We start from the raw sequence: 72,089 nt of genomic DNA, 5'->3' as shown, positions 1-72,089 counted from the left end.
CTATCAAATTAACATACCCTCCTGCCTCATGCCCAAGGATCCGAGGAAAGAGAGGGTTCTGACCCTGCAAGATTGAAGAAACAATAACCAGAATGTTTATAAATCATTGAAACTATTGTGTAAAGAATTAAAATATTATCTATATATTCGATATCATAGGCTCTTTGAAGATAAATAAATACTTAGCGAAAAAATTGGTTACCACAGCTTCCCAAAAGTATATATCACTGTGGCAGAGGGAGGTGTAGAGGATCTTCATACGAACCTCCATATTCTGTGGAGGTGCCACCTCCACTTCTTCAACCACTAACGGCTTCCCTGCTTCCCATGCCACAGCAGCTGCAACATCATGGCACAATGACAAGTAGATACTCGTCATCTCAAAACTCTAAACTATATATATATATATATATAAATGTATATGTATATATACAACACCCATTGTTCTAAAATTACATCAATACTGATTTACATAAAGAAAAACGTGTTTTTTTTTTTTTTTTTTGTTGGTATCACACTATATACGTATATATAGAACACCCATAATTCTGAAAGAGCACCACTGATTTACATACAGAAAAACATGTAATTTTGTCAATTCAGTTATGGATCAGCAACAAATTTTCATCATTTGAAGAACCAGATTCTATTAAAAAAAGAGAAATAGTACTATAGTTTAAATCCTTCACTTAAATTTGAATTAATTATCTGTGCTAAATAAAGTGAAACAATAAAGTTCACACAAAAACTGAATCAGAATTTGAAGACTATTTTGATAATTTTTAAGATTACAATTTACAAGAGATATGAAACTCAAGTCTCTGAAGACTCATGAAGATTGCACAAATTATATAAAATCTTTTATACACAAGCACATTCATTAACATTGTTATTTTGTAAATAAAAAACACACCATTTGTGGTGGCAAAACTCCCCACCCACCCAAAAAAAAATAAAAATAATAACTCAATTATAGTGAGTTTGGAAAATAAGTGTAACTTACATTTTTTTCGAATTTCTTCATTGTTTTAATAATCCTTCTTTTTATATATAGCTTATACAAAGAATAGCTGGACAAAATTTTTTTGCCCTTAATAAGTGACAACTAAAAATATTAACATATATGATATCATTGTTATTAATAGCATTTTTTCTATCTTGAAATTATAACACTTTAGTTTTTCTTTTCTTGTGTTTCTCCAAAGGGTCGTGAAGATGAGCATATAAGTGTAGATATTTTCCTTGTTAACACCATCTAACACACCATCTAACGGAAAGTTCGTGTATCTTTATTAAACATCATATAATTAAAAAAAAAATTCCTAAATTAATCAATATTATACATGTGTGTATATATTTTTGTTTTTGATAATCGTGTTTAATTAAAAACTTGTTAGATTTGTTTAGTTAAAATGGTACATTTTTTTATTTATTAATGTTTCATCAAGCTAATAATGATTTATCTTTCTCAAATTTTTATTTCAAAAATTGAAACAATTGTTGGTGGAAAATTAATTTTTTAATAATATATTTTTTACCACTTCTCTATTTACGTTTCCTCCTCTACATCTTTTCTTTCTCGTGCCAATTTTCCACCTCTATTTACTTAGTTTCCATTTTTCTCATACTTTGAATTAATATTTTCCTCAATATATATACCAAGACTAGTATTATTTTTAAAAAATAAATAAATTATACTACAATTGATTTCTTAATTTTACAAATTTTGATTACATATTTCTACTTTGGCCCTCAAAATCAAAATTAATCATAACCTAGATAGAGAATGAATTAATAAAAAGAAAAAATAAATAAATCTGTTTAGGACCGCCACTAGAAACAAACACTCAAAAAATTGAAAACTGAAAACCAGAAGCACTTGTTCATCAGAAAGCATTTTATTAAAGGTTCAGACTATAAAAACTGAAAACAAATTATATTTGGTATACTATTATGTGAGAGATCAATGGACTGATACATATATGTACATATATATACATACATATATATATATATATATATATATATATATATATAATATCATACCTTTGCAACATATGACCTGAGCTGCAGTACTGCTCGACATCTCTTCCTTCTCTTCTTTAATAACAACCAAAAACAAACTGATCGAGACTACGTGATATTCAGACTGTATATAGAACTTTTCAATCGTCTTTCGACAATTCCAAAAAACTTTAATCAAAGTTAGGTAGAGTAGTACAAAATGCAATGCCAAAAAAGTTCGTGGTTTCTACTTTCTGACTTTTGGACTCTGTTTTTATTTTTTTATTTTGTTTTTCTGTAAAAATTAAAAATATCATATTTTAAAGGATAAAGTGAAAAAAAACCCTAAACTATGTTTGAATTTGCAAATGACCCCTAAACTATATTTTGTGCACAATACCTTCTAAACTATCACATTTTATTACAAAATATCTCAATGCCTATACTATATTTTATTAGATGAACATAATGTCATTTCTTATTGAATTACCCATAATTTATTTTTTTAATTAAAATAAATTATGAAAAAAATTCATACTAATTTGATGACATATTCTCCATTAAATTTGCATAAATTAATTTTTAATTTTTAAAATTAATTATCTAAATAAAAATCTTTAATAGAAATTTTTTTAAAAATTAATTAATTTTAAAATTTTCACGAATATATCAGATGAAAAATGATGTATTTTTTATTTAAGTAATTTATCAATTTTTCATCAATAAATTATATGAAATATATTTTTTTTGACAGAAAAAAGGTTAAACTGGTTATATTAAGTTTTATTATAAATAATAAAATTTTAATAATAAGTTAATCATTTTAGAAAATAATAATTACAAATCTATTCATCTTTTTTTCATTTTTATGATAAATTGATACTTATAATAAAATTAACGTAAATAACATAATTAATATTTAGATATGATAAAAGATAATAAAAATAATTTACTAAGAAATGAAATTTTTTATCAAGAAAGGGTAAAATAGTATTTTACAATAAATATTTCCTTAATTGCAATAAATCAATAGTTTATGGAAGCAGTTTTTAATTTAGAATTATTTGTAAAAAAGTAATAGTTCAAAAGGTTTTTTACACTTTATCCTATTTTAAAAGAGTTGAATTTTTCACTAGAAGAAAAAATATGACCCAAGTCACACACACACAAAAAAAAAAAAAAAAAAAAAAAAAAAAACAAAAAAAAAAACAAAAAAAAAAAGAAAAAAAGAAAAAATCACAAAAAGGTAAAGTACAAAAATAAGTAAATTTAAGTTTACATTTTGGGAGCACACAAGTATAAAAATTACATTCATTTTAAAGAATTGTGTGTTTTAATATATGACTATATAAAATATTTTAATTTTATATTTTTGTTAAATGTGTGCTTAGATAATGAATCATAAGGTGATTAGATGTGAGAATTGTGACAAAAAAAATAAAAATAAAAATAAAGGTGCACATGAAAAAGTCAAGGTGCCCTGGCCCATTCAACGACAAATCAGTAAAATGTCATTTAACGACAAATGAAAGACAATCAGTGATATGACTTGTAAGAAGCCACTAAGTTACATGCATATAATGTAAGTACATAATCTTATCCGATATATTAATCTGAATTCTTTATTATTGGTAAGACATGACTGCCTGCACATGACATAATAGAAATCCATAAATATTCGCTTTTGAATCACACTTCTAATTCAATGATGTAGATACCTGGTTCTCGTCGGTTGAATAGTCAAAGAAAAGAGGTCTGGGAATATATCACTAAGCAATATGAGGAATGTAGAAAGGTGGAAGAAGGGAGAGAAAACCAGTCCAGTCAGAGAATTGGAGCAATGGTAGGGAAGAAACTACCGTTAGCTCCTACCTCCTTTTATTGTCATTACCTTCTTTTATAACCTTAGGTCATCCAGGTGGTACATTGTTGGGCCTCTATGTTGGGAATGGGTCAGGGTCATTCCCTTTTTGGGTCATGTTGCCCTAATCCCTACATTTTTGGATCCATTGCCAAGTGTACCTTTCCTGGTGAATAATCCAAAAAAATGGCAGGCTGTAAAGGCAATTGTACTATTCCAGCTGTCTTTTGCTCTTATCCTTAGACTGGGTCTTGCCTTAGTGGACAAGACATTACTAATTTTTCATCCTCCATTCCAAAATCCTTCTGCGTCCCAATGTCGCTTGAAGAGCCCTACCATAACTCTTCGTTGCTTGGATCGAGGTTCGACGCCCACCGATCAATGGTTCATGGCAATGTCAGATCGAGGCTCAAGGCCCGTCGATCGACAGATTGTGAAGGTCAGATCGAGGTTCAAGGCCGGTCGATCGACAGATTGTCAAGGGTTAGATCGAGGTTCAAGGCTCGTCGATCGACAATTTGTGACTCGGATCAAAGTTCAAGGCCCGTTGATCGATGATTTGTGATTAACAGATCGAGGTTCAAGGCCCATCGACCGACAGATTGTCAAAAGGTCAGATCGAGGTTCAAGGCCCGTCGATCGACAACAACTCGGATCGAGGTTATGATCTGTGACTCAGATTCAAGGCCTATCGGCTGAATGTAGACTAAGATTGAGGCCCAATGATCGACTATCACATGCCTTACTGAGGTGGACTTTGTCAAAGTGTTGACTATTTAACTTGGCCCTTGGTGACATGGCTAGACCATGTCCACATTTAGACCCCCTGCACGTGGCGTTTTTGAATTTTGAAATAAAAGGATAAAGCGGCGCATGCATAGAAAACGTAATAATGTCTTACCTTGGAAACCGATGTCTTTTCGGCTGCTGTCAGTTACCTATTTAATGGGGAGGTGATGAGACACAACTGTTTGGTGTCTTCGTCTTCCCCAAAAATCTAACCGTGATCTATATATATAGAACCAGGGCGGAGAGAGGGGAAGCCATTCTAGAAAAAAAAGAGAAAAAAAGGAAAGACCGTGCCAAGCCAAGAAGCAAAGTGAAGTGAGCGTACTCTGTTAAACAAACGAGTGTGTGAGGGCAGAAAAGCTATTACTGTGGAAGAGCGGGTAAGATATTCGATAAAATGACAAAGAGAAAGTAGTTGAGCAAACCCGGTGAACCAGTGCCGAAAGTACCGCCGGAGGAGGAATGGAAGAGGGCTCCATTCTTTGGGCCTATGGATAGGTTCTGGATAGCTACGAGAGACATAGCCAGTGACGAGATTGACAATGATGTGGCCCAGTTAATGGAAGGAGAAGTCACCGTGGAAGCAGGAGCTCAACCGCCGGTAGACTTTGTGCACCGATTTGCCATTGAACAAGGGATGTATCCCTTTTGTTTTATGGAGTTTAAAACGCTAGTGGGCCCATGTATAGGATGGGAGGAGTGGTCTAAGCACATCTTCAGCCACAAAATGTATATGCTATGGCTGCGACAAGCACGAGTTGCTCGAGCCATGCATCTGTCCCTCAAATTAAAAGTGTCGCGCGATACCCCAGGATTGGAATTGCTAGTGTCAAGATGGTGTAGTGCAACCCACACGTTTGTGGCGAAGTGAGGAGAATTTACGCCTACATTGGAAGACGTGGCCCAATTACTAGGCCTACATGTCATGGGTAGAGGATATACAGTACCCCTGACGATAGATGAAGTGGAGAAGGGTATCATGACTGCATTAGAGGAAGGGTTGGAAAAGACTAAGAGTTATGGGTCCTTTTTTAATGCAAAGGGGGCTAGACGCGAAGAGAGAGCGGAAGGAGCCAGAAAATGTACAACAGGCTCCTGGATACGCTACTGGTTCAAGGACCTGCAGCCTTCCTTCAAGGGGGACAAGTCCGAGCGTCCTTTTGTTGATGGAGACAAGATTGGACATCCTGCAGAGCTCGCAGCATATGTACTATGCTGGTTGTCCAAGTATATATTCCTAGGGACCCCAGACGATGCACCCTTAAGTCGATGGTGTCTGATAGCGATGAAGATAACAAGTGGGATTGCGATCCCACTGGGGCCGTTATTCTTGGGAACATTATACCATTGATTGGACATGATTACTGAGGATAGCATGCGCTCGACTGGCCGCTACCCCATGGTGTCCTATGTAGCCAGTGGGTTTTTACAGATGTTCTTGTACGAGAGATTCCCTGTGTATGGCCCTTTACCCTTGGAATTGAGCAACCATGGGGCACGAAGAAGACGTTGGTCAGGGCAAATGTGCAGGCGAGCACTTGGGGAAGTGATAGACTCCGAACAAGAGTTTGTGTTCAGGCCCTATCGAGAGGAGATAACAGGGGTGGCGTACATGGGGATCTATTGGGAAGATTCGAGAGTGATCACACCAAGGCAAGAATCGGGGGATGCAGATGAGCAAACTTTTGCCTTGGTGGTGCTGCCAGGACATCTGCCCGAGCGATTTGAGCTGGGCGATGTGAGCAAAGTGTACAACCCAAGGCAGGTACCTAGACAATTTGGCTATGATCAAGGGGTTCCAAGCGACTATAGCTTGGAAGAAAGATATGATGAATTTGACGAAGTCTTATTTCGGTATAGTGTACTATATGACCTATCCGAGGAAGAAAATGGCAGTATTGTGATTCCTTCGCGAAATCTCCATGGGGATATAACAGGAAAATACAGGAGATTTTGGGCAGATTGCATGGGAGCCTTCAAGAGGTTTTGCCTGCAGACTCCTCGTCCTTTTGCTCCCATGCCTATATACAAGGATGATGTGTCCCTGTGCATACTTAGGCCAGGAGTGCGAGGCCATAGATCGATAATGGCTCCCTTGGCTGCAAAAATGGGCGATGTAGCGTATGATGCTGTGCCCGAGGCATATGTATCCGTTGCACCCATCGAGCCAAGAGCAGATAGAAGGGCATCGACGGAGGCCCAGTCCAAGAAAGTAGTTAGTGAAGAGCCGATCGCTGACCAGAGACGGCAAAAACGGAAAGCTTCAGCAATCCAAGTGTCAGAAGATGAAGAGTCAATTGGGGAGATAGAAGAAGTGGTGGAGCTCAGTAGTGATGATGCCTCGCCGAGGGTAGAAAAGGGGAAGACGGTGGAGGCATCGAGCGCAAGCGAAAAGTTTAGTGGAGGTGTCGGGGCAGCGCTAGCTACCGGGGGCTCGAAAAGAGAGATCGTCAGGTGACTGATGACAGCTGAGAGCTCTTTGCCTCCGATCTGGACAGTGATTGGTAAGTAGTGAAAGTGATGGTTCGAGTTACCATGTTTTGAATTACAATTAATATTATTTGTGGGTTGCAGGACGTCGGCTGGAGATTATAAAGAAAACGCCAATAACCATCTTGCGTATGCCACTAGTGGAGAAGCCCTCGATACCAAGATCACTGATGCCCACACTGCTATTAAAATATTCGGGTGAGGGGGTATCCAATGCGAAGAAGGAAGAAGAGGTAGCAGTGGAAGAGCAGGCCTCAGGAGACACCGTGAGGTTGGAAGATATAGAAGCAGATATACAGATGGGCCCGCACGAGGTGAAAGTACTGCAATTGCAATCTTCCCTAGAAGGCTCAAACAGTACTTTGAATAGGCCAGTGTTGGGCGAGGAAGTTGAAAGTGGCAAAAATAGTGGGATAGGAGTGCCCCCAGTCGAAGGGAGGCAACAGAATGAGATGGATCTTGCCATGCTTATGACAGAGGAGACAACCTGGCGAGGAGTGATGATTGGGGCACACTTCATCCCCTCGCTAGAGGCGGCGAACCGAGCGCAACCAGCGACGGTGGAGGCGATCGGAAAGAGGCATCCGATGTTCCATCGCTTTGGGTACGAAGCCTTGGGGCGAGTACTCAAAATATTTGCAACTGCGGCACGAGGGGAGGGGTCGGACGAAGTGGTGGAGGAGGCCCGCAAGCTAATTGAGTTGCTCAAGGACCGAGTGGAAATAGAATGGCTGAACAGGAGACTTGACGCTTGCGAGCGAGTAGTGGGGCAAGCTCTCCTGGCAAAGGAGATGGCAGAGTTGGATGCCCGAATTGCGCGCGACAGGCATATGATGGAGGAGATTCAGGCTTGCCTGTTGATGGCAGAACAACAGCGGGCTCTGGTAGAAGAGACATACAACGAGCTTGGTGGCGATGTAACCATTCTGCTAAGTTATGAGTAGGCTAATGATTGTAGATTAATGACCAGCAGGTCCATTATGTATTAACTTTTGTTATCGAATGAAAGTTGAGCAGTTATAGAAATGGTGTGATAACAAAACTTGTATATATTATTTATGATATAGGGCTAACAGAAAGTACCAAAGAACTAACTGTGATAAAGCTTTAGCCAACTGGAATTTATGGGTTCAGCCTTGCGCCCATCACCCTGCACTAATCACTGGGTTGGACCTTAATAACAACATAGGGCCCTTCCCATTTGGGGGTGAACTTTGGGGCAGAGGTGTTATGCATAATGTGTTTAGCAGCTTTAAGAACAAGGTCACCGACCTGGAAGGTATGAGGTCGTACATGCTTGTTATAAGATTTTGCCAAGGTATGTTGGTAGACCTTGAGATGTTGGCATGCTAACTCCCATCGTTCATCTAAGGCCTCAAGATGAGTGAAGTGGTCGACCTCGCTTCGAGCGGCCAAAGCAGCAGCAGGAATAGCAATCTCGACTGGGAGAATAGCTTCTGTGCCATATAGGAGGGAAAAAGGAGTTTGGCCTGTGGCTCGCTTTTTGGAGGTACGATGGGCCCAAAGAGCTAAGGGCAGCTGATCGACCCAATTAGACTTGTGCTCGGCGACCGTGCAACTGATGATTTAAGGAGAGATTTGTTGGTTGCTTCAGCTTGGCCGTTGCCTTCGGGATAGTAAGCAGAAGATCGGCGCTGTGATGTGTTATATTGTTGAAGAAGCTGAGCAACCCGATAATTAACAAAGGGGGTGTCATTGTCGGAGAGGATGATCGCTGGGATGCCAAACCGGCAAATGATATTTTTACGAATGAAGGCTGTAACAGCGATGCCTGTGGCATGGCGCAAGGGGATGGCTTCAACCCACTTAGAAAAGAAATCTGTAGCTGTGAGGATCCAATGTATTTGATAAACTGTAGGATTGATTGGGCCAATGAGGTCCAAACTCCAAATGTGGAAGGGCCAAGGGGTGGCAAGTGGATGAAGTACTGTCGGGGGAGTATGGATCCGATGGTGATGGTATTGACATGGTTGACATTGTTGAACAAGCATCTTAGCATCATGGTCCATAGTTGGCCAGTAGAGCCCTTTGTGGATCAAGTGTTGAAATAATTTGTAGGCACCCTGATGCTCGAGGGAGTGAGCTTGATGAAGTGCTTCACGGATCTCAGTGCCAGCAAGGCATCGCAGGAGGTGCCCTTCGTGAGAGAGGCAGAACAAACGACCATCGCAAACTTGGAAGCGTGGTGCTTAAGCTTGGCGGCCAAGGTTGGATTGTCTGGGCGATGACCATGTTGGAGGTAACGAATAAAGGGGGTTTGCCAATCAACTAACTCGAGCTCGAGGACCTCAGTTGCATTAGGGCATTTCTGGCAAATAACACATGCGCGCTGCAACGCGGCAGCCTAACTGGACATTTGAGGCCAGTAATAGCCTTGGCGCTGGAGCCGCAGGTAAAGAGCGATATCAGTAGTGGCGCAATGTTGCTGATGAACACGGTGAAGAACTTCACGAGCCTCGGCGTCCCTGAGACAGCGACTGAGGATGCCAGAGGGGGATCGATGATAAGGGACTCCTTGGATTAAATGAAAGCATTTGAGCTGAGTAAGGGGTAATGAACCGGTGAAGGTCTGCATTTGATCGATAATTGGGCGACGTCAATCAGTGATATCTTTAAGAGGGAGCAAACTGGCGATGGCAGGCTGTGTTTGTTTATGAACAGTAATTTATTGTGTGGGGCCAGAGATGTCAAGTTTGGAGACGAGCGTAACAAGAGCATCGGGATGTCGATTGACAGATCAAGAGACATAAGCCAAGTGAACGGTGGTGAATCGAGAGAGAAGCTTTTGAATTATTGTGCGATACGAGGACAAAGAGGGCTCTTGAATTGAAAACCCACCTAAAGTCTGTTTGACAATCAACTTTGAATTGCCCCAGCCGAGAGACCTACTTATCGAGTGTTGTTAATAGCCCCAGGATGAATGCTTCATATTCAGCTTCGTTGTTAGTGCACTTGAAGTCAAGTTTAACAGCAGCGGTGGAGATGAGGGTTGGGCAGGAGAGCATAATGCCCGCACCTCCGCCCTTTGTGGTAGAAGAACCGTCAAAAGATAAGTGCCATTCCTGAGCTTGCTCGAGAGAGGTGACCTGCAGGTCATCGAGAGGTAATTGTTCATCCACCGGCTCATGAGCTATGTTGGGGAATTGAGTGAGTAAATCCGCGAAAGCTTGACTTTTAATGGCCTTCGGTTGTTGGCAGGTGATGTTAAATTCTGCTAAGGATAGAAGTTATCGTACAGCCTTGCCTGTAAGCATAGGTTTAGAGAGAAAATGCCTGTAGGGATCGCATTTAGTGATGAGAATGATGCGATGAGCGAGGAAGTAGTACCGAAATTTGTGCGCAGCAAAGACCAAGGCGAGACAATGCTTTTCAGTAAGGGAATACCGTTCTTCAGTATCACGGATCAAATGACTAATGTAATAGACCGGGCATTCTAGACTATCAATCTCCTGTGCGAGCAGTGCCCCAATGGATCGAGGTGTAGAAGTAACATACAGGAAGAGGGGTTGGCCTTTTTGTGGAGCATGCATGATCTGCGGGGACAATAGCACGTGCTTAATCCGCTCGAAGGTGGCCTGATGAATATCCGCCTATGAGAACTTCATTTTTCCCTTGACAAGTGTACTAAAGGCGTGTGTGGCCTCCGCGAGGGCCAGCAGGAATCGACGAAGATAAGAAACTTTGCCCAGAAAGCTCTTCAGCTGCTTAGAAGTCGTTGGAGATGGCATGTCAAGAATTGCTTTGGCTTTTGCTGGATCAACCTCAATACCCTGGCGAGTGACCATAAAACCCAAGAACTTGCCATGGTTGACGCCAAAGGCACATTTGAGGGGATTTATTTTGAGATTATATTGGCGGCAACGCTCGAACACTTGGCGTAAGTCATAGAGGTGATTGGCTTTCTGTTTAGACTTAACCACCAAATCGTCCACATAATCTTCGAGATTATGATGGAGTAGATCATGGAAGATAGCAGTTATGGCTCGTTGATATGTGGCACCTACATTTTTCAAACCGAAAAGCATGACAGTGAAGTGAAAATTACCAAGAAGCGTTCGAAAGGCTGTCTTTTCTGCATCACCCTTGGCCATCCGGATCTGATTGTAACCACTAAAACCATCCATGAAAAAGAACATTTCATGGCCTGTAGTGCCATCGACCAGAGTATCAATAATTGGCAAAGGGAAGTCATCCTTTCGGCAGGCCTTGTTGAGATCCCTGAAATCAACGCACACCCTGAGTTGGCCATTCTTCGTCTGCACAGGAACGATGTTGGCTAACCACACGGGGTGGATAATAGGCTTGATGAAGCCGGCTGCTAACAACTTTTGGACCTCATCTTTAATTTGTAACTCAAGTTCTAGCCAGAATGTTTGCGAGCCTTGTTTAACTGGGTGAACGTTGGGCAAAACATTGAGATGATGGGAGACCAGCGAAGGGTGAAGCCCTGGCATCTTGCTGTATGTCTATGCAAATACATTGAGAAATTCATACAAGAGAGACACAAGGTGAGATTTATCTTGAGAGCTCAGTGTACCCGAGAGGAACGTGATGCGAGGCGGCTCATTGGGATAGGAAATATTAATTTCAACGAGATCTGGCAGTGGTGCTTTCTCAAGAATTCGAGGCTGATACACTGGGGAGTCAGTAAAGTGAACCTCTGCTGACCCCGGGCACCATTATAAACGGTAAATGACACGATCGTTGGGGAGGTGAACGCGTTTGTATTCATGTGGGGCATCGCCTGTCTGAACGGGAGAGGGAGGGTGAAAAATGCCCTTTTAGGCGTCAGCCCAGGTGGGTAGAGGAGTACTGATAATGGTTGCATCGCAGTCTTGCGCGCAATCATCAAGGTCATTGAAGAATAACGCATCCGTGTAATGAGCCTCAAAGGTGGCAAAAGGGCGATTTGAACAGGGGACGGTGACAACTTTGTTATTCCAGATGCCTTTAAAGCATTGATGGTAAGTGGAAGGGACGATGCCAAAGCAGTGCATCTATGCGCGTCCCAGAAGGATGTGATAAGAAGTGTCGCTGTCAATAACATGGAACTTCGTGGAGGCTTGGAATTTGTTGACAGCTAGATCAACATTAACATAGCCCATCGTGTGATGAAGATCATTGCGAAATCCTGCGACTTCGATTGGTTCTTTGACCAGACGATCCTCGGAGATGCCAGCCTTGTGAAAGGTGGAGAGGGGCATAACATTGATGGAAGAACCATTATCAAGAAAAGCGTGCTTGAATTCTACTCCCTTGATAGAAGCTAGTACATACAATGGTCAATTTTGGGCACCTGGGCTCTGTTTGTCAGCATTGGAAAAGGATAAAGTTTTCTTTAGTGCAGGAGAGCTGGGTTTAACAGAGGTGACCAAAGGACACATATCCGCTTCTGAAGAAGGCTCTGCCTCATGGCCTGAATTTGTTTCTGTAAGTTCATCGTAGCAGGTGATAATAGCCACACGATGATCGGGGTACGGGAACCGATGAACATCCTTAGGAGGGGTGACTTTAAGATCACTAGTTGCCATTCGCCGTTGAAAGAGGCGGCGCAAGCCCCAGCAATTAATAGTGGGATGAGTAACACTTTGATGGTAAACACAGAAATCAGCGTTAGCTCGATCTACAGGGGTGGACTCGCGACGTGGGGTAGGTAGAACAATGTTGCCATCCTTGACCCATTGGGCAAGTGTATTCTTAACTTCCTCAATACGGATGGGGAAAGGTGGTGGTTCCTCGCCTTATGGCTTGAATTGGGATTTGTCAAACCACTTTGGGGGGCGTTCCTCAATGGTCGCTGCAGGTGCAGGCCTGCGATTGGAAGGCTTTGGAGCTTCAAACTTAGGGGCATCATATTTTAGAGGCTCATACTTTGTGGCAGTTGGTTTGAGATCCTTGAGATTCCGGGCTGCAATCTTGAGCTCGCCAAAGCTAGCTATCCTTAGGTTGATAAGGTGGAGCTTTTAAATCTGCAGCATGCCCTGGATGCAAATATCAACCAAGTCCATTTCATTACTACTTTCAAAGCATTCACCTGCACGGTTTCTAAAGTGATTGATAAAGGCGAGGATGTCCTTATTGTCCTCTTGAGCCTCCTTTGTGAGAGACAAGGTGGTGACCCGTTCTTCAGCCTGGAAAAACTTGGTGAGGAAGCGATCTTTCAGTTTCTCCCAGGTACTGATGGAGTCTGGTTCGAGATTGAAATACCAACGGTAGGCTCGATCAGTTAGAGATTTAGAGAACTTGCGTAGACGAACCACATGATTATCACCGAAATGACCCAAAGCCTCAACAAAGCGCATGACATGTTCCCTAGGATCACCGGTCTTGCCATTAAACTGGGGGAATTTGGAGACCAAGTATCCTTGCGGATATGGAGTCTATGCAATAGCAAGAGGGTAAGGAGGCTCACTGCCAAAGTCTAAGGCACGAGAAGTTAAGGTGCCTTTCTTGAAAAGATCGCGCATTTCGGAACGTGTGAACACTTCTTTTGGGGCGGAGTAGGAATAGGAGGGGAGAAGACGGTGTGCCTTAGGGTTCGCTTGGGCATAAGTGGGTAGGGAGCAAAACATAGGTTCTTTGCCTTGAGACAGGAATACTCGAGGAGCCATAGGAGTTACCTGTAATTCAGGGTTGTAAAGCTCTAGAATGGGCTGTGATAGATCTGCACTATGATCTTGACCTTTTGGGGACTTCATGAGTTGTTGCTCATGTAATGGAGGCAAAGTCACACCAGTTAGGGTATTGGTACCGAACACCATCTGAGTAGCTGAAAGGAGCTCTGTTGGAACTATAGCCGATGTCGCCGAGACTTTCCTATCAAGAACACGGAGAGCTTCCTCAAATTTCTCCATTCAGGTCATCAGTTGGTGATTCATGTTCTGCATAGCCTCTAAGACAGCATCGGTGCTAGATTTGTGTCTGGATTTTGAAGAGTGAGACCTTGTGCTAGTAGCCCTAGTGCTAGTGTCTCTAGCGCTGGTGGCTTTGGCACTTGTGGCTAGCAGATTCGGTAGTGACAACCTTGACGCCAGTGGCTCCAACTGCGAACACCTCTGCCTGTGCCGGAGGAGAAACCTCATCTGGATTCATTGTTTTACCTGGATAATCCCCAGTGAAGTCGTCAAATGTAGATACCTGGTTTTTATCGGTTGAATAGTCAAAGAAAAGAGGTCTGGCAATATATCACTAAGCAATATGAGGAATGCAGAAAGGTGGAAGAAGGAAGAGAAAACCAGTCCAATCAGAGAATTGGTGCAATGGTAGGAAAGAAGCTGCCGTTAGTTCCTACCTCCTTTTTTCGTCATTACCTTCTTTTATAGCCTTAAGTCATCCATGTGGTACATTGTTGGGCCTCCATGTTGGGAATGGATCAGAGTCATTCCCTTTTTAGGTCATGTTGCCCAAATCCCTACATTTTTGGATCCACTACCAAGTGTACCTTTCCTGGTGAATAATCCCAAAAAATGGCAGGCTGTAAAGGCAATTGTACTATTCCAGCTGTCTTTTGCTCTTATCCTTAGACTGGGTCTTGCCTTAGTGGACAAGACATTACTAATTTTCTATCCTCCATTCCAAAATCCCATCTGCGTCCCAATGTCGCTTGAAGAGCTCTACCATAACTCTTCGTTGCTTGGATTGAGGTTCGACGCCCACCAATCGATGGTTCATGGCAGTGTCAGATCGAGGTGCAAGGCCCGTCGATCGACAGATAGTGAAAGTCGGATCGAGGTTCGAGGCCCGTCGATCGACAGATTATAAAGGTCGGATCGAGGTTCAAGGCCCGTCGATCGACAGATTATCAAGGGTCAGATCGAGGTTGAAGGCCCGTCGATCGACAATTTGTGACTCGGATCAAGGTTCAAGGCCCGTTGATCGATGATTTGTGATTAACAGATCAAGGTTCAAGGCCCATCGACCGACAGATTGTCAAAAGGTCAGACCGAGGTTCTAGGCCCGTCGATCGACAACAACTCGAATCGAGGTTATGATCTGTGACTCAGATTCAAGGCCCATCGGCTGAATGTAGACTAAGATTGAGGCCCAATGATCAACTATCACATGCCTTGCTGAGGTGGACTTTGTCAAAGTGTTGACTGTTTGACTTGGCCCTCGGTGACGTGTCTAGACCACGTCCACAAATGATGAATATGTTTTATAAAAGAGATACATATACTCTAAAAATAATAATACTGTACATGATTACCCTCTAAAATTGTAATCCGCATCGGTGTCAAAATAAATCTGAATTGTAATTTTTGTTTAACTTTTCAACCTTAAGGTTGCATCCAAGATTCCAAATTAACAAGTGTTTCAATGATCATCAAGATATATATATATATATATATATATATATATATATATATATTAATGTGGAAATTTTTTATAAGTATAAAACAATATGATACAAATTAATTAAAGTAATCAAAGATCACAGGGAGAAGAAAGACGAGAGTCCTGGCATACCCCAAACCTCAAAAAAGAAAGACGAGAGTCCCTGGCCACTTCAGAAGCAGAGCTTGCTGCTCCCTCTTAAAAAACTTTATGTCTGTGACCCCAGATATTCCAAATAATTGAGGTGAAAAATCATCTCGAGGCTTTACTCCTCATGGATTGCTGCTGAAACTGATTACTAAACCAATTTGCATCAAGAGAATAGTTAAAGAAGTAAGTGAAATGAGGATACACTAAAGTTATGTTTTTATAACGAGAGCTTTGTGTGTTTTTTTATTAATATCTTGTTTATTTTTACTCTCACGAAAACCACAACCGGTTGCACTTTAGTCACAACCGGTTGTGTTTTTCTCTTGTGAAAAAACAACTCTTGATAAAAACACAACCGGTTCTAAAATAGAATCAGTTGTGTTTGTTCGAACCAAAAAGGATAATTCTTTTAAAGTCAAATTTGATTCTTTTTCTAATAGGATTTTAGGAGAAAGTCTTTGTACAAAATTGTTAACCTTTCAAAGGGTTTTTAAGGTTCTGTAAACACCTAAAAAATATATTGCATACTCTTCAAAATCATTATGACTTTCAATACTTAAGTTTTCAAACTCTAAGAGAGCCTTTAAGAGATTTTGCAAAAGATTTCTTATTTTTCATTTTGAGAACATGCATACTACACACACGAGTAATTCAGGAAGTGTCTCTCTTTGTGATCAAATTCATTCTCATTAAAATTATGGTCAAGTCATTTTTTAACTTTCTACCTCAAAATTCATATTTCACAGAAAAAACTCGTGAAACAAGAACGCATCCAAGGGATATAACAGATCCTAAGAGACAATGCAAAAACCTGACATAAAGTAAACAAGTAGCATGCAACATAGCATAACTATCTACTCACATAAGTAGTAAACAAGTTGCCACATAAGCAAATAGGCATGTTATTAAATCAAACATGTTATCAAGAAGCACGCAGACATGTTATCACACCAGAACATGATAGTGACAAAGAACATGTTATCAGGAAGCATATATACACATAAAGTATGCTTAACAAATAATAGATGTCTCAAAACACCTAAGCCTGTGAACATGTTATCATAGAAGACATGTTATCAAACAAGGTATGTTATCAAGATATAAATGACACATCAAAGCAAAACAACGTGAGCATGATATGCAAAACCCGTCGCCCTAAGGTTTTCGAACCTAGGAGCTCTGATACCACCTGTAACGACCCAAGTTTTTAGGCCAGCATGTCCTGTGATGAACCGTAAGGATGATCCGATAACGGATCCGAATGCGGAAGCAAAAACAGAACACAAGACTCTAAGAAGTCAAAGTGACCTTCCATGAGGTCGTGGAACTCAATGAGAACTGATGCGGAAGCAAAAGGTCAAAAATATGACAAATAAGCCCCTAGGGGCAAAATAGTAATTTCTAAAAGTTGTAGATTCAGGTGCAACCAAGCACACTGCTGGAAGGACAACGAAAAACTAATCAAGATGGACTCAAGAATCGCATGATTCGGAGTCCGGACAAAGGAGAAACGACATGACAAAGAAAAACGAGCACTTAAGGCAAAAAGGGTAAACTGGTAATTATCTAGGAAGAACTGGGTGCAGCTGAGCACACCGTTGGAAAGACAGTGAAAAATTAGTCAAGTTCAAAAAAAAATTCAGTTGAATCGGAGTCCAGACGAAGGAGAAAAGCCCAAAAGAAGATTTGACGTCACGGCGGCCCGACGAGGGGCCATGGCGCACACGGCGCCCATGCGCGAGCCCTCCGGCGCCCATGCGTGAGCCCTCCGGCACGCATGCCAGCGTCCAAAGACATGGCTGGTGACAGCCCTCCGGCACGCATGCCAGCGTCCAAAGACATGGCTGGTGACAGCCCTTGGCTGCTACTACATTTTTTTTTATCTGCCCAGAACTGAGGCTTGAAACGGAGGTCAAGACGAGTTTTTATGGAAAAACACGAAGAAGAAACCCTCCCTAAAATTGAGTTTTCTACCTAACTTGGCAGACGGAATCGAAAAAAACTCACTGTGAAATCCCCACAATGCCCCTAGATCAGAACTGAACAAGAGGGTTAAAAGTTGCTACAGTGACTGTCTGCAACTGAGAGCAAAAACGGGCTAGAAGATGAATTTTTCTGGAAAAACACAAAGAAAAAACCCCCCTCAAAATTGAATTTTCTACGTGATTCGCAAGAGAATTAAAAAAAAATGTAATGTAGAATGCCCGAAATGCCCCTCCATGAAATCTAGTCATGGAGGGCCAAAAAGCTGCTAAGTTGAAAAACTGAGAGCTGAACTTCGTAAACAATTTCCGATATCAAGACGACATTTTCTGAAAAACACGGAAAAGAAACCCCCCCTAAAATCATATTTTCTATTCAACCATATTGAAAGAAGAAAATAAAACCACTGTAAAAGGTCCATAAAGCCCCTAGATCATAATATGCAAAAAAAGTGCGAAATGAATTCACAAAAGGCTCAAATCACAAACGATGAGGTTTTTCCCGGAAACGACTATGCTCGCAAACGTAACTTACCTATTTAAATGCGCTACAATGGTCCATGGCTTGAAAATATAGCCGATGCAAAATCCGACCCCCCAACGGGCAAAAACGCAAAAATGGACTTGGAATGGAAAACATAGAATCCAAAAATGTAAAATGGAGTCAAATGACCATTTGGCCCTTGGCCACACTTCATACAAGATTAAAAAGACCCTATGAAAGAATGAAAGTGGAATTCCCACACCCGATGCAACCATGGTGAAGCAATGACTTGCGATTTTTCAAGATTTTCACAATATTTCATGAAGTTAAAAAGTACATAGAATACAATATAATGGTCATTGGCCTCCGGCCTCATCTCATACATATCAAATACATTGAAAGAAGTGTATTTAAGTACACATTAGATACATGGAATCAAATATACATATTTTGACATATAAGTCTACAAAATGACATTTCATGCTAACATTTGCATGAAATGGAAACTTGAAAGCTACACGACATCCAAGGAATGCTAGGCGTCATGAACCAAGTCTTCGTACCTGAAATATGCTCCAGTATCGTAGGGGTGAGTAACATAAAGCTACTCGTAGGTGATGAGGATGCATCGACCTAGTATTTTACAAATTTATTACCTTAAGGTGAAACATATTAAAGGGGTTCATGCCACCTAACGTCTATATCGCAATGAGACTCAGGGAGCATCCTAAGCTACCTTAGAGTGTTTCTAGCATAAATCACATCATCTATGCCATTTAAACAATATGGAAGCATGTTATACAAAGCAACAAGATATAGGTTCTTAAAGGTATTAACTTGCAATCTCGAATACAGAAACAACTAAAATAATCATGTCACCTAACGTCTATGTTCTAAATAATTCTAAGGAATCATCCTAGGCCATGCTGAACAATCAAAACGCAAATTACAACTTCAATGCAGTCTAACCACATAAAAGCATATTATACAAGGCAACAAAATACAATTTCTTAAAGCTATCAGCTTGGAATCTAAAGCACGAAAACAACAGAAGTGGGTTATGCCACCTAACATCTATGTTATAAATGAATCAATAGGATCAATCCTAAGCTTTATTAAAACATCAAAACACGATTTTCAATATTGATGCAATTTAACCAACATTGGAACTTCCAATACAACACATAAAGCACAATTTCGCAAAGTTAACATCCTGTAACTTAAAATGAAACGACAAATAAGAAACAACAAGTTACAACATCATCTAGTTATCAACTTGAAAATGAAATGCGAAATCAAACGAAGTGGATACTCGAACGTCACGCCAGATCAGACCGACAACATAGTTATTTTAGGATTACTAGCCCAGGGGTAACCTCCCTATGTGCGCACTAGACCATATAGAGGGACTATTCCCCGTACTAGAACCACGTCCTAGCCATAGTCAAACAACGACATCCCCAAGTTTCCAAAATCAACAAGTTGTGCAACAATACATATATCAACAGGAATATGCAAGATAATCAACTTTCTACCAAGCACAACCAAATTTGGAAACCTATACAATACATGCTCTAAGTCCACAACTAATATGATGTGATGAATGTCGAATCTTCAGTGTGCGATTCGTTACACGCTATGCATGAATGATGTTAAATATGAAATGTGCAAATCATTACACAAGGCAACAATATATTCAATAAGGAAAACATATTCTCATGAGTATAAACATAGCAACTATGTTATCCAATGCTCAAAACATAACCAAATGAATATACAACAAGTCCATGTCCAGGATTTTGATATAGAAACGACTTTCAACACAATTAAATTCATGGCTCAATTCGATAGAATTTAATTAAATAAAAATAATTAAATTTCCTAGATTATAATTCAATTCCAAATAACCTCAAATTAATACATATTAAAGAACATAGTATGGTCATCACCTATATCCATTCTAAAACTCAATTAGGTTATTGGAACAACAAGGTAAAACTCTAATTAAATCATGCTAATTTAATTACCAAGGTTCTAAAGCAACTTCAAATGGTCCACAATTAATACATACTAGTAAACAAGTCATGGTCAACACAAATATCAAGTTAAAATCTTAATTAAGCTAATGGGACCACAAAATAGATTTTAATTAATTCTTTTAATTAAAATCTCTAGATTTTCAAACTTAACCAAATGCTCTCAATTTAACATATCTTAGAGAACATGCCAAGAACTAATGTAATATCACATTACAAGCTTATTTCATGCCAGTTACACCTATGTAAATTAAACTTTCACTAAAGTTAAATATAAAATAAAGGTTGCAATTCTCTTGCAATTAATCCCAATTTAATACATGTGAACAATCACACTAAAGCTTAATTTTCTAGCATGCCACAATTCAATTCCAAGTTGTATATCACCATGAGGATTAAATCTTAAACAAGGAAATTAATTAAATGAAAGGTTTCAAAACCTCACCGAATATTCTAAATCAAATATATGTGAAGTTATATGGCATGTAGATCAAGAATATCAAGTCGGAATTCAAATGGAGTGAATAGTGCACTCGGGGCAAATTAATTAATCAAATTAATTAATAATTACTAATTTTCAAAACACCTCCAATTACTTTCAAATTAAACTATGTTGAAGAGCATGCTAAGGCCTAATATAATATGCTAACACATATTAATTTCAAGCTAGTTAAGGCCATGTGAATTAATCTTTCACCTAAGATAATTATTAAATAAAATCTTTAATACTTATTCAAATGTTCCAATTTTAATACACGACAATGATCATATCAAGGGGTAATATAAAATCATGCTACATATTTAAACTAAGTCATTAGCAACCGGGAAAATTAGATCCCGTACAAGAAAATTAAATAATAAAATCTCTAGATTTTATATTTAATCATGCAAATAAGTAGTATAAGCATCACAAGCATGCTATATAACAAGAATTTAAACCTAGAACATCTCCTACCTCAATTTGAGATGAAAATCCCAAAGGCCCACCAAAATAAAAGTGCTCCGAATTCGACGATACCGAGAGGTTTTGTCGGGGACAACACCATGAACAAGAATCCGCAAGAAGCTCCATGAAAATCTCAACTTGACTTCAAACCCGAACTCAAAAAATCATCGAAAATGGATTCTAATAAGGGCAAAAGGTAGAGCACGTCGAGGGAAGTAATAAATGCTAAGGCCGAAGGATTTCTACCAAGGAAATCAAGTGGAGGAGAAGAAAGAGTGAAGGCAGCCCCTTGGGCTCCCATGGCTGCCAGCCAAGAGGAGGAAGAAGGTCTGAAAATCTGATTTTAAAAATTAGGGCAACCTATTTATAGAAATCTCAAAAAGTGCCCCGAAAGGGCCTCGCCGAGTCCGGAAAAGTGGATTTTAAGCAAACGCGCTCAAACGGCAAAACTCCATGAACAAAAAAGATTTAAAATAATAAAATATGAACAACGGAAGAAACAGCGTCAAAAACTGAGTCCCGAGCAAAAAGTTATGCCCCGAACAAGTTCGGCGGCAACCGGGTCCAGAAACTCTGAAACAGGAGAAAAACAACCAGAACGGAATTCTATGAATTTACAAGTCAACAAAAAGTAAAAATAAATCCCGTACGAGGATCCAGGCTCCAGACGAGACATTTTTGCAATAACTTTCGTTAATTGCACAATGACCCCTACAAAAAGTGTTAACTGCGAAATTGCCCCAGAATGAAAATATCTTCCAAAAGATATTTTCTTAGATGCCCCTGAAATAAAATATCTTCAAAAGATATGTACAAAAAATACCCCAAGAAATGAAATTAATTCCAAAGATTTGTGCATCCATGCCCCTATGGACACCGGGAGCAATCAGAGTACTTTCTTACAAAAGTAAAGATACGTATTTCAAGGAAACGACTCAAGATGAAGGCACGTGAAGTCAAAAACCAACTCCGAGTATGAGAAGTGAGGTTGTGCCAACAATGTGACAAATGGGGAAAAGACAGAATAGGGAAAAAGATGAAACAGGGAAATGGACGAAAGGCGCATAGTGTCCGAAAAGTGAAAATGCGAAAATGACTCGGTCCTCAAAGGAAGGTGTCAATTCACATGAAAAAGTCTCAGAAACCAATTCTGAGCACTCGAGATGACACTAAGCGACACGAAACAGAGCTCAGAAAAGAAAATTAAACGAAAAAAATTTATTCGTAAAATTTCAGGAAAAAGGAAAGGAAGGCAAATGACCGGGTCATTACAACTTACCCTCCTTAAAGGAATTTCATCCCCGAAATTAGGAATATACCAGAGAGAACAGAATAATGACCGAATAAAAGGTCAAATCAAAAGACATCTCACAACGCACTGAAGGACAAATCCTGAAGTCTAAAGATCAACTGAAGGAACGCGAAACCATGAATTGAGGTAACACCTCATACGAATCGGCACGTTAACTCAACGTCAACCTCCGAGAGAATCCCAAGAAAACAAAACGTCAAACATAGTGAAAGAAGAGAGTGACAAAGCAGTACTAACAGTGACCAGAACCTGCCCACACTTACTCGTCAGCAAGGTAGCATGATGGTATAAGGTACTAGTTCATAACATGCCCCAACCAGGTCAACTCTGAGAAACCTATTGATACGAATGACATCAATGTTGAAAACGATTATTACTAAAAGCACCGCAGGAACCAGGCATCTACGAAAGTTGGGATAGCTAATCCCAAAACTCTAACAAAAATGACACTGGCACCATTATGCTTAAGGCCTTAGATCTAAAAGCCACGATGGAAAAGGAAATGAAATGGTGCCTCCCTGGCCCACGTCTCACTCCACTAGACAAGGAAAAGGAAATGAATCACAGTCGTCTACACTCACATGAGCCTCACTCGCATAAACCAATAGAACAGACAAGAATGTTCCCTACATGGGTCCTCACAGAATGAATTTCTCCTACCCAAGGAAGAAACTCGTGAAACAAGAACGCATCCAAGGGATACGACAGATCCTAAGAGACAATGCAAAAACCTGACATAAAGTAAACAAGTAGCATGCAACATAGCATAACTATCTACTCACATAAGTAGTAAACAAGTTGCCACATAAGTAAATAGGCATATTATCAAATCAAACATGTTATCAAGAAGCACGCAGACATGTTATCACACCAGAACATGATAGTGACATAGAACATGTTATCAGGAAGCATATATACACATAAAGTATGCTTAACAAATAATAGATGTCTCAAAACACCTAAGCCTGTGAACATGTTATTATAAAAGACATGTTATCAAACAAGGTATGTTATCAAGATATAAATGACACATCAAAGCAAAACAACGTGAGCATGATATGCACCCAAAACCCATCGTCCTAAGGTTTTTAAACCTAGGAGCTCTGATACCACCTATGACGACCCTGGTTTTTAGGCCAGCGTGTCCTGTGATGAACCGTAAGGATAATCCGATAACGGATCCGAATGTGGAAGCAAAAATAGAATACAAGACTTTAAGAAGTCAAAGTGACCTTCTATGAGGTCGTGGAACTCAATGAGAACTGATGCGGAAGCAAAAGGTCAAAAATATGACAAATAAGCCCCCAGGGGTAAAATAGTAATTTTTAAAAATTGTAGATTCGGGTGCCACCGAGTACACCGCTAGAAGGACAACAAAAAACTAATCAAGATGGACTCAAGAATCGCATGACTCGAAGTCCGGACAAAGGAGAAACGGCATGACGAAGAAAAACGAGCACTTAAGGCAAAAAGGGTAAACTGGCAATTATTCAGGAAGAACCGGGTGCAGCTGAGCACACCATTAGAAAGACAGCGAAAAATTAGTCAAGTTCAAAAAAAAATTCACTTGAATCGGAGTCCGGACGAAGGAGAAAAGCCCAAAAGAAGATTTGACGTCACGGCGGCCCGACGAGGGGCCATGGCGCACATAGTGCCCATGCGCGAGCCCACCGGCGCGCTTGCCGGTGCCCAAAGACATGGCTAGTGGCAGCCCTTGGCTGCTGCTACATTTTTTTTTATCTGCCCAGAATTGAGGCTTGAAACGGAGGTCAAGCCGAGTTTTTATGGAAAAACATGAAGAAGACCCCTAAAATCGAGTTTTCTACCCGATTTGGCGGACAGAATCGAAAAAAACTCACTGTGAAATCCCCAAAATGCCCCTAGATCAGAACTGAACAAGAGGGTTAAAAGTTGCTACAGTGACTGTCTGCAACCGAGAGCAAAAACGGGCTAGAAGATGAATTTTTCTATAAAAACACAAAGAAGAAACCCCCCTCAAAATTGAATTTTCTACGTGACTCATGAGAGAATTCAAAAAAAATGCAATGTAGAATGCCCAAAATGCCCCTCCATGAAATCTGGTCGTGCATGTCCGAAAAGTTGTTAAGTTGAAAAACTGAGAGCTGAACTTCGTAAGCAATTTCCGATATCAAGACGACATTTTCTGGAAAAACACGGAAAAGAAACCCCCCCTAAAATCATGTTTTCTATTTAACCATGTTGAAAGAAGAAAATGAAACCACCGTGAAAGGTCCATAATGCCCCTAGATCAGAATATGCAGAAAAAGTGTGAAATGAATTCACAAGAGGCTCAAATCACAAACGATGAGGTATTGCCCGGAAACGACTATGCACGCAAACGTAACTTACCTATTTAGACGTGCTACAATGGTCCATGGCTAAAAAATATAGCCGATGCAAAATCCGACCCCCCAACGGGCAAAAAGGCAAAAATGGACTTGGAATGGAAAACATGGAATCCAAAAATGTAAAATGGAGTCAAATGACCATTTGGCCCTTGGCCACACTTCATACAAGATTAATAAGACCCTATGAAAGAATGAAAGTAGAATTCCCACACCCGATGCAACCATGGTGAAGCAATGACTTGCAATTTTTCAAGATTTTCACAATATTTCATGAAGTTAAAAAGTACATAGAATACAATATAATGGTCATTGGCCTCCGGCCTCATCTCATACATATCAAATACATTGAAAGAAGTGTACTTAAGTACACATTAGATACATGGAATCAAATATACATATTTTGACATATAAGTCTACAAAATGACATTTCATGCTAACATTTGCATGAAATGGAAACTTGAAAGCTACACGACGTCCAAGGAATGCTAGGCATCACGAACCAAGTCTTCGTACCTGAAATATGCTCCAGTATCGTAGGGGTGAGTAACATAAAGCTACTCGTAGGAGATGAGGATGCATCGACCTAGCATTTTACAAATTTATCACCTTAAGGTGAAACATGTTAAAGGGGTTCATGCCACCTAACATCTGTATCGAAATGAGACTCAGGAAGCATCCTAAGCTACCTTGGAGTGTTTCTAGCATAAATCACATCATCTATGCCATTTAAACAATATGGAAGCACATTATACAAAGCAACAAGATATAGGTTCTTAAAGGTATTAACTTGCAATCTCGAATACAGAAACAACTAAAGTAATCATGTCACCTAACGTCTATGTTCTAAATAATTCTAAGGAATCATCATAGGCCATGCTGAACAATCAAAACGCAAATTACAACTTCAATGCAGTCTAACCACATAAAAGCATATTATACAAGGCAACAAAATACAATTTCTTAAAGCTATCAGCTTGGAATCTAAAGCACGAAAACAACAGAAGTGGGTCATGCCACCTAACGTCTATGTTATAAATGAATCAATAGGATCAATCCTAAGCTTTATTAGAACGTCAAAACACGATTTTCAATATCGATGCAATTTAACTAATATTGGAACTTCCGATACAATGCATAAAGCACAATTTCGCAAAGTTAACATCTTGTAACTTAAAATGGAATGACAAATAAGAAACAACAAGTTACAACATCATTTAGTTATCAACTTAAAAATGAAATGCGAAATCAAACAAAGTGGATACTCGGACGTCACGCCGTATCAGACCAACAACATAGTTACTTTAGGGTTACTAGCCCAGGGGTAACCTCCCTATGTGCGCACTAGACTATATAAAGAGACTATCCCCCGTACTAGAACCACATCCTAGGCATAGTCAAACAACGACATCCCCAAGTTTCCAAAATCAACAAGTTGTGCAACAATGTATATATCAATAAGAATATGCAAGATAATCAACTATCTACCAAGCACAACCAAATTTGGAAACCTATACAATACATGCTCTAAGTCCACAACTAATATGATGTGATGAATGTCGAATCTTCAGTGTGCGATTCGTTACACGCTATGCATGAATGATGTTAAATACGAAATGTGCAAATCATTACACAAGACAACAATATAATAAGGAAAACATATTCTCATGAATATAAACATAGAAACTATGTTATCCAATGCTCAAAATATAACCAAATGAATGTACAACAAGTCCATGTCCAGGATTTTGATATAGAAACGACTTTCAAATACAATTAAATCCATGGCTCAGTTCGATAGAATTTAATTAAATAAAAATAATTAAATTCCCTAGATTCTAATTCAATTCCAAATAATCTCAAATTAATACATATTAAAGAATATGGTATGGTCATCACCTATATCCATTCTAAAACTTAATTAAGTTATTAGACCAACAAGGTAGAAATCTAATTAAATCATGCTAATTTAATTACCAAGGTTCTAAAGCAACTTCAAATGGTCCACAATTAATACATACTAGTAAACAAGTTATGGTCAATACAAATATCAAGTTAAAATCTTAATTAAGCTAATGGGACCACAAAATAGATTTTAATTAATTCTTTTAATTAAAATCTCTAGATTTTCAAACTTAACCAAATGCTCTCAATTTAACATATCTTAGAGAACATGCCAAGGACTAATGTAATATCACATTACAAGCTTATTTCATGCAAGTTACACTTATGTAAATTAAACTTTCACTAAAGTTAAATATAAAATAAAGGTTGCAATTCTCATGCAATTAATCCCAATTTAATATATGTGAACAACCACACCAAAGCTTAATTTTCTAGCACGCCACAATTCAATTCCAAGTTGTATATCACCATGAGGATTAAATCTTAAACAAGGAAATTAATTAAATGAAAGGTTTCAAAACCTCACCGAATATTCTAAATCAAATATATGTGAAACTATATGGCATGTAGATCAAGAATATCAAGTCAGAATTCAAATGGAGTGAATAGTGCACTCGGGGCAAATTAATTAATCAAATTAATTAATAATTACTAATTTTCAAAACACCTCCAATTACTTTCAAATTAAACTATGTTGAAGAGCATGCTAAGGCCTAATATAATATGCTAACACATATTAATTTCAAGCTAGTTAAGGCCATGTGAATTAATCTTTCACCTAAGATAAATATTAAATAAAATCTTTAATACTTATTCAAATGTTCCAATTTTAATACACGACAATGAGCATATCAAGGGGCAATATAAAATCATGCTACATGTTTAAACCAAGTCATGAGCAACCGGGAAAATTAGATCCCGTACAAGAAAATTAAATAATAAAATCTCTAGATTTTATATTTAATCATGCAAACAAGTAGTATAAGCATCACAAGCATGCTATATAACAAGAATTTAAACCTAGAACATCTCCTACCTCAATTTGAGATGAAAATCCCAAAGGCCCACCAAAATAAAAGTGCTCCGAATTCGACGATACCGAGAGGTTTTGTCGGGAACAACACCGTGAACAAGAATCCGCAAGAAGCCCCATGAAAATCTCAACTTAACTCCAAACCCGAACTCAAAAAATCGTCGAAAATGTATTCTAATAAGGGCAAAAGGTAGAGCACGTCGAGGGAAGCAATAAATGCTAAGGCCGAAGGATTTCTACCAAGGAAATCAAGTGGAGGAGAAGAAAGAGTGAAGGCCGCTCCTTAGGCTCCCATGGCTGCCAGCCAAGAGGAGGAAGGAGGTCTGAAATTTTGTTTTTAAAAATTAGGGCAACCTATTTATAGAAATCTCAAAAAGTGCCCCAAAAGGGCCTCGCCGGGTCCGGAAAAGTGGATTTTAAGCAAACGGGCTCAAACTACAAAACTCCGTGAACAAAAAAGATTTAAAATAATAAAATATGAACAACGGAAGAAACGGCGTCAAAAACTGAGTCCTGAGCAGAAAGTTATGCCCCGAACAAGTTCGGCGGCAACTGGGTCCAGAAACTCTGAGACTGGGAAAAATGACCAGAACGGAATTCTATGAATTTACAAGTCAACAAAAAGTGAAATTGAATCCTGTACGAGGATCCAGGCTCCACACGAGATATTTTTGTAATAACTTTCATTAATTTCACAATGGCCCCTACAAAAAGGGTTAACTGCGAAATTGCCCTAGAATGAAAATATCTTCCAAAAGATATATTCTTAGATACCCCTGAAATAAAATATCTTCAAAAGATATTTACGAAAAACACCCCAAGAAATGAAATTAATTCCAAAGATTTGTGCATCCATGCCCCTGTGGACACCGGGAGCAACTAGAGTACTTTCTTGCAAAAATAAAGATACGTATTTCGAGGAAACCACTCAAGATGAAGGCATGTGAAGTCAAAAACCAACTCCGAGCATGAGAAGTGAGGTTGTGCCAACAATGTGACAAATGGGGAAAAGACAGATTGGGAAAAAGACGAAATAGGGAAAAGGACGAAAGGCGCATAGTGTTCGAAAAGTGAAAATGCAAAAATGACTTGGTCCTCAAAGGAAGTTATCAATTCACATGAAAGAGTCTCAGAAACCAATTCTGAGCACTCGAGATGATACTAAGCGACACGAAACAGAGCTCAGAAAAGAAAATTAAACGAAAAAAATTCATTCGTAAAATTTCAGGAAAAATGAAAGGAAGGCAAATGACCGGGTCATTACAGAAATAAGCTAATCATCTTTACCGAGGCGAGATTAATCAACTATCCCTAGTCTTAAATCTGACCACGATTTGGGGCCCAGTTAATTCAATATTACATGTCCAAATTCGGCACGTGCTCCCTCTAGGTCTAATTAACCCCAGACTCCCGATATCCGGTTCCTTTCGAAAAACCTTTTTCACAAACTTCCTTAAAATTCACTTATCTTAGATAACTCAACCGAAACTTCTCACTATGCTCATGCAATGAATGTATTATGCATAGTTTTGATTCAATTTACATATAATAATATCACTATCAATCATTTAAGCATTCAATTACGCGCATAAAGAGCAAATCGTATATAGATCATACTTAATCAACTTTTACCTTCTTAACATCTCCAATTAATCAACTAAGCATGCTTCTCAATCATACAAGATCATTATAACAAAACAAAAATTACCAAGATGTCAATTTTCATATATATATAACAAGTTAATTTAACAACTTTGTACCTTAGCGTACAAACACCATAGTATAACATAGAATTCGCATTTAGAGACAAAAATCAAGTATTTTAATAGCAAGTCTTCCAAATAAATCAAGCTTAACATATAATACACATAAATAAACTCATGAATAGGCAAAGAAAGATGGGTTAAACACCCTACCTCAATGATGTACAAACCAAACAAGCCCTAATCAACCTCCAAAATTTTGAAATCCCCAAATGACTTTAAGATTGGCACTAAAATAATGTCCTTGATGAGTAGAATGACTTTGTCTCCTATCACTAAGCTCAAATCTTATTTTAAGGGTCTCAAATCATGGATTAAAACATATGTGTGTATAAATATAGAGAGAGAAAAAGAGTTTTGGAGAGAAAGAAGATGGTTGGCCGAATAGGAAGAGAAATTGAGGCCATGAATGGCCTCTTGTAGCATTGGGGCAGTCTTAGTTAGGAACTTACTCAAATTCAGAGTACGTTGTAAGGTAGAGCATCATTTTCTGTTGCCACCTTTTAAACTCCGCCCATTAATTTTTTCGGGCTTCTCCCATAACTGACGGGAACATTAGGCATAGTTGTACTCATACTTGCTATTCGTCTGTTATATATGAAATATACAGACCACAATTCAATTTACAGCAATACAATATAACAATAACTATATTTAAATAATAATACTATAGTAAAAGACTTATCAGTCTTAAGATTGTTGTCCAAAATTATTGTACCATATACTAGAGTTTTATTACTTAAATATTATGAAACAATAATATATGTATATATATATATATATATATATAATTCTCTAATGATAAATATTATACTAAATAAAATATACTTATATTAGTATAATATTAAAATGAAAGTATATATAAAAATAAAAGAACCTAATAATAGGTCGATGCTAGAATTTGATTCTATATCCTTAAGACAGATTCGTCTCGCTGTGGTGCTAACGGATTCAGTGGCGTCTATATCCCAGGATACAACCACCTTTATTTATTCGGTAGCAGCACTGAAAACCGAAGAAATGGGCGAACCGGCTCGGTGTAGTACTCTCTCTTATAGACTGGACTCAAACGTACACTATTGCTATATGTATGCAAGAAGGGAGAAAAGGAGAAAAATCAGAATTAAAGAAGAAGAATTCTGAATTTGGAAGCAATTTGCAAATGACCCCAATGGGGGTATTTATAGGCATCAAGGTGTGTAGGTGCAACCATGGGACATGATGGTTTATTCAAATAGAAGCACTGGTTCAGACCAGGTGCAACCCTTTAAATGAACTGGTTCAATTCAAATTCAAATATAAGCACTAGTTCAGACTAATCACACCCATTTGTGAAACCCATTTAAATAAGCCCAGCAAAAAAAACTAAATTAAGTCCAAACATAGGTCAAATTCAAAATTCTGTTTAGTAAAAAGAATAACCAAACTTTACAATTAAGTCCAAGCTCGGACGGGACCAGACTGGGTCAGGTGCATATTAAATGGTTTGGACCCAAGCTTGCCTAGGTCCTCCCCCTCTTAAAAACTTGGATGCCCTTAGGCCTAAACTTAAATCCCAAACTTGGCTTATTTAAACTCCAATTGGTTTCATCATATTTTTAATATGGGACAAACACTTCCTACATTTTGCATACCCATTTAAGCTTATCAAATACCTTAATTTGGAGCTAATTTCTCATTCACCCAGAAACGGATTTGAGAAAGTAAATATACCACGTTTATCTCCTTGCGGAGAGGAACGCGTTCATCTATAAGTCCGCAAAAAATTCTCAGCGGAATCTATTCAAAATTTTATCCAAAGTTTTTGTTTTGTAAATCTTGTTTCCAACAGTTGCTGCCATTGCGAAAAATTTTGTAGTGGAAACATTTAACAATTTGGACGATTTGAATTGGCAAAGGAACTACCCCTATGTTTTGACCATACTACTTTAAGCCCCCCCCCCCCCCCCCCCCCCAAAAAAATGGGGTATGGACTTTTTTTCTATTTCTAATTAATCTTGAATGGGCTTAAAGATGTACCTTTGGTTGAGGCATTGATTGGACTGAGACGCTGGTTTTATAAACCTTGAATGTCAAGATTGTTGTTCGAATTTTGGTTTGGACGCATATAGAGCTGTTAAAGGCACATCTTGAGATAAGGAGCAATGGTTTTCTAGACCTATCTCACTGTCTCAGCACTCAAAAGTAAACCCACAATATCATCAAGTGGTGGTGATGCATCCCAGGCTTGAATTGAATTCATTGTAGCTTCATATGATGGACCCAATCTATTAAGAATTACCTCTATCAGGCTATCTTCATCTACGTGCTTTCTGAAAAATCCAAGATTATCGACAATTCTATTAATTTTATCAACATACTCAGTTATTGAAAGATCACCTCTCTTGGTGGTTTGGAGTTGATGTTTTAGTTGCATGAGTCAGCTTTGTGATTATGAAGCATATATTTTTGAAGAGCATTCCATACAAATCTTGAAGTAGAAAGTCAAGGCATCGTAGATAATAGCTTTAGTGTTAACGTGGCATTAATCCAACTAAGAAGTAGTGGTCCTTTTCCTACCAAGAAATAAAGGCAGTGTTGTGAGATTTATATGTACCTCTCGCAAGTGTACAAATCTTTGCAGATATGATTTACTTGTAAGGGTGTCGTACCCAAGGGACTTGTGTAAATTAAGTTTGTTAACAGATTCTTAAATTCCAAATTAACTTGAAAGTAAGATAATCGAATTGTGATGATTAATTCTAAATTAACTAAGTCAAAAAATAAAATAAACTAAAGAACAATGATTAAATAGGATGTAGAAAATAGAGAGAAAGGACTAGGGGTATGACTTTACCACTAACATCGCACCACCAGTTAATTGTAAAATTAGTCAAGACTAGTGATTCCAAGGTTTAAAAGATGACTGATGAATGCTGAAAAGTGCATATTTAAACCCCTTAAGCTTAGGTATTCTAGAACCTTTATCTATCTTATTTTCCCGCTTTAGATTGATTTTGTATTATTTCCATTTTCAGGTACTTATCCCCAAAATAAGCTAACTCAGCTAAATAAGAGCATAATTGAAGCAATCTTGAGATGAATCAAAGAAATGAGCAAAGTGGGAGCAAAAGGAAGCAAGTGGTGGAAATTCAGCAAGTTCAATCGATCTCAGAGAATATTCAATTGATCGAAAGTTCATCGATCTCAGCATTTCAAGATGGATCCAAGCTCTTTTGTCCTTATCCAAAGATCCCACAAAGTTCGATCGATCCAACTTTCTTCCGATCAATCGAAAAGATTCTATCTTATCCAGTTGTACCACCCTACCTACCACATTTGTCTCTTTCCCAAAAATATCTTCAAAATATCTCAGATTTGTCTTTATCCAAAAAGGCGCCGCCATAGAGGATCGATCTAGCTTAAGTTCGATAGATCTCAGCCATATTCGATCGATCTCACCACAAGTTCGATCGATTGAACTTCCCAAAGTGCAAGAAAATCCAATTTCCAGCTCATTAAAAGTTGTCTCATATCCAATCATTGGGGGGAATATTGGTGTACGAGCCCAACTCATTGAGGGTGATATTTAACCTACCTATATAAAGAATATGAGCCATTCTTGACATAGACTAGATACATACACTAGAGACACAATTTTTCATATTCTTAGTGAGGAAGAAAAGAAAGAAAGAGGCTAGAGATACAAGCTTGGAGTTCTTCTATCAACCAAGAAGAGGAGCAATCTCTACTATGGAGTTAGCCCTTGAGGGTTGGAAAACATCATCCATGAGTGGCTAGACATCCTCTTGGGGCTTGAGTTAGCCCTGAGCATGCTTTCTACATCTTGATTTATGTATTTTTGAGGGAATTTGTATTGTGAAACATGTTTTGACACTTTTATATATATATATCTTGTTTATTCAATGATTTGTGTGGTTTAGTGCTTCCAATTGATCATTTCATTCTATCTATTAGCAAAACAGTATGCAACGTATAGGTTTTTCCTTAACTTTATGTTGCTCAATTCCTTAATACCATACTGTACTAAAGATTCCTAATAATTTTAGAAGTCCCTAGCAGTTAATTACATCAACCAATATCATTTAAACCACTTTAGAAAACTCTACACAGCCCAAACAGTCCCTAAACAACTAAACTGTGCATTTCTGGGTGAGAGCAGGCTCTCACAAATTGAGAGCCTGCTCCAAAAACATCAAGAGCCGCCTCCCACATGGGAGAGCAGGCTCTTTGGAGTGGGGATCCGGCTCCACACTCCTTGGAGCCGACTCTAACTAAAAGGGAGTTGGCTCCCTCATTCCAGGAGCCTTCTCTCTTCCCTCTGAAGCCTTCTGCGTTTCTGCTTCATCTTCTTCACTACCGGCAAACTTTCATCTCCGATTCTGAATTTTTTTAAAGTTTTTAGGGTTCAATCAGAGTTTATACAACCCTAGAAACCCTTCACACTCCTATGTAAACCACTTGACAAAAACCTAAACCGAAAACAATACAGTTTATGCAAGAGATAGATTTTAGTTCTTTAGACCATAAACAAATTTACAGTCTGATAATCATGTATCAAATTTTCATTTTTAAGTTTTCAGAGTTAAATTATAGTCCAAACCATCCTATAAACTCCTTGGATTCCCTTACAAATTAATTTACAGAAGTTAAATCCATATTCAACACAGTTTTATGCAGGAACCAATTTCAGCCTTTTAAACGAAAACAAATTACAGTTTGGTATAATATGCATCATCCACCATGTTTTAATAGTTTAAACTAATCCCTAGAGACTAAAAAGAATGCACAGAACACAAGTTTACAGGAAAGGAATAGAATGAAACTTGGCTTTAGGTTTCAGTTTGAAACCTTACAACACCGTATATGGAGTTTCCGACGAACGGAAGACTACCGGCAACCTTCCTACTGCTCAGTTCTATCTCATAGTAAACCCTACCTTCCTCCTTGACATGAGCTTCAATCCATGGCTGGAAACCTCCCCCAGTTTTCCTTCATATTTTTCCCCTCACCTCTCTGTTTCTCTGTTTTCTAATACGTAAATAAGGTGTCTCACCAAAAACCCTTGCAGACATATAAGAATATATACAGGCTCTATTAAAACCCTAATCCTAATTCCACAACTCATTATATGTCAGCTATAACTTATATATAAATTAAACCCTAAACTTAAATACCACACAAACATGGTATTAAACCGAAGACATCCACTACAATAAAAATAAAAATTAAATAATAACATTTAAAACAAATAAACAAAGAAAAACAAATAAATAAATATACTCAACTACATCATTTAAAACACATAACAATTTCCAGTCAAATCAATAATTAAATACATACCCAGATAATTATATTTAAATGCGCACAAATCAATTAATCAAGTAATCAATTAAAATGCACATAAAATACATAAATAAATTTCAGTTATATCCTTTTGAGAATTAGGGGTATTACAGGGGTAATGGTGTTAATTATAGTATTTGCTTTCAATTCATAATTTTGAGCATGACTTGTGTATTTGAGGAATTTTCTATGATTGGTCCATAACTAGTTATGATTTTGATCTTTTGAGGACTATATTACTTAAAATTTAAAAATTGCTTGACTTGAGAGTCCAATACTCCTTGTATACCTTGTGGATGCCATTTAGGAGTAAATTTTTCGAAAGATTGATATCGTGCTTGCACTTGTGGTCCACATCATCCTGATTTTGTAATTATTTTGAGATTCACTCTAGAATTCTACACTAGCACAAGCGCACACTAGCATTCATTTGTGGGGTACGTGCTTTGTTGATTATTGAATTGGTTATATCCCAATTGGGCTAGTAGTGCATTGAAAGCTTTCATTTTGATAAAAGTGGATAACAACCCCTTTTCACTAAGTAGCTGGGATTCTAGCCTCATCAAGCACTGAATTTCTCTCGCCGAAAGGTGGAGGGCCCAAACTCTAGGTTAATAATTGAACTTGAAAAAAAAAAAAAAAAAAAAAAAAAAAAAAAAAAAAAAAAAAAAAAAGAAGAAGAAGAAGTTGCAAAAGCAATAAAAAGTGAGGACTTCTCCCAAAAAGGTGAGAAGTGGGAAATGATTAGATGGAGGTTATCTTAATTTGTAGCCTAGTTAATTGAGCTTGTAAGTCCTTAGGGGTGTTTGAATACCTAATGTCCTAAAGCCGTCTGGTTTGGGAGCCATTGACCTAACGCTCGACCTCATGGATCGCTAGAAAGCTTAATAGATCAACACATTGCACCATGCTTCCATCTTTGATTCTATAAAATATATATATATAGATATATATATATATATATCGAGTAAAAAGAATAAGTGCATCTAAAATAATAAAGTTTTAATAAAAGGTTCACTCTTTGTCTTGATGATTGTGACTAGATTTGTATGCTAGTTTGAGGGTAAGGATGTGATCATTGCTTTAGTTGGCTTAGATAGCAACATATTTGATGCCAATCCATTCAAAAAGGATTCTAGAGTTGTTTTGATTTGCATGATCATTTTCTTGATGTGTGGAGGACTATACTTGCTTGCTTGATGTTGAAATTTTAGGAGATTGCTTGGAAAGGGTTGAAAAATTGCATACTTGAGGTAGTTTTCTCCCAATGCTTGTTTACAATATTGGTGCCTCTTTTGTGAGAATAAGCTTAATGTTTGTGGGTATCATTTCTGGAAACCCTCACAAGACTTCACTCGTCCACTAGGGGTAACCTAGGGGTTTAAAAGGCTTGTTGCATATGCTAAATGTAATCGTGTTCCCTACGAAACTGGTGTTATCCATTTATTGCTTTCTAATTCATAGTTGTATAGTTGTTCATTTCATTCATTTACTTTCTAGTTCAGTGCTAGGGACTAGCAATATTTAAGTTTGGGGGTGTGATGAGCGCTGAAAGTGCGCATTTAAACCCCTTAAGCTTAGGTATTCTAGAACCTTTATCTTTCTTATTTTCCTGCTTTAGATTGATTTTGTATTATTTCCATTTTTAGGTACTTATCCCCAAAATAAACTAACTCAGCTAAATAAGAGCAAAATTGAAGCAATCTTGAGATGAATCAAAGAAAGAAGCAAAGTGGGAGCAAAAGGAAGCAAGTGGTGGAAATTCAGCAAGTTCGATCGATCTCAGAGAATATTCGATCGATCAAAAGTTCATTGATCTCAGCATTTCAAGATGGATCCAAGCTCTTTTATCCTTATCCAAAGATCCCACAAAGTTCAATCGATCCAACTTTCTTCCGATCGATCGAAAAGATTCCATCTTATCCAGTTGTACCACCCTACCTACCACATTTGTCTCTTTCCCAAAAATATCTTCAAAATATCTTAGATTTGTCTTTATCCAAAAAGGCGCTACCATAGATGATCGATCCAGCTTAAGTTCGATAGATCTCAGCCATGTTCGATCGATCTTACCACAAGTTTGATCGATCAAACTTCCCAAAGTGTAAGAAAATCCAATTTCCAACTCATTAAAAGTTATCTCATATCCAATCATTGGGGGGAATATTAGTGTACGAGCCCAGCTCATTGGGGGTGATATTTAACCTACTTATATAAGGAATATGAGCCATTCTTGACATAGACTAGATACATACACTAGAGACATAATTTTCCATTTTCTTAGTGAGGAAGAAAAGAAAGGAGGAGGCTAGAGACACAAGCTTGGAGTTCTTCCATCAACCAAGACGAGGAGCAATCTCTACCATGGAGTTAGCCCTTGAGGGTTGGAGGACACCATCCATGAGTAGCTAGACATCCTCTTGGGGCTAGAGTTAGCCCTAAGCATGCTTTCTACATCTTGATTTATGTATTCTTGAGGGGATTTGTATTGTGATACATGTTTTGACACTTTTATATATATAGATCTTGTTTATTCAATGATTTGTGTGGTTTAATGCTTCCAATTGATCATTTCATTCTATCCATATGTCTATGTATGCTAGAATAAATGTTCATGTGTTTGTCTCTATTTCTTGTGTTATTAATGCATGTCTATGTGTATTAATGCTATAGATCTAGAGATTGTCAAGACATAGTACTTAATGAAATGCTCTTGTGGTTTATTTGATGGTTCATACTCATTTCTTGATGGATTGTGCCTCTCCCTTAGTTTAATTAGTTTAATTTCATGTCATTAGCTTAATTGTAGTGTAGTTGTAGTTTAGATATTAAATGGGAGGATAATCAATGCTTATTATTTGATGTTCCATACTTTTGAAAGCAAGTAGCATATATCTCTAACCTTGTGATATGTTTGAATTGTGAGCTTAAAGAATGGATTAATGGCTTAGTTTGATATATTGTGCTATCCACCATGTTGCTTAGACAATATATGCTTAATTTGTCATCCATACTTGTTGAAACAACCACACACACACACTATGTTGCAATACATGTTTTCCCCCTCATTAATCATTCATTAAGAAGTGTAGAAAAGCTATGCTTAGTGGTGATCTCTAAACCTCAAGATCTCTCTCTCTCTTATTTTCTCTCTATTGCATTTAATTGTTTACTTTAGTTTAAATTGCATCTTAGTGTAATTCAATCACCAACCAATCTTTTGATCACTCGACCTAATAACCCTAATCTCGCTTCCTGTAATACCCCTAATTTTTAAAGGATATTCCTGGAATTTATTTTATTATTTGATTGCATTTTATTTAATTATTTGCTTAATTGTGTTATTTAAAATTTGAATTATTTGTTAATTGTTTTGTTTTGTTTGTTTTATTCAATGATTTTAATTGTTGTATTTGGATTGTTTTGTTTAATTATTTGTTATTTGTTTTGTGTTAATTTGGTTGGTTATTTTAGTTAATTATTATTTGATTAGTTGTTTTAATTTCATGGTTTATTTTTAATTGGCTTAGGTTAAATGTTTTTATTGAATTAGGTTATAGTTTTAGCTGTTCAATGGAATTCAAGTGAGTAGCCGACGCTGTTTTAAAGCGTGGATTTTGTTATGGGCCAACGGGGATTATAATTAGGGCTCTGTCTCTACACATACAGGGAATAGGGTTTATTTTACGTCGCTATATATATAGAGAACAGTGTGTGGATTTAGGGTTTTTAGAATACAAAAGCTCTGTCACGTACCAAAGATACAGAGAGAGAAACAGAGAGCAGTTATAAGAAAACAGAGCGAGGCTTAAGAGGAATTGTACAAAGAGGACCAAGGAGGTTGATTAAGGATTAGAAACGGAGTAATAGGAAGCTTGACGGCGGTCAGAATTGCCGGAAAACTTAGAGACGACGCCGGGATTTCATAATTGAAATCACAGGCAAGTTCTTCTCTTCCTCCTTCCCTCTGGCTTGTATTCTGTGCACCTAGATAATCTCTAGGGTTTAATTAATTATTAAATCGGAACTTACATGCTTACTATATAATATATTGATGATCTTTATGTGTTAAATTTGATTCTGGTATAATGCGTGCAAGCTTGTTTCAAGTCTTGATCAGTTTTCTGTTTTAAATATGTTATGTTGTTAAGCAATTAGTCTCTGTAATTGCCTTTAACCTCTGTAAATAAATCATGGGGATGTTATTATGATGATATAAGATCTTTAGGTTCAGGGGTGAAGAAGAACAAAGGAGTTGGAATGGAATAGATGTTGCAAGTTAGTTTAAATTTCGTACTGTAAACATACTAGTTTAATGGCTAAATCTAACCTCTGTAATTGGTCCCAGTTATTGTAAACAACCTTGGGGATGCTTCTAGACTCAATTAAGACTCCTAAGATTAGTTTTAGAACCCAACAGAGTGGTAGGAATTGATCAGAGAGGGAGTAGATAGGCTGAAACAGAGCAGAACGGGGACGAAGGCTCTCAAAGAGGGTGAGAGCCGGCTCCAGGGATGTGGGAGCTGGCTCCCACACAAGTAGAGCCGGCTCTAAGGACTCTTAGAGCTGGCTCTAGGCTGAAAGAGGCTGCTTCCAAAATTTGGAGCAGGCTCCATCTTCAATTTGCATTCTGATATTTTTTTTTAGTTTTTCTACGTACTATTTAGCACTGTTGGAGCATGGAGACTATTTGAGTGGATCTGAAACTTTATAGAGGGACTAAGGAATGAATTTTGGGTGTTATTAAGACTCTAAATTGATTAAAGTTTAATTCTAAATTAACGGAACAAACCGTATAAAATTTATGCACATTGTATACGGTTAATGGATGGATGATGATTTAAGTGCTTAAGCTTATTTTTGGATTTTCCAATGGGATCTATTATGTTTGGAAAATTGTTCTAAAAGCATCATAGGGTCATTGATGTATTGAAGTTGATCTATACATGCTTTGGAGGCTAATTGTTGAAGTATTAAATCCTTTATGCAACTATATGGATTAATTCTTGGTTTTAAATTGCTAAAGCATTAATCAATCTTCTGCAGTTATTTTAGTAATGTAACGGACTATATGATTATAGAATTTATTTAAATGCATAATGGAGTCATTGATATATTAAATTGGATCTATGCATGCTCTGGATGTTAGTTTTTGATTTATTAAAGCGTTTCTTACAACTATATGGTTAAGTGCTCGGATATAAATTGCTGAAATTTTAAACATATTTCTACAATTATTTGGATAATGGTTTTGGTCTGTAAATTATTGAACTGTTATATATGTTGTAATTTACATGGATACGGAGGATTGTATGTACCAGTATGGGATGGTGACATACTAGGGACGGTTTAGCTCAAAACGCATAAACCTACCCTAATGGACTAAAGGAATGGATTGAACAATATTAAATCCTAATTGTGACTAAGTCAAATCAACTGCGAATAAGTTGAACGGCTTCCTGGATTAATGGATGGTGGTTAAGTCATATCAACTGAATAAGTTGAGTGACTAACTAGTTGGTTTATTATATGTCAGTTTAATAAATAGTTGAACTACATACCCTGGATTTGGACGGACTTTATATATATGTTTATGGTACCACGAGTTGAGCTTGAGTCTCAGACTCGTTGGTTAGGGTGCGTATATGCAGTGGATGCGTAACTGGTTATAATAGGTTGAGGTGTACCCTGTTAGGTCTAGGTACTCATGCCACCTTTGGGTGCGTATTCGCATGTTGCCTTCTATTCAGGTTGAGACCCCTATTATAAACCAGTGGATGTCCCTTAGTGTGGATATATTTATATGTATGGACTAGATAGATATTGTGAGGTATCTATGGTGTATTTGCGTATCGGGTCACTGTATGGATTGCAGTTAGATTAGAACTTGCTCGTGGGTCCGACCCACTCCTTTATTATTCTTTTCAGGTACAGGACGGTTCCAGCCTTAGAGCTTGATCGTGCTTGTCGAGGATAGTCTCACATTCGTTTGATTACGTAGGACTTCTCTCGATATTTCTAGCATTATCTATTTTCAGTTTTAGTTTCAGTTGAACTTTTGGTTAGGGGTCCACCAGTGGATTCCCAAGTTGTAACCTTGAAGTTTTGGAGGATTGGAGTTTTATTATTCAGTTATACATGGAGGGTTTTATAATTAATATTTCTTTCAGCTTTATTCTATCTTTATTATTTCATTTTGTCATCTGTGTTCGCTTTAAAATACTTAAATTATTTGATATTCCCTCGGGTTTGGGCCTGGGCCTGATCAACCCATGTCTCGGATCCGAAGGGTATCACAATTTCATAACCTAACATGACCTACCAATCCCTTTGGACGATCCCTACTCGCCTTAACGATATTTTTAGTGAAAGGTAATAGTGGCAATTTTTAAATGTAAAACTTAGCCACATTGACCATAGCCTAACACCACTATCATTTGGTTCAAGCTTTGGTGGGCCGGGACAAGCCTACACCAATGACATTCCGTAGGACCGAGCAATGTTGAAGATCCAAGTCTAATTATACTTAAAAAATAGTTCAAAAGAAGCCATAAGTTGATGAGAATGGAAAGAAGAAGAAAAGGAAAAATCCTTCTCTAAAAAGGAAACTTTCAATCTGGCTGTGTCTCTCTCCTCGAGTGTCAAAACAGCTAAATTCCTACGCGAGTTAAAGGAAATTCGAAGGGCTGCAATTTTGTGTTTCACGAGGATTCCATAAAACAGCTGTTTACCTTGTCAAAATTGGGCTGGAAGTCTGTACGAATTTTGGAATCCTTATTTGACAGAATTTCTATGTATGTCTTCTATATGAAAAAGGGAACTTTAGGGCTGATCTTTTATTATTTAAAAGTTGTCCTCTACAGCATTGAATCATTATACAGAGGAGCTTGAGACTGAAATCAGAGAGGAGCATTCAGAAGAAAGAAGAGATCGATCCATGGTGGTGAAGATGTCTTCCTTAACCATGAAGAATTCCACTCCGGTCATGCTTAGCTAAACGCTTTGCTAAGGTTGTGATGTAGCCCTATCTTAGCACACTGATTTGATTATATTTAATTATTGGAGAACAATTTTTGTCATGTATGATTATGTTATCTATAGGGTTTTTAATTGACTTTTCAATAAGAATCGGTTTTAGAGTTTTAATTCAATTATAAATATTTTTTTATCTTGTCTTGGATATTTTAATCTTGTGATTGAACACAACTCATTCACTTCTTGTAATTGTAAATGAGATGATTACACAATAATATTTATCTGATTATAATGTTAGAGATTTGATGGATTATGCCTAGAAAAGATAGACCATGCTATACCCTAGAGTAAAGTAGTTAGGTAAATGGTTTATGCCAATCGAAGATAGTCCATGCTTAGCTTTAAATTATATTATTTTTTAACTGAATTAATATGTGCTTGTAGCCATGATTTATTCTCTATGCATGTTATATCATATATCTCTAATAAATTAATGCAATTAACGGTGGTGCGACGTTAGTGGTGAAGTCATACCCCTAGTCCTCTCTCTCTATTTTCTACATCATATTTAATCATTATTCTCTAGTTTATTTTATTTTTTGACTTAGTTAATTTAGAATTAATCATCACAATTCGATTATCCTATTTTCAAGTTAATTTGGAATTTAAGAAATCTGTTGACAAACTTAATTTACACAAGTCCTCTGGGTATGACATCCTTACAAGTAAACCCTATCTGTAAAGATTCGTGCACTTGCGAGTGGTACATATAAATCTCACAAGAAGTTTTTGGCGCCGTTGCTGAGGATCGAACCCAGGTCATCCGCGTGACAGGCAGGAATACTCACCACTATATTCCATTTCAAAATATTTTTGAAGAGCATTCCATACATATCTTAAAGTAGAAAGTCAGGGCATCATAGATAATAGCTTTGGTGTTAGCGTGGCATTAATCCAACTGAGAAGTAGTTGGTCCTTTTCCTACCAAGAAATAAAGGCAGTGTTATGAGATTTATATGTACCACTAGCAAGTTCACGAATCTTTGCAGATAGGATTTACTTGTAAGGGTGTTGTACCCAATGGACTTATGTAAATTAAGTTTGTCAACAGATTTCTTAAATTCCAAATTAACTTAAAAGTTGGATAATCGAATTATGATGATTAATTCTAAATTAACTAAGTCAAAAAATAAAATAAACTAAAGAACAATGATTAAATATGATGTAGAAAATAGATAGAGAGGACTAAGGGTATGATTTTACCACTAACGTCGCAACACCAGTTAATTGCATCAATTTATTGGAGATATATGATATAACATGCATAGGAAATAAATCATGGCTATAAGCACATATTAATTCAGCTAGAAAATAATATAATTTAAAGCTAAGCATTGACTATCTTCGATTGGCATAAACAATTTACCTAACTACTTTACTCTAAGGTATATCACGATCTATCTTTTCTAGGCATAATTCATCAAATCTCTAATATTATATTTAGAGAAATACCATTGTATAATCATCTCATTCACAACTACAAGAAGTGAATGAGTTGTGTTCAATCACAAGATTAAAATATCTAAGACAAGATAAAAAAAATATTTGTAATTGAATTAAAACTCTAAAACCAATTCTTATTGAAAAGTCAATTAAAAACCCTATAGATTACACAATCATGCATGATAAAAATTGTTCTTCAATAATTAAATACAATCAAACCAGTGTGCTAAGCTAGGGCTACATCACAACCCTAGCAAAGCGTTTAGCCAAGCATGACTGGAGTGAAATTCTTCATGGTTGAGGAAGACATCTTCACCGCCATAGATCGATCTCTTCTTTCTTCTGAATGCTTCTCTCTGATCTCAGCCTCAAACTCTTTTGTATGATGATTCAATGCTGTAGAAGACTCCCTTTAAATAATAAAAGATCAGCTCTAAAGTTCCATTTTTCATATATAAGACATACATAGAAATTCTGTCAAATAAGGACTCCAAAATTTGAACAGACTTTCAGTCCAATTTTGACAAGGTAAATAGCTGTTTTATGAAATCCTCGTAAAATATAAAATTGTAGCTCTTCGAATTTCCTTTCAACCAACGTGGGAATTTAGTTGTTTTGACACTTGAGGAGAGAGATACAACCAGATTACTAAAACGGGTTCAAGTTACCAACTTTGGTGAAAGTTTCCTTTTTGGAGAAGGATTTTTCCTTTTCTTTTTCTTTCCATTCTCATTAACTTGTGGCTTTTTTTTTTTTTTTTTTTTTTTTTTTTTTTTTTTTTTTTAAGTATAATTAGACTTAGATCTTCAATATTGTTCGGTCCCATGGAATGTCATCTTTTAAAACTCGGAATCATTGGTCTTGACTGATTTTACAATTAAAACCTGAAATAAATAAAAACAATAAAATAATGTAAAATCTCAAATAAACTACTACAAAATGAATAAAACATGCAAGTTAAGAGGTTAAAATGTATAACATTCAGAGCCTAACAGGCAGGATTGATAGCATTATGTGGGTTGCCATTGTTATCGATCAAGAAGAAATTTAGATTAATTTTGAGCTATCAATGTAACACAATAGATCATGGATTTTTAGAACAAGCACAAACTGTGCAACCCATAAAACGTTATCCAACTTGATTGAAGCAAGTTGAGCAATGTTGACAATGGATGAAGTCGCCATCAATATTTCTTCAGTTCTTAATGAAGAAAAGAGAAATTGCATGTAAAGAAACCAAAAAAAAGAAGGGGCTGGAAGCTCTGTAATCCAAGTTATAGGCTTTGTTGATGAACTTTAAAAATGATTACTAGGTGAAAAAGAAAATGCTAAAGGCTGTGATAGTCTGATACCATGAAAGTTGTTATGTAGGCTATGTAGCTAAAATATTTTCCTACTTTACTTCATTTAGGATTACAAAGTTATACACTCTTGGACTTGGTTGATTGAAGGGATGAGATACTACCCAATCTTAATTATAATACAGGAAACAAATCACAAAATAAGCTCTACAATTTACGCATATGTTGAAAATGTATTGTCACTTAATATGATCATCGTCATACGATATCTTCATGTGCTTAGAGTGGTCCAACAAGCATAAAATAAGGCTGGCTCAGATTTTGAATGTAAAATATTTTTTAGAAAATATTTATTTATCTTTTGGTCTTGATTATCGTAAAATATTTACGAAGAAAAAATATATTAAAATTTAACATAAATAATTTATCTATCAATTTTTAGTAAGTTATTTTATACGTCTAACCCGAAGGACTCGACTTCAACATCATAAAAAAACATATTTTACCTAAAAAATGAAAATATATTTAATCTTTTCTAAACTTGATTGAGTTGAGGTTTTGTTAGAGAGATATGGAGATGCACAGCTTTTGTTCTTCTCAAAACATGTTTTAGTTGCAGAGATCGAGAGATACATGAAAGAGAGTGATTGTTGGAAATGTAATGGTCAAAACGTAATTCCCTAAAATAAAATTATATGTATGCCCATCACACTTTTTTTTTTTTTTTTTCTCAATTATGTTCCTCGTGTGAGCGTTTGTGTGGTAGCACAACTTTCCTATTGAATTTCTTAAAAGAATTTCCACAAAAACATACTACTTGGTTTTTCAAGATGAATCCAATCACAGTAATCTTCTTTAAATAGTAAATCGTACATCTTTAACTACTCAATTAGAAATAATGGAGTATGCACTTTTTTTCTTTAATTTATACTCGTACACTTCTTCTTAATAAATTACTTGCACTTAAGAAGATTTAAAGCTTAAATTTAATATTTTAAGAGGTATTAAGACAAAGTTTTAACCCACTTGAACTAGTCCCTTAGAATTGTGTGTGATATACAGTTTTATTTTATAATTTAAAAGAATATGTCTATTTATTATTGGTAGAGCTTAACAGTGAGAACTTAAGTATTAACTTCTTTAAAAAAATAATAATAATAAATAAGTTTCAAGCTAACCCACGTCTCCACTTGCGCACCAATGGTACCAGCCCACATCTCCACTTAACAATGGTACCAACGCATTTGTCATCCGGCCCAATGTGGAAGAGACAAATTAGTTCACCCCATTACATGAATAGATCCATTAAGAGGGGGATGCAAAACAAACCATGCCCGAACTCAAACCGTGAGACCATCGGCCCACCTGACTACCAACGTACCAAACTAACCCTATATATTAGACGGGAGCAAGATACAATTCCACAGAGCATCCATTGGAGAAGTTAGGTGAAGGAGAAGTAGGCGTTCCGGTTCGAAGAAGGGTGGAGAGAGATTCCAATCCGAAGCAACTGATCCAGAAAATGGACATTGGCACTGTTTGATGGAGAACAACCGAAGTCTAATCGAGTCCACAATGGAGTTTCAGAGGAGGCGCTGATTTGTTCCTGAAAATTCGATTGTTTCTCTCCTTCCACAAGTGATAGACAAAGCTATCCGAGGTAAGCTTCCAAGTTAGCATTCAAGAGTATATTTCAATTTGGGTTTCCAATTGACGATGCCCACACCAGAAAGTCATTCCAAGAATTAGTGTTTGTATAGAACACACACTTATCTTGTAATTTGTTCAAGATAAATCTCGAATAGGAGTATTGCTGAAACGTAAGCTTCCAAGTTAGCACTCGACAATATTTCAATTTATGTTTCCAATAGGACGATGCCCAAATCAGAAAGTCAATCCATGAATTAGGGTTTGTATAGAACACACAGTTATCTTGTAATCTGTTCCAGATAAATTGGCGAATAGGAGCATTGGTGAAATAAGTTTTCATGGATTTCAGCTGCATTTAGGCATCAAAAAACTAAAATTTGGTTGCATGGTGAAAAACAAGGCTTGCTTATCTCGAGTCAATAACTTGTCTTGGATAGCTAACCATAAACAAAATGAGTGTTTAGGAATGGAGTTGCTGAAACATACAAGTTTGTGCAAGTGGGCATTGGGTAGAGGCTCTGAGATGGATTCAACTGTGTGGTGAAGAGAATTTGACTTATTTGGAGAAGGGGTCCATTGTATGAGGTCAGTGTTGGTAGGATTAGGGAGAGGTAGGTTAGTGATGTCATGGAAAGGGTGAACAATGTTGTAGACATGTCTAGGCCATGGCCACTGGTTTTTTGAAACCAAGGAGGTATAGTTTCGACAAAGCTCCGCCGCGTCTACTACCCCGTATCAAGAAAACTCTCATGTACTTGTTGATAATCTGGCCCTGCCTAGGATTAGTGTACGTTGCAAATTGAAAAATTGTAGAGTAGAGTTGGTAAGCTTCATGTTAAGGTCACCGTTGGTTGTGCTTTGAGCCCGAGATGTTGATTAGTGGGCCACCTTGTGCATTAGTAGCCGTTGGAAATTTCTCACTGGTTGAAGCCAGTGGAGGCACTCAAGGTGTTTCAAGGATGTCATAATTGATAAACCTTCCACTGGACGAATTAAATAGGGAGGTGTCATGTGGTAGTAAAAATTATAGAATTCGTAAGAGAGCAAATAATATAGAGAGAGGTTAAAAAATATATAATATAAATATTTTGTTTTCAACTTGTTTTCTTAAAGCAAAAGCATCTCCATCTACTGATACTCGTCCTTGAACACCTATCCCCCAACATTTAAGCTGATGGGTGTACATGTATATATGTGTGTGTTAATTGCATTGTGAATTAATCAGCAATAAATCTCCATTATGATAACTCAATTCAAGCGATCCTTTTTGGCTTGAATCTGCTTTCTTGTCAAATGCCCTTTTGTTAATTTAGGTATTTCCCATTGCCCATCGATATATGTATTACTGTTGAGAAAACACAGCTATCAGAGACAACACAACTAATAACCTCAGTCTCTTCTTAGAAAACTATAATAGTTGGCCCTTATTACAATGATGTTGATAATGTCATATGGGCACCAATTTTAGACATGTAATAAATTCCAAGAGTAATGCTATTATTAGGTTGACTTCATGTCAGTTGTCATGAGCTCTCCTTCAAATTAGCACATTTTGAAGGAAAAAAAAAAAAAAAAAAAAAAAAAAAAAAAAAAAAAAAAAGCATCTTCGTCTACCCATACTGGTCCTTGAACACCTATCCCCTAACATTTAAGCTGATGGGTGTACATATATATATAGATGTGCGTGTGTGTATTAATTGCATTGTGAAGTAATCAACGATGAATCTCCATTATGATAACTCAATTAAAGCCACCTTTTTTGGCTCGAATCTGCTTTCTCGTCAAATGCCTTTTTTGTTTAATTATGTATCTCCCACTGCCCATCGATATGTGTATTATTGTTGAGAAAACACGGCTATTAGTGACAACACAACTAATAAACCCCAGTCTCTTCTTAGAAAACTATAATAGTTGGTCATTATTACAATGATATTGAAAATATCATATGGGCACCAAATTTTAGATATGTAATAAATTCCAAGAGTAATGCTATTATTAGATTGACTTCATGGCAGTTGTCATGAAGCATCTCCATAATATAGAGAGCAAATAATATAGAGAGAGGTTAAAAAATATATAATATAAATATTTTGTTTTCAACTTGTTTTCTTAAAGCAAAAGCATCTCCATCTACCGATACTCGTCCTTGAACACCTATCCCCCAACATTTAAGCTGATGGGTGTACATGTATATATGTGTGTGTTAATTGCATTGTGAATTAATCAGCAATAAATCTCCATTATGATAACTCAATTCAAGCGATCCTTTTTGGCTTGAATCTGCTTTCTTGTCAAATGCCCTTTTGTTAATTTAGGTATTTCCCATTGCCTATCGATATATGTATTACTGTTGAGAAAACACAGCTATCAGAGACAACACAACTAATAACCTCAGTCTCTTCTTAGAAAACTATAATAGTTGGCCCTTATTACAATGATGTTGATAATGTCATATGGGCACCAATTTTAGACATGTAATAAATTCCAAGAGTAATGCTATTATTAGGTTGACTTCATGTCAGTTGTCATGAGCTCTCCTTCAAATTAGCACATTTTGAAGGAAAAAAAAAGCATCTTCGTTTACCCATACTGGTCCTTGAACACCTATCCCCTAACATTTAAGCTGATGGGTGTACATATATATATAGATGTGCGTGTGTGTATTAATTGCATTGTGAAGTAATCAACGATGAATCTCCATTATGATAACTCAATTAAAGCCACCTTTTTTGGCTCGAATCTGCTTTCTCGTCAAATGCCTTTTTTGTTTAATTATGTATCTCCCACTGCCCATCGATATGTGTATTACTGTTGAGAAAACACGGCTATTAGTGACAACACAACTAATAAACCCCAGTCTCTTCTTAGAAAACTATAATAGTTGGTCATTATTACAATGATATTGAAAATATCATATGGGCACCAAATTTTAGATATGTAATAAATTCCAAGAGTAATGCTATTATTAGGTTGACTTCATGGCAGTTGTCATGAGCTCTCCTTTAAATTAGCACATTGTATTTCCTTTATATACATGTATTGTATTTGGCAACTTTGATGAATATTGAAAATTGAGTATTGATTGCAGAGTTCTTCTCCCTCAGATTCTTCTTCCTTCCTCTCTTCTTCCCTTTTTCTTCTTTGTCTTCTTCTCACTCTCCTTCTCTCTTCTGGTTTGCATCATTCACACTACTCTCTTCTACATCAGTTGGTACAAGAGCTACTACCCTTCCTACATCATTTGGTATCAGAGCTTTTGTGTCCTACATCAGGGTTATAAGGACTCCTCTGCACTAAGGTGGAGAGAGGGAGAGAACTAGGGTTAGTAAGTGTGTATTGTGTGGCTAATACACACTTGGAAGCTTGGGGCTCAAGACAATTAAATTCTAGAATTTTCTGAGCCTGTCCTCACTTGGAAGTGCGGTCAGTTTAAAATTACAAGAGCTCACTACCCTTCCTACATCATTTGGTATAAGAGCTTTTGTGTCCTACATTAGGGTTAGAAGGGCTCCTCTGCACTAAAGTGGAGAGAGGGAGAGAGCTAGGGTTAGTAAGTGTGTATTGTGTGGCTAACCTCATATGAGAGAGGGAGGTCTCTATTTATAGAGGTTGCAAGCTTGGGGCTCAAGACAATTAAATTCTAGAATTTTCTGAGCCTGTCCTCGCTTGGAAGTGCGGTCAGTTTAAAATTAGGCTTTTGTGAAGCTGTCCGCATTAGAAGATGCTAATTTTGTTTTAATTAGGCTGCTCGCATCTTCTGTTGTGGATTCATGCTAAATTAGTTTTATTTGACGCTTGCCTCTTCAGATGCAGGTTTGTGCTAATTCAGTTCTATTTTGAACTGCTTGCACCTTCAAGTGAGATTTATACTCTTGTTTTTAGAGCTGCTTGTGCTTTTGAAGTGAGGATTTACACTAATCCTGTTGTTTTTAGAGCAGGAAGTGCTTTAAAGTGCAAGTATAGGATTCTAAATAACCAGGGTTAAATGGCTGTTTTGGCCCTTTCCGAAGAGTCTTGTGAGCTCTTTGGAGGTTAAGGTCATGCACTTGATCCCGCGTCCGTCATAGGGTTTTGGGATGTTCTGAATGCAATGTTGGGGTCCATTCTCCAATTTGACAATTGGATTGACATGTTTAGGTGCGAAATTATGATTGTGCCCATCTCCTGGAGTTTCATAATCTGGTGCTAGGAGTTGTGTTATGACTTTGATTCTAAGTGTATCCTAGGGTTTTGGGCCATTTTTTTTCCCTAAATGGTGGAAATTTTATAAATACAGATTAAACAATATAGTACAAGTGGAGATAGCGATATGGTAGAACAAGATCACAAAGAGAAAACAAAAGTACAATCCAAAAAACTAGTTTAGGGCATACCCTTGACAAAAGAAAGACAATGAAGCCAAAAAAAGAAAATACCAATCTCAAAAAATGGTTTGCAAGTCGAGAAGAGATGCACCCAATGAGGAAATCCCTTCAAGACATGCTGCTCTAGCTAGGTCCAGATCCACCAAGCAAAATCTTGTTTCTATGGCCCCAAAGACTCCAAATGATAGCTGTGTAAAAACATCTAGTAATTTTGCTTTTCAATGGACACCTTCAGATTGGATAATGAACCAGGCAGTAGCATCCTCCAAGGAAGGAAGCTGCAGAAGAACCTCCCAATTGCATAACTCCCCAAACCATTGCCACACCTGTTTAGCATAACTACAAGACTAGAAAAGTTGGTCATTAGAATCCTCCCCATTGTAGCAGTTACGAGTCTTGTGACAAATGGATGTAAGAGGAAGATCCTGTCTCTTCAGATGAACATAAGATTTGTTTTCTCTCTGCATCATCAGCACCACAAACATGGAAATCCTCGGTCTACTGCCATTCCCGACCAGTGAATACCAAGTTACTTCAGTTCCATGGAGCCTACTCAAAAAGTCAAATCCCAAGCAGCTGAAAAATTAAACTGGCCTGTCCCAGAGCACCTCATCATTTGCAGATGGATTGTTATTCATTAAATAACCAGAGATTTCAGCAGACCAAGACTGAGGCAATGACCATTGGTTATTTTGCCATAAAACACTGACTGTGTCCCTACTGTTAAACCCTTCAATAAGTCTTCTCACCCCATATCTCTGTTGTAAGGAAGCCCCATCACACCAAGGGTCAAAGAAAAGGCTGAATGAAAACACCATTATTGCCTTTGTATCTCAAATGTGGAAGCATAGAGTCCCTAAAAAGATAAAATATCTTTCCATATAGCAGAGTCAGAAGCCCTACTAATAGCATTCCAAAAATGAACTCTCTTGAGGTACTTGTCTCTGAACCATCTGACCCATAAGGCTTCTTTGAGATGAAGACAATCCCATAGAATCACACATTTACTAGCTGAATTGATGCTCTGCAAGCTCCTAATCCCCAGACCTCCTTCCCTCTTAGGCTTAGTAACTTTCTCCCAGCTGAATAGAGGATTTTCCCTGTGCTCAGAATGACCAGTTCATGAGATTTGCTTAACCTTCTTCTCAATGACATTCTGAACCCCAACAGGTAAAGGGGAAGACAGTAGACCAAAAATAATATAATATGATGTGATAACTGATTTCACTAATTCCACCCTACCTGCAAGGGAAATTTTAAAAGAGTTCCAAGCAGATAGCTTAGTGTTAATCTTGTCCACCAGTGGAGCACAATGAGCATTTGTTAATCTTCTGTCCACCAGAGGTAGGCCAAGGTGCTTTTGGGACGTTTTGGACATAATGATAAAATCTGTTTTCTGATCGGGCGGTCAGACTGTTCAATTCTACCTCGTGTTTAGATTGGGGTTCCCAGGAACTGTATTAGGAAATTTGTAGTTGAATTCTTCTTACTTTTATAACAATATTTCCCAAATTGCTCTTGTAATTGAACAGGGGCAAAATGGGCATCTAAAATTTGTTATTTCAATTCCAAGCTATCAGATTGAAATTTCTTATGATAATCAAATTTGAATTACTAGCAGTATACTTGAACTATAACTTCTGACCCATTTTGTTGATATCTTTAAAAATTATCTGCTACAATCATGGCTGCAGATCGGTGGGTTTTTATGCCTTGCCCAGAGGACTTTTAAATTTGTATCGCCTAGTTCTTCTGTTGCGCATCATACATCAGCTTTAACCCAGTTTTTTTGTCATTTCCTTTCATTAGGAATTTAAGGATATTGAAACGAACAATAGAGTGAAAGGGTGTGATAAGTTTCTATACAATTTTCACTGAGTGACTTGATTATTTTAATAATTTATTTGAACAATTTTATTATCTATAAGATAGACAGTTGATATACAAGTAATATGTAGAAGTTCAAAGTCCGAGATATAGTATCTTGCAATAATTTTTTTTATAGCCAAAGGTAGTAGCATGCTATATTGTTAGTAAATTAGTTCACAAAAACTACTTGCTAAAACTTGTATAGTGTTTTTGTTTTTGTTTTTGTTTTTTGTTTTTTGTTTTCTTTTTGCAACTAATTACTCTTTCAAATATTATTTTACATTGAAGTGGGACTCAATTAGTATAATTTATTAGCAGCCTTAGTGTTGAAGTTTATGAAAATCAGTTTCTGTTGAAGTTCTCTTGGTTGTTGTATTTGAGTATCTCATATGACTTTTTTGGTTTTGGCAGTGCTACCGCTAAAAATATGTTGAGGAATGTTACTAAACAGCTAAGCAATATCAACAACCTTGATGATACGATGCAAACTCTCAGAAGCAAAATTGAATGGAAAATAAATAAAAGAGAAGTTGAGAATTGGTTGGATAATGTGCAAAAACTAAATTTCAAAGCTTAGAATGAGATGTACCAGGAAACAGTACTACTTTTCAAAAAGAATTTGGAAAAGGCTTGGGATTGCTTAGTGAAAGATGATATCATGCACATTTGAATTTATAAAATGGGGGCATTGGGTAAAACAGCCTCGGCAACCCATATCTATAATTTACTTTTACGAAGTTCTGAAACTTCTGATGCGCATGTTCATTGGTTCTCTGTATAGCAAGATTAAAGTGTAGATAAATTGCCGTATGAAATTGCCAACATGTTAAAGTTGAATCTCACGAAGGAGAATGAAAGGAAGAAAAGGGCAACCAAATTCTGACATGCATTGACAAGAATGAAGAAACCTGTACTTATCTTGATGATGTGTGAAAACATTTTGGAAATTCCGTGTAGAGTGAATGGATTGAAGTTGATTCTTACTACTTGCATGTTGGAGGTGTGTCAGAAGATGATGCATTGACAAAAGATGATGCATAGACTAAATATGGGACTCTAGCTTACTGTAATAATCCTGCACAAAAGAAGGAAACAGAACATCGAAGGCTTGTCATTATATCCCAGGTATTTTACTTACTAATCACTTCATGCTAGCAAAATTTGAAAAATAAATAAATTATATGAGATGTTGATAATTTTTTATGTTTATTGACACAAAATGAATGTTGTGAAATGCTGGCATACTATGGGATGTGCTCCAATCTGGTGCTTCATTTCAAGAATCATCTAAATCAGCAAAGTTCTACGATTTCTAAGAATAATTTAAACTGGTCGGGAATCTGCTACCTCACCCTCTGATAGGAGCGTATCTTGACAATTTCTAATAGGAAGATATTATACAATTGCTACAATCTCTATCATCCATGTCATTGTAAGTTTGTTTGTTCATCTCCTTAGAAAATCAACTTCTTTGAATATTATAAATATAATTGGTTGTTAACATGGTATTAGAGTATAAAATCTGCATATATTTGGTAAATCATGAATTAGGAAACCCAAAGATTTTGAAGAATTAATGGGGGATTCAGGAAATAGGTAAGGAGAGATCAAACAATAAAGCAAAAAATTAAGAGACTGAGAACATATTATGAAAAACATACAGCATCAAGCAGGAATAGGAGAATATAAAAATAAATAAAATAAAATTGGACCTTATGATATATCCATAGATATATTTTTTCTATATATGTCTTCTTCTTTCCATTAGTCATTAGAATTTCAGTTTCATTCATATTCCCTCTTTTATATTAACCCATATAGGTTTGGGTTGTCAATTATTATGTATTTATTTATGGGTTAAGTGCAAAAACACCCCTATAATATACAGAAGGTGCAATTAACCCCCTGTTGTTTTAATTTGTGCAAATAAGGACATTATGTCAATTTAGCAATTGAAATGTCTAAAATACCCCATAAAAAATAAAAAATTAATAATGGAGGAAAATGTTTTCTCTCCCCTCTATTTCTCTCCATTTTATTTTTTATTTTTTTATATAAGTCACCATTTTATTTTTTGTCCGTCTTTCTCTTCCGGCAACCTTTTTCCCGACCACTTCCATACTTGTTTGGTCCAAATTGTCTAAATTGCTTTTAAAATTTCCATCTACCTCCTCTCTCTCTACCCCCTCTCTGTATATACATACGCAAACATGCACATAGATAGTACCATGCCTATTCATCGATGAATCATTCTTCCAAATTCCACTGGAAGCACACATATGGCAGAGAGGTTTGATTTGGGGTTGGTGGAAAGAGAAATTTAAATAAATATTAAAAAAAAAAATGGCTGACCATGTGACAAAGAAACCCGTGAATCCATCACCAATACCCACCCCCTCTCTCTCTCCTTATCAATTGAATAGCGTAATTATCCGAGGAATGCCTGTTTAATTTTGGGTTCAACTTGGGATGCCCTGTTTAAGTTTAGGTTCAACTTTGGCTTCCCCACTGAGTTTCCTCCTCGTCGGTTAGTGGTTTGGTGGTGGTGGTGAAGCACGGTGATGCTTAAATTTTTTTATTTTTTATTTTTATTTTTTATTTATTTATTTATATATATTTTTCCTGCGATTACAATATATATATATATATATATATATATATATATATATAAACACCTATGGTGGTGGTGGTTGTTCATGAATGGTTTGGAAGTTATATCACAAAGTTATTGAATTCTTAGATGAAGAGATTTGAGTTGGAGAGTTTGGATGGTAATTCTATTTTAGAGAAGAGAAAGACGTCTAGATTTAAATAAAATAAAATTCATACTTACATCAGGAGGGCATTTTGGAATTTTTATAAAAAAATTTGGTCAAAATTGATAATTAGGGGTCAATTGCTCAAAAGATAGATAATACAAGGATTTTATATGCACTCTTTTTCTAATAGGGGTGTTTCTTGCACACCTTTTGTATAGCGAGGGGGTTTTTTGCACTTAACCCTTTATTTATTTAAGGCTTGAAATGTCATTTAAGTTGTTCTATATATGAATATCAATCCACCATATATATGTATACGTGTTATAGGTTTTTCTTTCATTTTGAGCATGTATATTATATATTGATATATAAACAAAAGCATGTTTTGTATTAATTTTTATTTTCCTAGTTCATGTTTTGTTGTAATTGACATGACTATGTTTCAATTGCCTGGAAAGAAATCCAGGGTCATATGAATTGGATTTTTAAATTTCTATAGACTGTCATGTATCAAAAACAAAGTAGAACAGCTATGAACTATTAAAATATTGGTGGGGGGAGGAATTATAAAACAATTATTTGCAAATGCCTCATAAGTTCATATTCTAATTAATCAAGTCCTGCCAATTATTTATTGCAAAAAGATGTTTTTCCTTGACATAAAACAATTATTTGCAAATGCCTCGTAAATTCATATTCTAATTAATCAAGTCCTGCCAATTATTTATTGCAAAAAGATGTTTTTTCTCGACTCTTGAGTGTTAAAAACATCTTTTGGTTGAATTGTACATTTTTGCTGTGAAAACACTGAAAATATTTCAAATTCATGTAGGGAATGACATTTGATGACAATGTCAGCATCAATTCCTGGCCTGAAGCCAACTTGTTATGAAAATGATGTTTGCCACATGACAGATACACAAAGTGCAGTGTGCTTCCTAGCACTTGATAGCTCTTGGGACTGGAGGGATTAAACCTTGCGTCTCATCCTATGGAGCATATTAGTTTGATGATGCTGATGAGGCAGAGAAGAAACAAAAGAATTCTTTCTTCAATTGGTTTTATTTTTCAATCAATGTTGGTGCACTCATTGCTTGGCAATTGCTGTTGTGAGAATCTTTTCAGGTACTAGGTTGTATCGGTACCAGAAATCTGGAGGCAGCCCTTTGATGCGCATCTTTCAAGTGCTGATGGCATCCGTTAGGAAATATCGAGTTGAAGTGCCTCTGGACAAGTCTCTTTTGTATGAGATGTAGAGTCTGCTATCAAAGGAAGTTGCAAGCTTGATCACAGCTCAGCCTTCCGTCTATATAGGTAATACCTCAACTCCCATGTCTTTCTGCCTCATCATGGATATTTCCTGTTCTTCCAATGCATTCCTCCACTCATGAGTATCAACCACCTCCCTCATACTTCCACCCATTGTTATTATCCCAAGTGGTAGTAAGAATCAACTTCAATCCATTCACTCTACAAGTAATTCTCACCTCCTCAAAACCAAAATATTTCCACACATCATCCAAGATAAGTCTAAATTTCTTCATTCTTGTCAATGCTTGTGAGAGTTTGGCTGCCCTTTTCTCCTTTCCATTCTCCTTTGTGAGATCTAACTTTAACATGTTGGCAATTTCATACTTCACACGTTAATCTTGCTACACAGTGAGCCAATGAACATGCACCTCAGACGTTTCAGAACTTCGTGAAAGTAAATCATGGATATAGGTTGCCAAGGTTGTTTTTCCCAATGCCCTCATTCTATAAATTCCGTTGTGCATGATATCATCTTTCATTAAGCAGTCTCAAACCTTTTCCAAATTCTATATAAATTCTTCACCTGTTAATTTCGTGTCAACAATGGCATTGCTTTGGTGTCATGTACATCAAGTAACAGAAATTTATCCTGCTCAACAAGTTCGAAGCATTTTTTCCCAACTGTAAGTTTTGAAAAGTAGCATTGCTTCCTTTTACATCTCATTCTAAGCTTTGAAATTCCTTTTTCTTCTTTTGCACATTATCCAACCAATTGTCGACCCATCTCTTTTGTTTCTTTCCCATTCGAAACTCTGCATCTTGCATCATTGCAATTACATCAGTTTCTCGGCAGCTCTATTATTTAATTTTGCTTCTGAGTGTCTGCAGCTTATCATCGAGGCTATTGAAATTGCTTAGTTGTTCCTTGGCGTTCCTCAAGATGTGTTGCAACTGTTTTATACTTCTTAATGTTTTCCTTGCTTGTAATTTTCTCTAGTCCTTTTATTGTTTGTAATGGACTTGTTTTCTTCTGCATAGTGGGGGTATGCCCCCGCTTGTTCCCTTTTGAACATTATTTCTTTGTCTATAAAATTTTTTCCCAGGAAAAAAAATATATAGTGTATGATTTTTATTTTTTATTTATTTTTTACTATGGTTACTTGCTCCTTTTTGCATCTTGGAAAGTATTAAAAAATTGTTAAAAAATAAATATATATAAAAATTGGAAGTTATTTCCAAGGATATCCCTTCTAGTTGCGGAGAAAATTACAAGAAAGAAAAAGAATTAACGGTGAATGGGTCAAAAGTTTTGTCCTGGTGGCTGGTAGCCCATGCCTTGAAAGACCAAGGGTATAGTTGTAATCTATGAAGCACGGACACTCCTCCTAGGGGTCTCGTACCCGTGTCGGATACTTTTTGGACATCGACACCCGTGTCCGAGGCTCGGACACGTATTTGACACTTTTGTAAAGTGTTCAAATATTATTTTTTATTGGACACACGTGTCCGAGGCTCGGACACACGGTCCGACACTTCTGTGAGACAATTTATTTTCTCTCACTCCTCGCAGTCTCTCATCTTCTTCAATTATCTCTCTTCATGAATAAGATATATATATATATATATATATATATTTAAGTTACATGAACAAAATTTGGTGAAAGACTGAAAGTATATATGTTTATTCATATACATATTTAGTTCATTATAGTTATATCTCTTCTGCACATCTCGTTTGGAATTTGGATCAACTTTATTTTTCATTTATTTTCTGTTTTGTCTTGTCTATATTTTTCTTATAACAGAGATGAAATTACTGAAATTGATTCTGTTATTTGTTGTTTTATTTATCTGTATAAAATTCTAGTAATTATATTTTGAATACATAATTATATATCTCTATATTTATATATATAATTTTATAGGCGTATTCCCGCCGTGTCCGTGTCTTATTTTTTTGAAATTTGCCGTGTCGCCGTATCCGTGTCGTGTCATACCCGTGTCCCGTATCCGTGTTCGTGCTTCATAGGTTGTAATTGACCCAGAGATTGTGTTGCGCATGACTAAATGGTAAATTCTGCACTTAAGGGGTCACTCATAATTTTCTTATTGGGACATGTTAAGGCCATGTAATATAATAATAATAAAAAAAATTATGATTTACTTGGTATCAAAATGAAAGATTCAATATTTAAATGCAAAAAACCCTAGCGTAGGACATGAGCCAATGTCATCCCCAATATGCATGATTTGGAAGAAGTAGCATTTGAGTATATAATAATTATAAATAAATAAATAAAAATTTAAAAAGAGCAAATCAAAAAATTGAAACATAGTATACTGGACTGAAAGGATGGGGCTTTGTGGAAAGATCAAAATCAAGAATTGTTAGTGACTTTTAAGTTTTAGTTGGTCTTATTATTGTTTACAAAAAGGAAAAATAATACTAAAAAGGTTTTTAAAAGTCCCTCATTTTTATTTTTATTTTTTGCAAACAAGTGACTGTTGTTAGTAGAGCGATTAAAAGACTAAAGTGATTTTATATATTTGGAAAAAAAAAAAAAAAAAAAAAAACAGAAGAAGTAAAACACAAAATAAATGTAAAATGACTAAAGTACCCTAACCAAAAACAAAATGGTCTATTTATATGTAACATGGTATAAGGGCATTTTGAGGAGACCAAAATGATAGTTTAGTAAATTTGTTACTTAATATAGGCATGTGGCCTCCGGTGAATTTTGGAGTGTCAGGCTTCTTCTTGTCTTATAATATATATATATATATATATATATATATAGAGAGAGAGAGAGAGAGGCTTGTGCAACACATATGACTACTTAAATGTAATTTTCTGACCTATTATACAAATTAAGTCCTTATTTGTCCCTTTTTGAAAACTTAACAGACTTATTTACCCAAAATAAAGGTTAAGGGTGCTATTTGTCCAATTTTTAAACATTGTGGTTGTTTTTCTTACTTTACCCTTTTGTGAATATTAACTCCAACTGGCACATATTAATCATCTAAAACAGTGGAAGAGTTTGTAAGTCAAATTACTTAATTGGTGCACATTTTAATTGGATCATTTTCTAATTAATTTCATAAAATCCTTGTTTGAAAGAATCTAGTATGGGTGAACTAGGTTATTGGATAAATGTAACAAGGGTCATTTGTCTTACATCGGATCCGGATGGAAAAGTGATTGGGTATAAATTGGTGGGTATGCAGCACTACCCAACAACTTGAGATTTTGGGTAAATAGACAAGTGCCTACCCGTTACAGTTGGTATCAGAGCCAGACCCAGTCCTTAATCCGGTGTCACGCAAAGAGTTCGGCTCCAAAGGCGTCCGGGTGAACACCCCGGTTAGGTAGGGTGGCCCGAGCTGTAACGAGGGCGTTGCAAGTTTTGAGTGGGGGAGAATGTAATAAGGGTCATTTGTCGCACATCGGATCCGAATGAAAAAGTGATTGGGTATAAATAAGTGAGTATGCAGTACTATCTAACAGTTTGACCTTTTAAATAAATGAGTAAGCACGTATCCATTACACTATTACAGTAAACCAATTGGTGCAATTTCCTTTCCCTTTCTGGTATCATCAGGCAAAAGACCACATCAAAGTGTGGAATTTCTAACAGCCTTGAATATTGTATCAAGGGTAAAAAAGACATGAACAACTAGAGATGTCATTTTTATTTTATTGTTTAAGCATGAAACAAAATGACACACAAGTTAATATACGTTTAAGTTGGAATGAAATACAATTTACTGAGTGTTCTGTTTCATTACACCTTATTGATAAAATAATTTCACGCTTCCTTCAAAAAGAAAAGCGACTAAAAAATAGTGATTCAACCATGTTAAGTTTTGGCATATATTAGCAAATCCATATCTATATGATCTTTGTTAAATTCTACACATTATCTAAACATAAAACTAAGTACACAAGACATATATTGTTACAGGGTGCACAAAAAATTGTTGGAATTGTGAAATCGGCAAGAGACTTATTAAATTGTTGCTTCGTTCCGATTCTTTTATGGTTCAGCTCTAGTTTCGGTTTTAAAATGAGGAACTGTTAGTTTACGGTTTCAACTCCGATTTTAAGTCTATTAGAACCTAACCGAATTGAATTAAATTGTAAATTAAAAATAAAAAGATAAAAAAAAAAAAATAAAAGAAAAAGGAAAAGGAAGGAACCATGGTTCGAACCGAATTGGTTTGGTTCAATAATTACATGGCATAATACTGTATGAAATACATTATTGGCTTATTTCATGGATAGGGTTGGGCATGCGCAAGCTTCTAACATGCTTTAGGAGTGTGAGAATAAGCATTTTGCGCAAATAATTTGTTTGTTTCGCTGAAAAATGTTTTAAAAATATTTTACATCCAAAAAAAGGGAACCTTTAATCTAAATCTTGTTTAGGGACAACTCCTATATATAATCTTTCTTTCACACTCCAAATTCTTTTATTTTCTTTTCTTTTATTTTTTTGGGTTAAGTAGGTGGGTCGGGTCCAAAACAAAAGGAAAAGAACATAAGCCCAATACAGGGCAACAAACATTACAAAAGGCTACAAGGTTAAAAGCCCAGGCAAAATCAACATAAAGCCCATCGTAAACAAAAAAACTCCTAACATGACAACCCCAAAGCAACCACAGTCCAGTCCACATGCATCAACTACTTAAAGAACAGAACTTCAAATTTAAACCTGGTCCATCTGTCGGTCAGGAGAAAAACCTTTGTTTTTTAATGCCCGTGTAACGGGTACATTAAATTATTTATTATTGTGTATGTAATACACAAGTGTGTACATATATTATACGGTAACGAACGATGTGAATGCGCTGTTGCACAACGCAATGGGTGCAAAAAAGTTTTTCTCCTCCGTCACAAACAGTAAGAAATTAGGTAAAGGAGAAGAAAGCGTTGTTGAAATGGTTCAAAAAGGAACTAAGAAGATTCCAATCAATTGTTATGTTTTTGAGTGCGTGGGCACTTGCATTGTTTCATAAAGAAGAGTCGCAATCTCACACCATCAGAAATGGCATTCAACGTCTTCATCATAGGAGAGACCTTGTATTGTTCCTCTCCATCCAAATGTGATAAACATAACTAACCAATAATGTATGTTTTCATGTCAACAATCTGCTTGCTTTCATTTTTTGATTCCAATTTGAAGATGCCCATATGAAAAAGTTTTAGATTAGTATAAAAATCACATTTTTCTTGAGTTTTCCCTAAATAATATCCAAGTATGAGCGCTGATGAAATAAATGTTCATGACATTTATTTTGGGACATTCAAAAATTGAGAGATAGGACAATTTTTATTTATTTTTGGATAGAGGGAGGGAGTATAATGTATCTTCTTTTTGTGCTCTTAGACTTAGAGTGCAAATATGCTTCTTAATATTATATGATTTGTTTATCAACGCTCTGTGTCTAGAAATTTTGAATTGGAGGACGAAACTAGAATTAACTAATTAAAATTTTAAAAATCAATTCTAAAAAAAAAAATTACAATAATAGTCTTGATATATTTATTGAGGAAAATATAATTCAAAAAATAAGAAAAAGGAAATCAAAATAAATAGAAATGGAAAATTGATATTAAAAAGAAAACACAGAAAAGTGGAAATGATAAGTTACGTGTAATACTAGAAGCAATAAAGGAAAACCATTGTTAAAAAACTAAATTTTCCTTCAACAATAGTTTCAATTCTCTAAAATTTCAAATTTTGAAAGGACAAAGAAAAAATGAGAACTATGATTCCACTTTAAGAATATATATATATATATAATTATTACTTTGAAAGCTCGATTATTAAAAGTACAATTTTAACTACCTTAAGATTTTAATAAAACACTGGTTGTTAATAATATAATAGATAATTACTTTAATAACTAATGCAAGGTGTAGTGATAGGATTTAACTGACAACTAAAAATATTAGCATATATGATATCATTGTTGTTATTAATATTTTTGCCATCTTAATATTATAACACTTTAGTTTTTCTTTCTTCCCAATGCTCGAAAGAATAAAAAATGGAGCTTAGTATATGTTTTAAGATATGTTTCCTCGGATCTAAACATCATCTAACAAAAATGTATGAGAAAAAAATGGTTTATATATTTTATTAAATATAAAAGGATGTTAGTGTAATTTATCCTTTTTTACTATATATATAAATGTAAATATAATTCGGGATGGAGCCAGGAATTATATTTTAGGGGGCCTAATTTGTATTTTGCAATTAAATTTTAATAATTTTTTTTATACAATTTGTAATATAATTTTGTTCGTAGTATATAGTCATGTACATATACCTTACAAAAATTCAAATATTGAATGAAAAAAAAATGCAACCAAAAATATTTTAAGAATATAGTCTTCGGGAATTGTGTAAAAAATGCAATCAAATATAGTCTTCGGGAATATTTTAAGAATATTTTTAAAATGCAATCAAATTATAGTCTTTGGGAATTGTTTTAATTTTTAAGAATTTAATTTTTGAAAAAAATATTTTGAGTAATTTAATTTTGCAATAAAAAATATACATCATTGTTACTTTGATGAAAGAAAAGATTAAGAAAAAAATAATATTTTAACTAAACAAAATTTTGCAAGTTTTAAGAAAACAAAATTATTAATTTAGTAACTTATACAATAAATATTGTCATTTACCAAGTGACCATATTAATATATATTTTAAGATAACAATAAGAATGAACTTAAATTTTGTTTTACAAAACAAAATTTGTTCTTGGGTAGTTAAAATGGTCCAAATTAAAATTTTCTATAAATTTTAAAAGATACAAGTTAAATTTATTTTCAAATTTTTTATTTTGAAGCCAATATATATGTTTCGAAAAAAATTTAATGGGGCTAAAAGGGTTTTAGGGTAAAATTTCTATCATTTTTTTTTTTTTTTTTTCTCGTAATTTTCTATGATATATTTTTTTTTAATTTATAAATAAGCTATATATATTGCTGAGTATTTTATTATTATTATTATTGTTATTTTAATCTGGTAAACTATGGGCAGTGACTCGAATACGTGTACACCTCCTTGACCACAAGCTTAAAATCGAGTGTAACGTGTAAACTTGCATGTAATAAATAGCCCACATGCGTACTATAGATTATAGCCCACATGTGCACTTAAGTTCCCTTTTTTCCTCTAAAAACACACTTTTCAGCACACACAAATTGAAAGAATCTCAAGGAGTGGTTTTGGCATGGCATGGGAGTCTCATCGTCGCTGGAGAAGGAGATTATAGCAAAGCTGCCGGACGATCTGCGTCGCTATTGGAATGATGGCAAGTTGTGGCGGTGCAAAGGTTGGAGGGTGCGAGACAGGTGCTACTGCGAAAAGCATTGTTCTCAAGCTCTTTAGAAATCCAAACACAAGTCCACTTCTTCTAGTTCTAGAGTTCCCAAAATCACAACCGCGAAGAACCACCGCACAGGCGATGGCGGTGGTTCCCAAACAACGAGGAAGCAAGAATCATCAGAGAAAGAGAAGCAAAGAAGAGTCTGACGATCGGGTGATTCCGAAGAAGAAGAAGAAGAATAAGCGTACAAACGTAAGCTTATTTTACCTTTTCCTCGTCTATTTGTGTCTGAAACAGACGAGGAAAAGGTAAAATAAGAACTTACAACGAGCAGACCTCTAAGAAGCTCCATCGATAGCCTACAACCGGCGGCCGGACAGCTTCAAACTCCAGGACCAAACGGTGAGTTTCTCAAACCCAAATCGGAAAAACTGCAAGCGCCATCAACAAAAATGTCGGGGGCGAAGAGTTCGCCGATGTACTCCATGACGAAGATCTTCTGCGTTAGAAATCAATCATACGAGAATAAAGTACTCCTCATCGCGCGCGTTAAGAGGATACAGTTAGATCTCGCGCTTGATTTGGTCCATCGTGCTTCTTTTAATCTTTCTTTGTTGATGACTTTGTTGCAATTGATTGATTTCCTATTTGGGTTTCCTGGTTTGGTACTCTTTGTGTGTATATATATATCTGTAAGTACATATCAAATACTTTCTATTTGGGTTTATGTAAATAGGTTTGGTATACATGAAGAGTTGTGTGTGAATAAACCCCTATAATATCTATATTGTGCGTATAAATCCCTAATGTTTGTTAACCACCCCTCTCCATAAAAATATGTCCGAATGAGCACTTTTTGCTTGTTGACCGGTATCGAAGCTGTGATATACTTAAATACTCTCGTCTCTATAATTTTAAAAAATAATTAAAATAACATGAAATGTGAAAATACAAAAAAATTCTCTGGAATCTGCAGTCCTCATCGTCGGCGATAGGAGCTGTGATAGCGCCGGAAAATTCATCCAACTATCATCTATGGCAGTCATCTGAAAACTCCATTGAAACCGACTAGAGCAGAACTGGAGGAGCTTTTGATTATCACCGATCAAACAGTCCGATAGCGATACATACTTGCAGTCTTAGTTTCAGTCCGGTTAGCCCAATAACTTCAATGATCATCATCTCAAAATAGGCGAGAGTTATTTCCAATGGTGACTAAAATAAGAGTTGCAAGCTGGTTCTATCTATTCCTGTACTGAAAGTGTGTAATTAATCCAAACCGTTTCAATAGACTCAACATACTATAACCGGAAAGCTTCAACCACCATTAACACCGGCGAGTGTCACTGTCGTTCAGAACCTTGCTCGCCTAGTGTGACGACCCTGGTTTTTCAAGCCAGTGCGTCCTGTGATGATTCAAAAGTTATCTCGGTAACGGATTTGAAATGCAGAAATGAAAGATAAAACAAAGGTTTCTAGAGATATAAATCATTCTAAAGACTCCAAAGTGACATTCCATGAAGTCACCGAACATAAGGAGAACGAAAGAGAAAATGAGAGTCAAGACGGGCAAAATCAAAATGGTCAATTTACAAATAAAAAAAGAAACTTGACTCTAAACAAGTCAAATGAGGTGAATACAAACTAATATAGTCATTTCACAACATTCCAAGAGGTTCTAAGAACTTTGGCCAAGAATCCTACGAAACACCCATCCCGGTTTAAGCAAAATCTGACACTATATTACTAAAATATGAATAACTCCCACAGTGATTTGAATCTGAGAATGGCATTGGTACCATTGGAAAGCTGACTCAAAACCCTTGAATTTAGACTCAATAATCAATCCATTTGGATTAGAAATGAAGAAGTTATGACTGTTTGAAGTCAGAGCAACAATACTGTTACAAAACTGAAGGGCAGCTGTGTGTGAGTTATTTAGGTCAACCGAAATAGCCATTTCGGTCAGCCAAAATGGACCCAGAATCACCAAAAAATTGAATTTTGAGGGAAAATCACTTCGGTCGACCGAAATGAAGAAATGGTCGACCGGTGTGACCTAAACAGTACATTAGCTACTGGAAAATGGGTTTTTAATTGTACCAATGATTTCAAAAAGCTACTGGTCGACTGAAATGGTATTTCGGTCGACCGAAACACCTCGAATTCTATTGAAAACTCTGCTAAACATAAGAGATTTGTAATGGAACCTATACGATTCATTCTACCCTCCTACATAGGTCAAAACTAAAATTTAAAGAAGAATGAGCATGTGAACATGTCAACAAGCATAAAACTCATATTGAATTATGTTGCAATGGCTTAGAGTCTCATTACATATCAATTGTCCCAAAAACATAATTCGTACATCTGTAGTTACAAAAATGCTACAAAACACATGCTAAACACTTTGCATGGTATCAAAAAGGGTGTGTTAAGGACACATCATCCAAAATAAGCTAAGTAAATCATCCATCCATGAAAAGTACTTCTTTACTTGAAAAATAACGCAAACAACTAGGGTGAGTAAACGAGTTACTCGTAGGAAATGGATATGCTTATGACCTAAAGTTTTACAAACTTTGCAATTTAATGTAAATCAATCCATGTGGTACATGCCATCTAACGTCTATATTCCAAATGAGTCTAAGGGATCATCCTAGGCTACATTAGAACAATAAAATCACAAATCACTATATCTATAATGTTTAACCGACATTGGAACTTCTAACATAACGCAATAATATATAAACTCACAAAATTATCAACTTGGAATTTAAAGTGCGAAATCAAACAAAAGTGGATACTCGGACATCATACTAGATCAGACCGACAACGTGATTACTTTAGGGTTACTAGCTGATGGGTAACCTTCCTATGTGCGCACTAGACTTGTAGGGGGACAATCCCCTGTACTAGAACCATGTCCTAGCCGTAGTCATAACAATGACGTCCCAAGTTTCCAAAATCAACATAAAATACATACCTAAATCATTAATACAATAAGGATGGAAATTAATTAAATAAAATAATTAATTTCTCTATATTTCATTTCTCATCCAAATATTCTCAATTTAATATATGTTAAAGAACTTATCATGGTCATTACATATATTACTTCAAAATTTGATTTAAATCATAGAAACATATAAATGAAAATTAATTAAATTAGTTAATTAATTTCTCTGGATTTCAAAACAACCCTAAATGACTTCAAATTAATATAAGGTATGAATCAAGTCATGGCCTTTCCAAAAATCATGTCTTAGCTTAATTTCATGCAAGGTATTATTACCTACCAACTTAAAATTTAGATTAAAGACATGTATTCAATTTATACTAAGGTATAAAGCATATAAAACAATAAGTTCATAAACATAAATCACCCCTACCTCACAAGAGGATTGTTCCTCTTGAATCTAAGGGAGCAAGGGAATTTTAAATTTTCTTTCTAAGGTTTTGAAGAGGAAGGTGAGGCAAAGGTTTTGTTGTAATACCCCATATTTAATTAAAGAGCTTAGTTTATTTAAATTCGTTTATGTGTAGATTTCTTTACCTATTATTGTGCATGCTATATTATTATATTAAGTTCATTTAATTGTGCATGTGTCCTTATTTTAGATTTTTGTTGGCAAGGTTTATATTAAGCAATATTAGTTAATTAAAGTATTATATTTATATTGTAAGGTATGATTATGATTGTAATGTATTCTTTAAAAAAATAATAAAAATAATTATAATAATAGGAATATAATAATATAATAATAATAATAATAATAATATAATAATAATAACAATACTAATAATAATAATTATTATTATTATATTAGTATTAACCAAAGTCATGTGATAGGTGTGAGTATGAGTTCATTTATGTTATAAGGAAGACTTAGTGGCATGTCTTAAAGTAATATTAATTATAATAATAATATTTGTAATAATAAGACTAACTAAATATTACTAAATCAATGTAATGATGAAAAAAATTAAATCTTAGGATAGGATTTCATTCCCATAGTTGAACCTTAGGACATTTTGCTTGACTTGGCTTGCTTGGCTTAAATGATATAGGTAGGAAGATGGGAAGGTGGAAAGTTAATGGAAAATTTGGCATTATAATATTTATATTATATAAGTTAGTTATATATATATGTTGCTACCTTTGGGTAGTGCAGATACGTAGAAGTAAGAAATAATAGTGTGGGCTATTCTGTAAGTGTGGAAAAGAAAAGAGAGAAAGAAAGGAGCCTGGACCGGTGTAGGTATTTTTACCCGACTACGCGTAACCGACGGATTTATTTTAAATCCTAAAGGTAAGTTATTATCTACTTTTCTCCTTTGAATTAATAAATTAATTGTTTAGTTTATTTTTATGCATAGAGACCAGGTTAGGAGGTTAATAAATTATTAATTTTAGTTTATTAAATTAATGCAATTTTAATTATATAGGACGGTATATATTTATTTAATATCCTATGAAATTTATAATGGCTGAAAATAATTAAATAAGGCTTTAGGGATTTTTCTAGAATTTTCTAGATTTTTCCGGGGCTTTTCTGCAATTTCCGGCGAGACTCCGGCGAGTTTTCCGGCCACCGGATGTGGGGGAGATGACCGGAGTGATCCGGTGTGATGCGGCGTACTTTAGGGTAGCGTGCGCGCGCATCCTGGGCCTTAGATGAATCTGATTGATCCAGTGCATCGCGGTCTATGTTACCGCGGTACACCCGGATCATTGACCCTTGGATTAGGTGAGATGAGATGAGATGAAGTGATCCTGTGTAGCGCACCCACAGCAAGTCAATACAGCCAACCAACCAGGAGGTGCCACGTCTGCAGGAGACTTAAACGCACGCGTGGGAGCGCGTGCGCGCGCGTGGCTGATGCCAGACGCGCGTGGAGGAGCGTGGGAGAGTGGGGAAGGTTGGGCTGCGCGTGGGGGAGCTTAGGGCGGCGCGTGGGGGCGCGTGAAGGGCCCTGTCAGCTGCTGGAACTTACCAGAATACCCCTAGGGCCTGTTTTGTAAATTCCAGAACCTTAAACTTGGATTTTTAGGTACTATGTTGGTATTTACGGGTTTAACGGGCCACGAAATTATTATTTTAATACCCGTTAATTATTATTATGGCCAATTAATATTTCTAAACCTTAATTGGCCCGTTTACCGTACGGATATGAATGTGATTCATTTAACAACATTACTATAGATGCTGTTATTATTTTATTAAATGGTATTCAGTAGTACTGTTAATAATGTCACGGTTATCGTCATATAAATTATCCATTAGATATTATGGGATATTTATACTGTTAATCATATATCAACCATGATTATTATGCTGTGTGCATTCCAGAGAATAAATGGACTGTTTAAATTATGTCGCATTTATATTATATGGATGTGTTGCCATATAAAACCATGTGAGCTGGCTAATAAGTTTAGACTCATTTATACCTTATGCATTCGTTGCGATAGACAGATATGTGGCTGTTGGGGTATGTGGTTTAATATTATTGGCATGTGTTGCCTAATTGACATACTCTGTATATTTATTAATATTGTTGGCATGTATTGCCTAATTGATATGCTCAGTATATTCATTAGTACATTGAGAGGTGTTATCATTGTGTAGTTCGTTATAGTCTGTATTGTCAGTATCGTGCACCATGTATAATAGCTGATTTCCCGGGTAGGGAAAGGCGACACTTAACCACCTAGTGTGAGTCTAAGTGATCACCGTCTATTCTGGTTGAGGTCATGTTATACATTGGATAGTTCCCTTAGGATGTATACAAATATAGTACTCATCCAATTAATGATTAATTTATTTGATTCTCTGATTTGGTCATAGTAGAAAGGACTTGCTCGTGGGGTTGACCCACCATTATTGTTATTTCAGGATACGATCAGTACCCATTCCAAGGTTGAGGTTAGTAGTGTGGGACCACCATCCGAACTCATCTACTCATACGATCCAGTTCAGGGTAAAGGTTTTATGTATTACCTCAGTTTCAATTTTTATTTACTTTTGACGTTGAACTCTCAGGTTTATATTTAGGGATCCTTGACATAGGATTTCCAAGTTGTAACGGAGTACTGTATTAAATAAAGGATGGATGGATGTTGTATTATTTAGTGTTCCTTTCCTGTCTAAATTCTTTTATTATTATCATTTTGTATTCCATGCTTGTATGTTGCCAATTGTTTTTGATATCCCTCATTTTTCGTGTATAAGCCTGATCAACTTATGTGTGGAAGATGTGGGGGGGTGTCACATTTGTATTCTAAGCTTTATGGTCAAAGGTGAGTGGAAAGGGGACCAAAATGAAGCTTAAAACTCTAAACCAAGCTTTGCTTCAATGGTGGCTAGGTTAGGGTTTGAGAGGCAAGAGATGAAATGAAATAATGATGAATAGACTAATTTTGGTGAAATTCTCCACTCACTATGTGCTCTTACACTACCTCTCATACACATACTAATGCAAGACTAAATTTGGAGCCTACACTTGTCACTCATCCAAGTATCTATTGTAGGCTTAATCCTAAACCTACACTTGTCAACCATCCAAGCCAACAAGTGCACCTATCCTAGGTCAACAAGTGGGTGAATCTCCACCCTCCATATGTCATCATCCAAGGTATCAAATTATCTCCACACAAATGTCAACAAGTGGACCAATAAGAGTGTAACACTTGTCACATTTTTCGAAAATTACAAAAAGGTCCTTTTTGAAAATATCTTCCAAATTGAATTACAAAATGATCCCTAAGACAAAAAATAATTACTTTATTTAACTACACTAAAACCCCAAAAATTAAGAATGTTTATAAGAAACTATGCATTCAGGCCTTTTATGAAAAAGTAAACAAGTAACATGCTTTTCTAAAAAAATAAAACTACGTATTTCATAGAAATCAAATGTTATGAATGCATGCAAAGCCGGAATCAAATCCTAGCACAAAAAGTGAGGTTACGCCAAGGAAAATGAAAATGGGAAAAAAAAACGAAAAAAGGAAAATGACGAAAAAGGGAAAATGACGAAAAAAAAAAAATTACAAAAAAAAGAAAGGAAGGAAAATGACCGGGTCATTACTGATGAGCGTTGAAAAGTGTGTATTTAAATCCCTTAAGCTTAATCATTCTAGTACCCTTATCTATCTTACTTTACCGTTTTAGATTGATTTCGTATTATTTCCATTTTTAGGCACATATTCCGAAAATAAGCTAACTTAGCCAAATAAGAGCAGAAATGAAGCAATTCTGGGATGAATCAAAGAGAGGAGCCAAGTGGAAGCAAAAGGAAGAAAAAGGTGGAGATCAACATCTTCGATCGATCTCTGATCAAAGTTCGATCGATCCAACATGATCGATCTCAGCACTTCAAGATGGATCAGAGCCATGATGACATTTTCAGAGATCTCAAAAGTTCAATCGATCCAACATCATTCTTCGATCGATTGAACTACCTTGTCCTTATCCAAATGATTGATCTTATCTAGTTGTACCACCCTACCAACTACTTTTGTCCTTTTCCCAAAAATATCTTCAAAATATCTCAGATTTGTTTTTATCCAAAAAACGCCATCATTGAGGATCGATCCAACCTAAGTTCGATATATCTCAGCCATGTTCGATTGATCCAAGTCCAAGGTTCGATCGATCGAACTTCCTCCAGTGCGAAAAAGTTAAATTTCCAGTTCACAAAAAGTTGTCCTTTATCCAATCATTGGGGAATATTTTGTGCACGACCCCAGCTCATTTTGTGTGTCATTTGACCTACCTATATAAGGATAATGATTACTTTTTACATCATATCACATCATATCATCTCATACCTTGTAAGAACTCTTGGAGAGCAAGCTTAGAGGAGAAGGAGGCTAGAGACACCATTGGAGACTCTTCATCAACCAAGGAGCAAATCTCTACCATGGAGTTAGCCCTTGAGGGTTGGAGAAGCACTACCATGATTGGCTAGACATCCTCTTGGGGCTAGAGTTAGCCCCAAGCATGCTTTCTACATCTTGATTTTGTGTACTATTGAGGGATTAGTGTTGTAATACATGTTTTGGCACTTATATATATATAGATATTGTTTATTCAATGATTTATGTGGTTTAATGCTTCCAATTGATCATTTCATTCTATCCATACGTCTATATATGCTAGAATAGATGCTCATGTGTTTGTCTCTATTTCTTGTGTTATTGGTGCATGTCTATGTGTATTAATGCCTTAGATCTAGAGATTGT

General features: G+C 36.3%; 1 protein-coding gene and 1 long non-coding RNA gene across 4 annotated transcripts in view; one reads left to right on the top strand and one right to left on the bottom strand.

The window, feature by feature from the left end:
* LOC132273604 (alcohol dehydrogenase 1-like) overlaps positions 1 to 2,222 on the bottom strand; it is a 4,750-nt gene extending 2,528 nt beyond the window's left edge. Inside the window, exons 1-3 of one of the 2 annotated variants that reach the window (XM_059774582.1) lie at positions 2,047 to 2,222; positions 203 to 339; positions 18 to 64 (exon numbers count right to left, since the gene is read on the bottom strand). In XM_059774582.1, the coding sequence (XP_059630565.1) occupies positions 18 to 64; positions 203 to 339; positions 2,047 to 2,086 (224 nt within the window). In that variant the 5' untranslated portion in view covers positions 2,087 to 2,222. The remainder of the gene's footprint in view (positions 1 to 17; positions 65 to 202; positions 340 to 2,046) is intronic. The other variant, XM_059774583.1, reaches the window with a different exon arrangement.
* A 43,768-nt stretch (positions 2,223 to 45,990) lies between these two features.
* On the top strand, positions 45,991 to 57,633 carry LOC132273603 (uncharacterized). Of its 2 annotated transcripts, XR_009470185.1 has the most exons (4): positions 45,991 to 46,261; positions 52,896 to 53,609; positions 53,766 to 53,916; positions 56,076 to 57,633. It is a non-coding gene; the product is annotated as an uncharacterized LOC132273603 (long non-coding RNA). The 2 variants fall into 2 exon arrangements; XR_009470184.1 differs by lacking the exon at positions 53,766 to 53,916 and having other exon boundaries at positions 45,994 to 46,261.
* Positions 57,634 to 72,089: the final 14,456 nt, after the last annotated feature.

Source organism: Cornus florida, unplaced genomic scaffold (genome assembly GCF_030987335.1).
Source record: "Cornus florida cultivar Cherokee Brave unplaced genomic scaffold, ASM3098733v1 CherokeeBrave_3.0.0_Hap2_Chr09, whole genome shotgun sequence".
Taxonomy (NCBI): Eukaryota; Viridiplantae; Streptophyta; class Magnoliopsida; order Cornales; family Cornaceae; genus Cornus; species Cornus florida.
Note: the sequence above shows the minus strand (reverse complement) of the source record. Positions and strands in the feature narration are given on the sequence as shown.